Source organism: Haliotis asinina, chromosome 12 (assembly GCF_037392515.1).
Source record: "Haliotis asinina isolate JCU_RB_2024 chromosome 12, JCU_Hal_asi_v2, whole genome shotgun sequence".
NCBI lineage: Eukaryota > Metazoa > Mollusca > Gastropoda > Lepetellida > Haliotidae > Haliotis > Haliotis asinina.
This window is the reverse complement of record NC_090291.1, coordinates 3,140,838-3,212,926: the sequence shown is the minus strand read 5'-3', so window position 1 is coordinate 3,212,926 and position 72,089 is coordinate 3,140,838. Positions and strand designations below refer to the sequence as shown.

The 72,089-nt window shown below is 41.4% G+C and overlaps 2 protein-coding genes across 2 annotated transcripts; both read left to right on the top strand.

Moving 5' to 3' along the window:
• The first annotated feature begins 29,447 nt into the window (after positions 1-29,447).
• LOC137258657 (uncharacterized) lies at positions 29,448-57,330 on the top strand. Its single transcript, XM_067796354.1, has 7 exons — positions 29,448-29,797; positions 29,900-29,989; positions 30,470-30,622; positions 50,470-50,505; positions 53,874-55,087; positions 55,646-57,292; positions 57,325-57,330. Exons 1-7 carry the CDS (start codon positions 29,536-29,538, stop codon positions 57,328-57,330), a joined length of 3,408 nt encoding a protein of 1,135 aa, XP_067652455.1. The 5' UTR covers positions 29,448-29,535.
• Positions 57,331-57,371: 41 nt separating this feature from the next.
• Positions 57,372-58,909, top strand: LOC137258656 (putative ankyrin repeat protein RF_0381). Its single transcript, XM_067796353.1, has one exon. It carries the CDS (start codon positions 57,416-57,418, stop codon positions 58,907-58,909), a length of 1,494 nt encoding a protein of 497 aa, XP_067652454.1. The 5' UTR covers positions 57,372-57,415.
• Positions 58,910-72,089: the final 13,180 nt, after the last annotated feature.

Below are 72,089 nucleotides of genomic sequence, written 5' to 3'. Positions count from 1 at the left end.
AAGTATAGTGTTGTATACGCCCTCTCAGTCAATCTCCATGATACTAGTTGTAAAGTATAGTGTTGTATACGCCCTCTCACTCACTCTCCATGATACTAGTTGTAAAGTATAGAGTTGTATACGCCCTCTCACCCACTCTCCATGATACTAGTTGTAAAGTATAGTGTTGTATACGCCCTCTCACTCACTCTCGATCATACTAGTTGTAAAGTATAGAGTTGTATACGCCCTCTCACCCACTCTCCATGATACTAGTTGTAAAGTATAGTGTTGTATACGCCCTCTCACTCACTCTCCATGATACTAGTTGTAAAGTAAAGAGTTGTATACGCCCTCTCACCCACTCTCGATCATACTAGTTGTAAAGTATAGTGTTGCATACGCCCTCTCACTCACTCTCCATGATACTAGTTGTAAAGTATTGTGTTGTATACGCCCTCTCACCCACTCTCCATCATACTAGTTGTAAAGTATAGAGTTGTATACGCCCTCTCACTCACTCTCCTTGATACTAGTTGTAAAGTATAGAGTTGTATACGCCCTATCACCCACTCTCCATCATACTAGTTGTAAAGTATAGAGTTGTATACGCCCTCTCACTCACTCTCCATGATACTAGTTGTAAAGTATAGAGTTGTATACGCCCTCTCACTCACTCTCCATGATACTAGTTGTAAAGTATAGAGTTGTATACGCCCTCTCACTTACTCTCCATCATACTAGTTGTAAAGTATAGAGTTGTATACGCCTTCTCACCCACTCTCCATCATACTAGTTGTAAAGTATAGTGATGTATACTCCCTCTCACTCACTGTCCATCATACTAGTTCTAAAGTATAGAGTTGTATACGCCCTATCACCCTCTCTCCATCATACTAGTTGTAAAGTATAGAGTTGTATACGCCCTCTCACTTACTCTCCATCATACTAGTTGTAAAGTATAGTGTTGTATACGCCCTCTCACTCACTCTCCATCATACTAGTTGTAAAGTATAGAGTTGTATACGCCCTATCACCCACTCTCCATCATACTAGTTGTAAAGTATAGTGTTGTATACGCCCTCTCACTCACTCTCCATCATACTAGTTGTAAAGTATAGAGTTGTATACGCCCTATCACCCACTCTCCATCATACTAGTTGTAAAGTATAGTGTTGTATACGCCCTCTCAGTTAATCTCCATGATACTAGTTGTAAAGTATAGTGTTGTATACGCCCTCTCACTCACTCTCCATGATACTAGTTGTAAAGTAAAGAGTTGTATACGCCCTATCACATACTCTCCATCATACTAGTTGTAAAGTATAGTGTTGTATACGCCCTCTCACTCACTCTCCATGATACTAGTTGTAAAGTATAGAGTTGTATACGCCCTCTCACTTACTCTCCATCATACTAGTTGTAAAGTATAGTGTTGTATACGCCCTCTCACTCACTCTCCATCATAGTAGTTGTAAAGTATAGAGTTGTATACGCCCTATCACCCACTCTCCATCATACTAGTTGTAAAGTATAGTGTTGTATACGCCCTCTCACTCACTCTCCATCATACTAGTTGTAAAGTATAGAGTTGTATACGCCCTATCACCCACTCTCCATCATACTAGTTGTAAAGTATAGTGTTGTATACGCCCTCTCAGTCAATCTCCATGATGCTAGTTGTAAAGTATAGTGTTGTATACGCCCTCTCACTCACTCTCCATGATACTAGTTGTAAAGTAAAGAGTTGTATACGCCCTCTCACCCACTCTCCATCATACTAGTTGTAAAGTATAGTGTTGTATACGCCCTCTCACTCACTCTCCATCATACTAGTTGTAAAGTATAGAGTTGTATACGCCCTATCACCCACTCTCCATCATACTAGTTGTAAAGTATAGTGTTGTATACGCCCTCTCAGTCAATCTCCATGATACTAGTTGTAAAGTATAGTGTTGTATACGCCCTCTCACTCACTCTCCATGATACTAGTTGTAAAGTATAGAGTTGTATACGCCCTCTCACCCACTCTCCATGATACTAGTTGTAAAGTATAGTGTTGTATACGTCCTCTCACTCACTCTCGATCATACTAGTTGTAAAGTATAGAGTTGTATACGCCCTCTCACCCACTCTCCATGATACTAGTTGTAAAGTATAGTGTTGTATACGCCCTCTCACTCACTCTCCATGATACTAGTTGTAAAGTAAAGAGTTGTATACGCCCTCTCACCCACTCTCGATCATACTAGTTGTAAAGTATAGTGTTGCATACGCCCTCTCACTCACTCTCCATCATACTAGTTGTAAAGTATAGAGTTTTATACGCCCTCTCACCCACTCTCCATCATACTAGTTGTAAAGTATAGAGTTGTATACGCCCTCTCACTCACTCTCCATGATACTAGTTGTAAAGTATAGAGTTGTATACGCCCTATCACCCACTCTCCATCATACTAGTTGTAAAGTATAGAGTTGTATACGCCCTCTCACTCACTCTCCATGATACTAGTTGTAAAGTATAGAGTTGTATACGCCCTCTCACTCACTCTCCATGATACTAGTTGTAAAGTATAGAGTTGTGTACGCCCTCTCACTTACTCTCCATCATACTAGTTGTAAAGTATAGAGTTGTATACGCCTTCTCACCCACTCTCAATCATACTAGTTGTAAAGTATAGTGATGTATACTCCCTCTCACTCACTGTCCATCATACTAGTTGTAAAGTATAGAGTTGTATACGCCCTATCACCCACTCTCCATCATACTAGTTGTAAAGTATAGAGTTGTATACGCCCTCTCACTTACTCTCCATCATACTAGTTGTAAAGTATAGTGTTGTATACGCCCTCTCACTCACTCTCCATGATACTAGTTGTAAAGTATAGAGTTGTATACGCCCTATCACCCACTCTCCATCATACTAGTTGTAAAGTATAGTGTTGTATACGCCCTCTCACTCACTCTCCATCATACTAGTTGTAAAGTATAGAGTTGTATACGCCCTATCACCCACTCTCCATCATACTAGTTGTTAAGTATAGTGTTGTATACGCCCTCTCAGTCAATCTCCATGATACTAGTTGTAAAGTATAGTGTTGTATACGCCCTCTCACTCACTCTCCATGATACTAGTTGTAAAGTATAGAGTTGTATACGCCCTCTCACCCACTCTCCATCATACTAGTTGTAAAGTATAGTGTTGTATACGCCCTCTCACTCACTCTCCATGATACTCGTTGTAAAGTATAGAGTTGTATACGCCCTCTCACCCACTCTCCATGATACTAGTTGTAAAGTATAGGGATGTATACGCCCTCTCACCCACTCTCCATGATACTAGTTGCAAAGTATAGTGATGTATACGCCCTCTCACTCACTCTCCATCATACTAGTTGTAAAGTATAGAGTTCTATACGCCCTATCACCCACTCTCCATCATACTAGTTGTAAAGTATAGTGTTGTATACGCCCTCTCACTCACTCTCCATGATACTAGTTGTAAAGTATAGAGTTGTATACGCCCTCTCACCCACTCTCCATCATACTAGTTGTAAAGTATAGAGTTGTATACGCCCTCTCACTCACTCTCCATGATACTAGTTGTAAAGTATAGAGTTGTATACGCCCTCTCACTCACTCTCCATCATACTAGTTGTAAAGTATAGAGTTGTATACGCCCTCTCACTCACTCTCCATCATGCTAGTTGTAAAGTATAGTGTTGTATACGCCCTCTCACTCACTCTCCATGATACTAGTTGTAAAGTATAGAGTTGTATACGCCCTATCACCCACTCTCCATCATACTAGTTGTAAAGTATAGTGTTGTATACGCCCTCTCACTCACTCTCGATCATACTAGTTGTAAAGTATAGAGTTGTATACGCCCTCTCACCCACTCTCCATGATACTAGTTGTAAAGTATAGTGTTGTATACGCCCTCTCACCTATTTTCCATAATACTAGTTGTAAAGTATAGAGTTGTATACGCCCTCTCACTCACTCTCCATGATACTAGTTGTAAAGTATAGAGTTGTATACGCCCTCTCACTCACTCTCCATGATACTAGTTGTAAAGTATAGAGTTGTATACGCCCTCTCACTTACTCTCCATCATACTAGTTGTAAAGTATAGAGTTGTACACGCCTTCTCACCCACTCTCCATCATACTAGTTGTAAAGTATAGTGATGTATACTCCCTCTCACTCACTGTCCATCATACTAGTTCTAAAGTATAGAGTTGTATACGCCCTATCACCCTCTCTCCATCATACTAGTTGTAAAGTATAGAGTTGTATACGCCCTCTCACTTACTCTCCATCATACTAGTTGTAAAGTATAGTGTTGTATACGCCCTCTCACTCACTCTCCATGATACTAGTTGTAAAGTATAGAGTTGTATACGCCCTATCACCCACTCTCCATCATACTAGTTGTAAAGTATAGTGTTGTATACGCCCTCTCACTCACTCTCCATCATACTAGTTGTAAAGTATAGAGCTGTATACGCCTTCTCACCCACTCTCCACCATACTAGTTGTAAAGTATAGTGTTGTATACGCCCTATCACCCACTCTCCATCATACTAGTTGTAAAGTATAGTGTTGTATACGCCCTCTCACTCACTCTCCATGATACTAGTTGTAAAGTAAAGAGTTGTATACGCCCTCTCACCCACTCTCCATCATACTAGTTGTAAAGTATAGTGTTGTATACGCCCTCTCACTCACTCTCCATCATACTCGTTGTAAAGTATAGAGTTGTATACGCCCTATCACCCACTCTCCATGATACTAGTTGTAAAGTATAGGGATGTATACGCCCTCTCACCCACTCTCCATGATACTAGTTGCAAAGTATAGTGATGTATACGCCCTCTCACTCACTCTCCATCATACTAGTTGTAAAGTATAGAGTTCTATACGCCCTATCACCCACTCTCCATCATACTAGTTGTAAAGTATAGTGTTGTATACGCCCTCTCACTCACTCTCCATGATACTAGTTGTAAAGTATAGAGTTGTATACGCCCTCTCACCCACTCTCCATCATACTAGTTGTAAAGTATAGAGTTGTATACGCCCTCTCACTCACTCTCCATGATACTAGTTGTAAAGTATAGAGTTGTATACGCCCTCTCACCCACTCTCCATGATACTAGTTGTAAAGTATAGTGTTGTATACGCCCTCTCACTCACTCTCGATCATACTAGTTGTAAAGTATAGAGTTGTATACGCCCTCTCACCCACTCTCCATGATACTAGTTGTAAAGTATAGTGTTGTATACGCCCTCTCACTCACTCTCCATGATACTAGTTGTAAAGTAAAGAGTTGTATACGCCCTCTCACCCACTCTCGATCATACTAGTTGTAAAGTATAGTGTTGCATACGCCATCTCACTCACTCTCCATGATACTAGTTGTAAAGTATTGTGTTGTATACGCCCTCTCACCCACTCTCCATCATACTAGTTGTAAAGTATAGAGTTGTATACGCCCTCTCACTCACTCTCCATGATACTAGTTGTAAAGTATAGAGTTGTATACGCCCTATCACCCACTCTCCATCATACTAGTTGTAAAGTATAGAGTTGTATACGCCCCCTCACTCACTCTCCATGATACTAGTTGTAAAGTATAGAGTTGTATACGCCCTCTCACTCACTCTCCATGATACTAGTTGTAAAGTATAGAGTTGTATACGCCCTCTCACTTACTCTCCATCATACTAGTTGTAAAGTATAGAGTTGTATACGCCTTCTCACCCACTCTCCATCATACTAGTTGTAAAGTATAGTGATGTATACTCCCTCTCACTCACTGTCCATCATACTAGTTCTAAAGTATAGAGTTGTATACGCCCTATCACCCTCTCTCCATCATACTAGTTGTAAAGTATAGAGTTGTATACGCCCTCTCACTTACTCTCCATCATACTAGTTGTAAAGTATAGTGTTGTATACGCCCTCTCACTCACTCTCCATCATACTAGTTGTAAAGTATAGAGTTGTATACGCCCTATCACCCACTCTCCATCATACTAGTTGTAAAGTATAGTGTTGTATACGCCCTCTCACTCACTCTCCATCATACTAGTTGTAAAGTATAGAGTTGTATACGCCCTATCACCCACTCTCCATCATACTAGTTGTAAAGTATAGTGTTGTATACGCCCTCTCAGTTAATCTCCATGATACTAGTTGTAAAGTATAGTGTTGTATACGCCCTCTCACTCACTCTCCATGATACTAGTTGTAAAGTAAAGAGGTGTATACGCCCTATCACCCACTCTCCATCATACTAGTTGTAAAGTATAGTGTTGTATACGCCCTCTCACTCACTCTCCATGATACTCGTTGTAAAGTATAGAGTTGTATACGCCCTCTCACTTACTCTCCATCATACTAGTTGTAAAGTATAGTGTTGTATACGCCCTCTCACTCACTCTCCATCATAGTAGTTGTAAAGTATAGAGTTGTATACGCCCTATCACCCACTCTCCATCATACTAGTTGTAAAGTATAGTGTTGTATACGCCCTCTCACTCACTCTCCATCATACTAGTTGTAAAGTATAGAGTTGTATACGCCCTATCACCCACTCTCCATCATACTAGTTGTAAAGTATAGTGTTGTATACGCCCTCTCAGTCAATCTCCATGATACTAGTTGTAAAGTATAGTGTTGTATACGCCCTCTCACTCACTCTCCATGATACTAGTTGTAAAGTAAAGAGTTGTATACGCCCTCTCACCCACTCTCCATAATACTAGTTGTAAAGTATAGTGTTGTATACGCCCTCTCACTCACTCTCCATCATACTAGTTGTAAAGTATAGAGTTGTATACGCCCTATCACCCACTCTCCATCATACTAGTTGTAAAGTATAGTGTTGTATACGCCCTCTCAGTCAATCTCCATGATACTAGTTGTAAAGTATAGTGTTGTATACGCCCTCTCACTCACTCTCCATGATACTAGTTGTAAAGTATAGAGTTGTATACGCCCTCTCACCCACTCTCCATGATACTAGTTGTAAAGTATAGTGTTGTATACGCCCTCTCACTCACTCTCGATCATACTAGTTGTAAAGTATAGAGTTGTATACGCCCTCTCACCCACTCTCCATGATACTAGTTGTAAAGTATAGTGTTGTATACGCCCTCTCACTCACTCTCCATGATACTAGTTGTAAAGTAAAGAGTTGTATACGCCCTCTCACCCACTCTCGATCATACTAGTTGTAAAGTATAGTGTTGCATACGCCCTCTCACTCACTCTCCATCATACTAGTTGTAAAGTATAGAGTTGTATACGCCCTCTCACCCACTCTCCATCATACTAGTTGTAAAGTATAGAGTTGTATACGCCCTCTCACTCACTCTCCATGATACTAGTTGTAAAGTATAGAGTTGTATACGCCCTATCACCCACTCTCCATCATACTAGTTGTAAAGTATAGAGTTGTATACGCCCTCTCACTCACTCTCCATGATACTAGTTGTAAAGTATAGAGTTGTATACGCCCTCTCACTCACTCTCCATCATACTATTTGTAAAGTATAGAGTTGTGTACGCCCTCTCACTTACTCTCCATCATACTAGTTGTAAAGTATAGAGTTGTATACGCCTTCTCACCCACCCTCAATCATACTAGTTGTAAAGTATAGTGATGTATACTCCCTCTCACTTACTCTCCATCATACTAGTTGTAAAGTATAGTGTTGTATACGCCCTCTCACTCACTCTCCATCATACTAGTTGTAAAGTATAGAGTTGTATACGCCCTATCACCCACTCTCCATCATACTAGTTGTAAAGTATAGTGTTGTATACGCCCTCTCACTCACTCTCCATCATACTAGTTGTAAAGTATAGAGTTGTATACGCCCTATCACCCACTCTCCATCATACTAGTTGTAAAGTATAGTGTTGTATACGCCCTCTCAGTTAATCTCCATGATACTAGTTGTAAAGTATAGTGTTGTATACGCCCTCTCACTCACTCTCCATGATACTAGTTGTAAAGTAAAGAGTTGTATACGCCCTATCACCCACTCTCCATCATACTAGTTGTAAAGTATAGTGTTGTATACGCCCTCTCACTCACTCTCCATGATACTCGTTGTAAAGTATAGAGTTGTATACGCCCTCTCACTTACTCTCCATCATACTAGTTGTAAAGTATAGTGTTGTATACGCCCTCTCACTCACTCTCCATCATAGTAGTTGTAAAGTATAGAGTTGTATACGCCCTATCACCCACTCTCCATCATACTAGTTGTAAAGTATAGTGTTGTATACGCCCTCTCACTCACTCTCCATCATACTAGTTGTAAAGTATAGAGTTGTATACGCCCTATCACCCACTCTCCATCATACTAGTTGTAAAGTATAGTGTTGTATACGCCCTCTCAGTCAATCTCCATGATACTAGTTGTAAAGTATAGTGTTGTATACGCCCTCTCACTCACTCTCCATGATACTAGTTGTAAAGTAAAGAGTTGTATACGCCCTCTCACCCACTCTCCATCATACTAGTTGTAAAGTATAGTGTTGTATACGCCCTCTCACTCACTCTCCATCATACTAGTTGTAAAGTATAGAGTTGTATACGCCCTATCACCCACTCTCCATCATACTAGTTGTAAAGTATAGTGTTGTATACGCCCTCTCAGTCAATCTCCATGATACTAGTTGTAAAGTATAGTGTTGTATACGCCCTCTCACTCACTCTCCATGATACTAGTTGTAAAGTATAGAGTTGTATACGCCCTCTCACCCACTCTCCATGATACTAGTTGTAAAGTATAGTGTTGTATACGCCCTCTCACTCACTCTCGATCATACTAGTTGTAAAGTATAGAGTTGTATACGCCCTCTCACCCACTCTCCATGATACTAGTTGTAAAGTATAGTGTTGTATACGCCCTCTCACTCACTCTCCATGATACTAGTTGTAAAGTAAAGAGTTGTATACGCCCTCTCACCCACTCTCGATCATACTAGTTGTAAAGTATAGTGTTGCATACGCCCTCTCACTCACTCTCCATCATACTAGTTGTAAAGTATAGAGTTGTATACGCCCTCTCACCCACTCTCCATCATACTAGTTGTAAACTATAGAGTTGTATACGCCCTCTCACTCACTCTCCATGATACTAGTTGTAAAGTATAGAGTTGTATACGCCCTATCACCCACTCTCCATCATACTAGTTGTAAAGTATAGAGTTGTATACGCCCTCTCACTCACTCTCCATGATACTAGTTGTAAAGTATAGAGTTGTATACGCCCTCTCACTCACTCTCCATCATACTAGTTGTAAAGTATAGAGTTGTGTACGCCCTCTCACTTACTCTCCATCATACTAGTTGTAAAGTATAGAGTTGTATACGCCTTCTCACCCACCCTCAATCATACTAGTTGTAAAGTATAGTGATGTATACTCCCTCTCACTCACTGTCCATCATACTAGTTCTAAAGCATAGAGTTGTATACGCCCTATCACCCTCTCTCCATCATACTAGTTGTAAAGTATAGAGTTGTATACGCCCTCTCACTTACTCTCCATCATACTAGTTGTAAAGTATAGTGTTGTATACGCCCTCTCACTCACTCTCCATCATACTAGTTGTAAAGTATAGAGTTGTATACGCCCTATCACCCACTCTCCATCATACTAGTTGTAAAGTATAGTGTTGTATACGCCCTCTCACTCACTCTCCATCATACTAGTTGTAAAGTATAGAGTTGTATACGCCCTATCACCCACTCTCCATCATACTAGTTGTAAAGTATAGTGTTGTATACGCCCTCTCAGTCAATCTCCATGATACTAGTTGTAAAGTATAGTGTTGTATACGCCCTCTCACTCACTCTCCATGATACTAGTTGTAAAGTAAAGAGTTGTATACGCCCTCTCACCCACTCTCCATCATACTAGTTGTAAAGTATAGTGTTGTATACGCCCTCTCACTCACTCTCCATGATACTCGTTGTAAAGTACAGAGTTGTATACGCCCTCTCACCCACTCTCCATGATACTAGTTGTAAAGTATAGGGATGTATACGCCCTCTCACCCACTCTCCATGATACTAGTTGCAAAGTATAGTGATGTATACGCCCTTTCACTCACTCTCCATCATACTAGTTGTAAAGTATAGAGTTCTATACGCCCTATCACCCACTCTCCATCATACTAGTTGTAAAGTATAGTGTTGTATACGCCCTCTCACTCACTCTCCATGATACTAGTTGTAAAGTATAGAGTTGTATACGCCCTCTCACCCACTCTCCATCATACTAGTTGTAAAGTATAGAGTTGTATACGCCCTCTCACTCACTCTCCATGATACTAGTTGTAAAGTATAGAGTTGTATACGCCCTCTCACTCACTCTCCATCATACTAGTTGTAAAGTATAGAGTTGTATACGCCCTCTCACTTACTCTCCATCATGCTAGTTGTAAAGTATAGTGTTGTATACGCCCTCTCACTCACTCTCCATGATACTAGTTGTAAAGTATAGAGTTGTATACGCCCTATCACCCACTCTCCATCATACTAGTTGTAAAGTATAGTGTTGTATACGCCCTCTCACTCACTCTCGATCATACTAGTTGTAAAGTATAGAGTTGTATACGCCCTCTCACCCACTCTCCATGATACTAGTTGTAAAGTATAGTGTTGTATACGCCCTCTCACCTATTTTCCATAATACTAGTTGTAAAGTATAGTGATGTATACGCCCTCTCACCCACTCTCCATCATACTAGTTGTAAAGTATAGAGTTGTATACGCCCTCTCACTCACTCTCCATGATACTAGTTGTAAAGTATAGAGTTGTATACGCCCTCTCACTCACTCTCCATGATACTAGTTGTAAAGTATAGAGTTGTATACGCCCTCTCACTTACTCTCCATCATACTAGTTGTAAAGTATAGAGTTGTACACGCCTTCTCACCCACTCTCCATCATACTAGTTGTAAAGTATAGTGATGTATACTCCCTCTCACTCACTGTCCATCATACTAGTTCTAAAGTATAGAGTTGTATACGCCCTATCACCCTCTCTCCATCATACTAGTTGTAAAGTATAGAGTTGTATACGCCCTCTCACTTACTCTCCATCATACTAGTTGTAAAGTATAGTGTTGTATACGCCCTCTCACTCACTCTCCATGATACTAGTTGTAAAGTATAGAGTTGTATACGCCCTATCACCCACTCTCCATCATACTAGTTGTAAAGTATAGTGTTGTATACGCCCTCTCACTCACTCTCCATCATACTAGTTGTAAAGTATAGAGTTGTATACGCCTTCTCACCCACTCTCCACCATACTAGTTGTAAAGTATAGTGTTGTATACGCCCTCTCAGTCAATCTCCATGATACTAGTTGTAAAGTATAGTGTTGTATACGCCCTCTCACTCACTCTCCATGATACTAGTTGTAAAGTAAAGAGTTGTATACGCCCTCTCACCCACTCTCCATCATACTAGTTGTAAAGTATAGTGTTGTATACGCCCTCTCACTCACTCTCCATGATACTCGTTGTAAAGTATAGAGTTGTATACGCCCTATCACCCACTCTCCATGATACTAGTTGTAAAGTATAGGGATGTATACGCCCTCTCACCCACTCTCCATGATACTAGTTGCAAAGTATAGTGATGTATACGCCCTCTCACTCACTCTCCATCATACTAGTTGTAAAGTATAGAGTTCTATACGCCCTATCACCCACTCTCCATCATACTAGTTGTAAAGTATAGTGTTGTATACGCCCTCTCACTCACTCTCCATGATACTAGTTGTAAAGTATAGAGTTGTATACGCCCTCTCACCCACTCTCCATCATACTAGTTGTAAAGTATAGAGTTGTATACGCCCTCTCACTCACTCTCCATGATACTAGTTGTAAAGTATAGAGTTGTATACGCCCTCTCACTCACTCTCCATCATACTAGTTGTAAAGTATAGAGTTGTATACGCCCTCTCACTTACTCTCCATCATACTAGTTGTAAAGTATAGTGTTGTATACGCCCTCTCACTCACTCTCCATGATACTAGTTGTAAAGTATAGAGTTGTATACGCCCTATCACCCACTCTCCATCATACTAGTTGTAAAGTATAGTGTTGTATACGCGCTCTCACTCACTCTCGATCATACTAGTTGTAAAGTATAGAGTTGTATACGCCCTCTCACCCACTCTCCATGATACTAGTTGTAAAGTATAGTGTTGTATACGCCCTCTCACCTATTTTCCATAATACTAGTTGTAAAGTATAGTGATGTATACGCCCTCTCACCCATTTTCCAAAATACTAGTTGTAAAGTATAGTGTTGTATACGCCCTCTCACTCACTCTCCATCACACTAGTTGTAAAGTATAGAGTTGTATACGCCCTATCACCCACTCTCCATCATACTAGTTGTAAAGTACAGAGTTGTATACGCCCTCTCACCCACTCTCCATGATACTAGTTGTAAAGTATAGTGTTGTATACGCCCTCTCACTTACTCTCCATCATACTAGTTGTAAAGTATAGTGTTGTGTACGCCCTCTCACTCACTCTCCATGATACTAGTTATAAAGTATAGAGTTGTATACGCCCTATCACCCACTCTCGATCATACTAGTTGTAAAGTATAGTGTTGTATACGCCCTCTCACTCACTCTCCATCATACTAGTTGTAAAGTATAGAGTTGTATACGCCCTCTCACCCACTCTCCATCATACTAGTTGTAAAGTATAGAGTTGTATACGCCCTCTCACTCACTCTCCATGATACTAGTTGTAAAGGATTGAGTTGTATGCGCCCTATCACCCACTTTCCATGATACTAGTTGTAAAGTATAGTGTTGTATACGCCCTCTAACTTACTCTCCATCATACTAGTTGTAAAGTATAGTGTTGTATACGCCCTCTCACTCACTCTCCATGATGCTAGTTGTAAAGTAAAGAGTTGTATACGCCCTATCACCCACTCTCCATGACACTAGTTGTAAAGTATGGGGATGTATACGCCCTCTCACTTACTCTCCATCATACTAGTTGTAAAGTATAGTGTTGTATACGCCCTCTCACTCACTCTCCATGATGCTAGTTGTAATGTATAGTGTTGTATACGCCCTCTCACTCACTCTCCATGATACTAGTTGTAAAGTATAGAGTTGTATACGCCCTATCACCCACTCTCCATCATACTAGTTGTAAAGTATAGTGTTGTATACGCCCTCTCACTCATTCTCCATCATACTAGTTGTAAAGTATAGAGTTGTATACGCCCTATCACCCACTCTCCATCATACTAGTTGTAAAGTATAGAGTTGTATACGCCCTCTCACTCACTCTCCATGATACTAGTTGTAAAGTATAGAGTTGTATACGCCCTATCACCCACTCTCCATGATACTAGTTGTAAAGTATAGAGTTGTTTACGCCCCATCACCCTCTCTCCATCATACTAGTTGTAAAGTACAGAGTTGTATACGCCCTCTCACTCACTCTCCATGATACTAGTTGTAAAGTATAGAGTTGTATACGCCCTATCACCCACTCTCCATGATACTAGTTGTAAAGTATAGTGTTGTATACGCCCTCTCACTTACTCTCCATCATAATAGTTGTAAAGTATAGTGTTGTATACGCCCTCTCACTCACTCTCCATGATACTAGTTGTAAAGTATAGAGTTGTATACGCCCTATCACCCACTCTCCATCATACTAGTTGTAAAGTATAGTGTTGTATACGCCCTCTCACTCACTCTCCATGATACTAGTTGTAAAGTATAGAGTTGTATACGCCCTCTCACCCACTCTCCATCATACTAGTTGTAAAGTATAGAGTTGTATACGCCCTCTCACTCACTCTCCATCATACTAGTTGTAAAGTATAGAGTTGTATACGCCCTCTCACTCACTCTCCATCATACTAGTTGTAAAGTATAGAGTTGTATACGAACTCTCACTTACTCTCCATCATGCTAGTTGTAAAGTATAGTGTTGTATACGCCCTCTCACTCACTCTCCATGATACTAGTTGTAAAGTATAGAGTTGTATACGCCCTATCACCCACTCTCCATCATACTAGTTGTAAAGTATAGTGTTGTATACGCCCTCTCACTCACTCTCCATCATACTAGTTGTAAAGTATAGAGTTGTATACGCCCTCTCACCCACTCTCCATCATACTAGTTGTAAAGTATAGAGTTGTATACGCCCTCTCACTCACTCTCCATGATACTAGTTGTAAAGGATAGAGTTGTATACGCCCTATCACCCACTTTCCATGATACTAGTTGTAAAGTAAAGAGTTGTATACGCCCTATCACCCACTCTCCATGACACTAGTTGTAAAGTATGGGGATGTATACGCCCTCTCACTTACTCTCCATCATACTAGTTGTAAAGTATAGTGTTGTATACGCCCTCTCACTCACTCTCCATGATGCTAGTTGTAAAGTATAGAGTTGTATACGCCCTATCACCCACTGTCCATGATACTAGTTGTAAAGTATAGGGATATATACGCCCTCTCACTTACTCTCCATGAAACTAGTTGTAAAGTATAGTGTTGTATACGCCCTCTCACCCACTCTCCATAATACTAGTTGTAAAGTATAGTGTTGTATACGCCGTCTTACTCACTTTCCATCATACCAGTTGTAAAGTATAGTGTTGTATACGCCCTCTCACTTACACTCCATCATACTAGTTGTAAAATATAGTGTTTTATACGCCGTCTCACTCACTCTCCATCATACTAGTTGTAAAGTATAGTGTTGTATACGCCCTCTCACTCACTCTCCATGATACTAGTTGTAAAGTATAGTGTTGTATACGCCCTCTCACCCACTCTCCATCATACTAGTTGTAAAGTATAGTGTTGTATACGCCCTCTCACCCACTCTGAATCATACTAGTTGGAAAGCATAGTGTTGTATACGCCCTCTCACCCACTCTCCATTTTACTAGTTGTAAAGTATAGAGATGTATACGCCCTATCACCCACTCTCCATCATACTAGTTGTAAAGTATAGTGTTGTATCCGCCCTCTCACTCACACTCCATCATTCTAGTTGTAAAGTATAGTGTTTTATACGCCCTCTCACCCACTCTCCATGATACTAGTTGTAAAGTATAGAGTTGTATACGCCCTCTCACTCACTCTCCATCATACTAGTTGTAAAGTATAGTGTTGTATACGCCCTCTCACCCACTCTCCATCATGCTAGTTGTAAAGTATAGTGTTGTATACGCCCTCTCACCCACTCTCCATCATACTAGTTGTAAAGTATAGTGTTGTATACGCTCTCTCACCCACTCTCCATGACACTAGTTGTAAAGTATAGTGTTGCATACGCCCTCTCACCAACTCTCCATGATACTAGTTGTAAAGTATAGTTTTGTATACGCCCTCTCACTCACTCTCCATGATACTAGTTGTAAATTATAGTGTTGCATACGCCCTCTCACCCACTCTCCATGATACTAGTTGTAAAGTATAGTGATGTATACGCCCTCTCACCCACTCTCCATGATACTAGTTGTAAAGTATAGTGTTGTATACGCCCTCTCACTCACTCTCCATGATACTAGTTGTAAAGTATAGTGTTGTATACGCCCTTTCACTCACTCTCCATGATACTAGTTGTAAAGTATAATGTTGTATACGCCCTCTCACTCACTCTCCATCATACTAGTTGTAAAGTATAGTCTTGTATACGCCCTCTCACCCACTCTCCATCATGCTAGTTGTAAAGTATAGTGTTGTATACGCCCTCTCACCCACTCTCCATCATACTAGTTGTAAAGTATAGTGTTGTATACGCTCTCTCACCCACTCTCCATCATACTAGTTGTAAAGTATAGTGTTGTATACGCCCTCTTACTCACTCTCCATGATACTAGTTGTAAAGTATAGTGTTGTATACGCCCTCTCACCCTCTTTCCATCATACCAGTTGTAAAGTATAGAGTTGTATACGCCCTCTCACCCACTCTCCATGATACTAGTTGTAACGTATAGTGTTGCATACGCCCTATCACTCACTCTCCATCATGCTAGTTGCAAAGTATAGTGTTGTATACGCCCTCTTACTCACTCTCCATGATACTAGTTGTAAAATATAGTGTTGTATACGCCGTCTCACCCACTCTCCATGATACTAGTTGTAATGTATAGTGTTGTATACGCCCTCTCACTCACTCACCATGATACTAGTTTTAAAGTATAGTGTTGTATACGCCCAATCACTCACTGTCCATGATACTAGTTGTAACGTATTGTGTTGTCTTCGCCCTTTCACTCACTCTCCATCGTACTAGTTGTAAAGTATAGTGTTGTATACGCCCTCTCACTCACTCTCCATGCTACTTGTTGCAAAGTATTGTTTTGTATACGCCCTCTCACTCACTCTCCATCATACTAGTTGTAAAGTATAGTGTTGTATACGTCCTTTCACTCACTCACCATTATGCTAGTTGTAAAGTATAGTGTTGTATACGCCCTCTCACCCATTCTCCATCATAGTAGTTGTAAAGTATAGTGTTGTATACGCCCTCTCACTCACTCTCCATGATACTAGTGGTAAAGTATAGTGATGTATACGCCCTCTCACCCTCTTTCCATCATACCAGTTGTAAAGTATAGAGTTGTATACGCCCTCTCACCCACTCTCCATGATACTAGTTGTAAAGTATAGTGATGTATACGCCCTCTCACCCACTCTCCATGATACTAGCTGTAAAGTATAGTGTTGTATACGCCCTCTCACTCACTCTCCATGATACTGGTTGTGAAGTATAGTGTTGTATACGCCCAATCACTCACTGTCCATGATGCTAGTTGTAACGTATTGTGTTGTCTTCGCCTTTTCACTCACTCACCATTATGCTAGTTGTAAAGTATAGTGTTGTATACGCCCTCTCACTCACTCTCCATGATACTAGTGGTAAAGTATAGTGATGTATACGCCCTCTCACCCTCTTTCCATCATACCAGTTGTAAAGTATAGAGTTGTATACGCCCTCTCACCCACTCTCCATGATACTAGTTGTAACGTTTTGTGTTGTATACGCCCTCTTACTCACTCTCCATGATACTAGTTGTAAAATATAGTGTTGTATACGCCGTCTCACTCACTCTCCATGATACTAGTTGTAAAGTATAGTGTTGTATACGCCCTCTCACTCACTCTCCATCATACCAGTTGTAAAGCATAGTGTTGTATACGCCCTCTCACTCACTTTCCATCATACCAGTTGTAAAGTATAGTGTTGTATACGGCCTTTCACTCACTCTCCATCATGCTAGTTGTAAAGTATAGTGTTGTATACGCCCTGTCACTCACTCTAGAGGATACTAGTTGTAAAGTATAGTGTTGTATACGCCCAATCACTCACTGTCCATGATACTAGTTGTAACGTATTGTGTTGTCTTCGCCCTTTCACTCATTCTCCATCATACTAGTTGTAAAGTATAGTGTTGTATACGCCCTCTCACTCACTCTCCATGCTACTTGTTGTAAAGTATTGTTTTGTATACGCCCTCTCACTCACTCTCCATCATACTAGTTGTAAAGTATAGTGTTGTATACGCCCTTTCACTCACTCACCATTATGCTAGTTGTAAAGTATAGTATTGTATACGCCCTCTCACCCATTCTCCATCATAGTAGTTGTAAAGTATAGTGTTGTATACGCCCTCTCACTCACTCTCCATTATACTAGTTGTAAAGTATAGTGATGTATACGCCCTCTCACCCTCTTTCCGTCATACTAGTTGTAAAGTATAGAGTTGTATACGCCCTCTCACCCACTCTCCATGATACTAGTTGTAACGTATAGTGTTGTATACGCCCTCTTACTCACTCTCCATGATACTAGTTGTAAAATATAGTGTTGTATACGCCGTCTCACTCACTCTCCATGATACTAGTTGTAAAGTATAGTGTTGTATACGCCCTCTCACTCACTCTCCATCATACCAGTTGTAAAGTATAGTGTTGTATACGCCCTCTCACTCACTTTCCATCATACCAGATGTAAAGTATAGTGTTGTATACGGCCTTTCACTCACTCTCCATCATGCTAGTTGTAAAGTATAGTGTTGTATACGCCCTCTCACTCACTCTCCATGTTACTTGCTGTAAAGTAAAGTTTTGTATACGCCCTCTCACTCACTCTCCATCATACTAGTTGTAAAGTATAGTGTTGTATACGCCCTTTCACTCACTCACCATCATGCTAGTTGTAAAGTATAGTGTTGTATACGCCCTTTCACCTATTCTCCATCATACTAGTTGTAAAGTATAGTGTTGTATACGCCCTTTCACTCACTCATCATCATGCTAGTTGTAAAGTATAGTGTTGTATACGCCCTTTCACCCATTCTCCATCATACCAGTTGTAAAGTATAGAGTTGTATGCGCCCTCTCACCCACTCTCCATGATACTAGTTGTAACGTATAGTGTTGTATACGCGCTCTTAGTCACTCTCCATGATACTAGTTGTAAAGTATAGTGTTGTATACGCCGTTTCACTCTATCTCCATCATGCTAGTTGTAAAGTATAGTGTTGTATACGCCCTCTCACTCACTCTCCATCATACTAGTTGTAAAGTATAGTTTTGTATACGCCCTCTCACCCACTCTCCATCATGTTAGTTGTAAAGTATAGTGTTGTATACGCTCTCTCACCCACTCTTCATCATACTAGTTGTAAAGAACAGTGTTGTATGCGCCCTCTCACCCACTCCCCATCATACTAGTTGTAAAGTACAGTGTTGTATACGCCCTCTTACTCACTGTCCATTATACCAGTTGTAAAGTACAGTGTTGTATACGCCCTCTCACCCACTCTCCATGATACAAGTTGTAACGTGTAGTGTTGTATACGCCCTTTCACTCACTCTCCATCATACTAGTTGTAAAGTATAGTGTTGTATACGCCCTCTCACTCACTCTCCATGATACTAGTTGTAAAGTATAGTGATGTATACGCCCTCTCACCCACTCTCCATCATACCAGTTGTAAAGTACAGTGTTGTATACGCCCTCTCACCCTCTTTCTTTCATTTCAGTTGTAAAGTATAGTGTTGTATACGCCCTCTCACCCACTCTCCATCATACTAGTTGTAAAGTATAGTGTTGTATACGCCCTCTCACTCACTCTCCATCATACTAGTTGTAAAGTATAGTGTTGTATACGCCCTCTCACCCACTCTCCATCATGCTAGTTGTAAAGTATAGTGTTGTATACGCCCTCTCACCCACTCTCCATCATACTAGTTGTAAAGTATTTTGTTGTATACGCTCTCTCACCCACTCTCCATGACACTAGTTGTAAAGTATAGTGTTGCATACGCCCTCTCACCCACTCTCCATGATACTAGTTGTAAAGTATAGTGTTGTATACGCCCTCTCACTCACTCTCCATGATACTAGTTGTAAAATATAGTGTTGTATACGCCCTCTCACCCACTCTCCATGATACTAGTTGTAAAGTATAGTGATGTATACGCCCTCTCACCCACTCTCCATGATACTAGTTGTAAAGTATAGTGTTGTATACGCCCTCTCACTCACTCTCCATGATACTAGTTGTAAAGTATAGTGTTGTATACGCCCTTTCACTCACTCTCCATGATACTAGTTGTAAAGTATAGTGTTGTATACGCCCTCTCACTTACTCTCCATCATACTAGTTGTAAAGTATAGTCTTGTATACGCCCTCTCACCCACTCTCCATCATGCTAGTTGTAAAGTATAGTGTTGTATACGCCCTCTCACTCACTCTATCATACTAGTTGTAAAGTATTGTGTTGTATACGCTCTCTCACCCACTCTCCATCATACTAGTTGTAAAGTATAGTGTTGTATACGCCCTCTTACTCACTCTCCATGATACTAGTTGTAAAGTATAGTGTTGTATACGCCCTCTCACCCTCTTTCCATCATACCAGTTCTAAAGTATAGAGTTGTATACGCCCTCTCACTCACTCTCCATGATACTAGTTGTAACGTATAGTGTTGCATACGCCCTTTCACTCACTCTCCATCATGCTAGTTGCAAAGTATGGTGTTGTATACGCCCTCTTACTCACTCTCCATGATACTAGTTGTAAAATATAGTGTTGTATACGCCGTCTCACCCACTCTCCATGATACTAGTTGTAATGTATAGTGTTGTATACGCCCTCTCACCCACTCTCCATCATACTAGTTGTAAAGTATAATGTTGTATACGCCCTCTCACCCACTCTCCATGATGCTAGTTGTAACGTATAGTGTTGTATACGCCCTTTCACTCACTCTCCATCATGCTAGTTGTAAAGTATAGTATTGTATACGCCCTCTCACTCACTCTCCATGATACTAGTTGTAAAGTATAGTGTTGTATACGCCCTCTCACCCACTCTCCATAATGCTAGTTGTAAAGTATAGTGTTGTATACGCCCTCTCACCCACTCTCCATGACACTAGTTGTAAAGTATAGTGTTGCATGCGCCCTCTCACCCACTCTCCATGATACGAGTTGTAAAGTATAGTGTTGTATACGCCCTCTTACTCACTCTCCATGATACTAGTTGTAAAATATAGTGTTGTATACGCCCTCTCACCCACTCTCCATCATACTAGTTGTAAAGTGTAGTGATGTATACGCCCTCTCACCCACTCTCCATGATACTAGTTGTAAAGTATAGTGATGTATACGCCCTCTCACCCACTCTCCATCATACCAGTTGTAAAGTACAGTGTTGTATACGCCCTCTCACCCACTCTCCATCATAGTAGTTGTAAAGTATAGTGTTGTATACGCCCTCTCACCCACTCTCCATCATACTAGTTGTAAAGTGTAGTGATGTATACGCCCTCTCACTCACTCTCCATGATACTAGTTGTAAAGTATAGTGATGTATACGCCCTCTCACCCACTCTCCATCATACCAGTTGTAAAGTACAGTGTTGTATACGCCCTCTCACCCACTCTCCATCATAGTAGTTGTAAAGTATAGTGTTGTATACGCCCTCTCACCCACTCTCCATGATACTAGTTGTAAAGTATAGTGATGTATACGCCCTCTCACCCTCTTTCTTTCATTTCAGTTGTAAAGTATAGAGTTGTATACGCCCTCTCACCCACTCTCCATCATACTAGTTTTAAAGTATAGTGTTGTATACGCCCTCTCACTCACTCTCCATCATACTAGTTGTAAAGTATAGTGTTGTATACGCCCTCTCACCCACTCTCCATCATACTAGTTGTAAAGTGTAGTGATGTATACGCCCTCTCACCCACTCTCCATGATACTAGTTGTAAAGTATAGTGTTGTATACGCCCTCTCACTCACTCTCCATGAAACTAGTTGTAAAGTATAGTGTTGTGTACGCCCATTCACTCACTCTCCATGATACTAGTTGTAACGTATTGTGTTGTCTTCGCCCTTTCACTCACTCTCCATCATACTAGTTGTAAAGTATAGTGTTGTATACGCCCTCTCACTCACTCTCCATGCTACTTGTTGTAAAGTATTGTTTTGTATACGCCCTCTCACTCACTCTCCATCATACTAGTTGTAAAGTATAGTGTTGTATACGCCCTTTCACTCACTCACCATTATGCTAGTTGTAAAGTATAGTGTTGTATACGCCCTCTCAGCCATTCTCCATCATAGTAGTTGTAAAGTATAGTGTTGTATACGCCCTCTCACCCACTCTCCATAATGCTAGTTGTAAAGTATAGTGTTGTATACGCCCTCTCACCCACTCTCCATGACACTAGTTGTAAAGTATAGTGTTGCATGCGCCCTCTCACCCACTCTCCATGATACGAGTTGTAAAGTATAGTGTTGTATACGCCCTCTCACTCACTCTCCATGATACTAGTTGTAAAATATAGTGTTGTATACGCCCTTTCACCCACTCTCCATCATACTAGTTGTAAAGTGTAGTGATGTATACGCCCTCTCACCCACTCTCCATGATACTAGTTGTAAAGTATAGTGTTGTATACGCCCTCTCACTCACTCTCCATGATACTAGTTGTAAAGTATAGTGTTGTATACGCCCATTCACTCACTCTCCATGATACTAGTTGTAACGTATTGTGTTGTATACGCCCTCTCACTCACTCTCCATGATACAAGTTGTAAAATATAGTGTTGTATACGCCCTCTCACCCACTCTCCATAATGCTAGTTGTAAAGTATAGTGATGTATACGCCCTCTCACCCACTCTCCATGATACTAGTTGTAAAGTATAGTGTTGTATACGCCCTCTCACTCCCTCTCCATGATATTAGTTGTAAAATATAGTGTTGTATCCGTCCTCTCACCCACTCTCCATCATACTAGTTGTAACGTATAGTGTTGCATGCGAACTCTCACCCACTCTCCATCATACTAGTTAAGCATAGTGTTGTATACGCCCTCTCACTCACTCTCCATGATACTAGTTGTAAAGTATAGTGTTGTATACGCCCTCTCACCCACTCTCCATCATACTAGTTGTAAAGTATAGAGTTGTATACGCCCTCTCGCTCACTCAATTTAACCATCAGGTACACCTTGGTGCTTTGCAGAGTATTTCCTGACATGAAGTGTGTGATGACTTTATGTGCTTGAAAAATAAAGGTTAGGACTTTGTTTTAGCGCCAGAATGTATATCTCAAACTGAGCTATGCCGTGACCCTAATCAGCAACCATATATGTTCGAAGGGTCCTCTTGAGGTGGTAAGTCATTTGTTGGCAATCTATAATTTATCCGTATATTGTCATGTATAGCTAAAATGTTTTACGAGATTTTAATTACTAGTTTTATATTGACATCTGTGATTTTCTAGTTGTGTTACCTATAGAGGTATTTACAATTTTACTTCAGTTATCATTAAACTAAAACTTCAGTTAGTCACGATATGGATGAAATAGTGCCAAAGTTACTTTATTAACTCACTCTCTCAGGGATCACAATTGATGACGCGAACGTAAAAAATGAAGTTATATCAAGTTTTCATGTAACCGCTCATGATAATTCTGAAACCCTGACGATGAACCCTGAATTTTCGAAAATACTCTTATAGTCCAGTTATCCTAGCTCATATACAGCTCAACCTAGAACAAATTGTAATAAAACTAGCTCTTCTGTTTTGTAATCCTCATAATACGTATTTTAAGATATAAAAAGTATAGGACTGTACAATGAACGAAAATTGTATTTTTCCCGCCAAAACGCACGTACATGTTTGTTCGTTGAACACGACAGTATGAACTAAACATTTGTGTAAGTATCTATTGTATTGACCCTATTACGCGAGCTTAAATTAGTATAATTGTCAGAAAATATAGTAGGTGCAGTCACGTCACATAAACTTTGATAAGACAGGATGTAATTAGTGAACGGAATTAAATGTTTTTAAACAAACCTCATATGATGATATGAAGCCAATAGGGATTATATTAGATGTCATCCTCAACACGCATTGAGTTGCTGCAGCTAACTCCCCTACATTCACCACATCCTGGAGAGCATTCCAGATCATGTTTCTTACAGCTGCACCGTGCTGAGTCGTTGTCCGTCTTCCAGTTACATCTCATAATTCTAAGCAGGTGCTCGGGGGCTGGTGGCAGATCTGTGAGAATGGGATATAGACGACCTTTTCGAAGTTTCCATTCCCAGTTCTCTGGCAACATGTCCGACGGTCTCTGTCCCATCCACTCCTGAACTTGATAGTAGACACGCATTGAATGATATTTTGCTGCAGCTGCAGTTGGAGGCAATTGTTTCGGCTCGACGAATGTTGAATATGCTGCCACTTATTCACAAAAGCGGACATGGCTCAATTTGTCCAGAACTATGTCTGTGTTATTATTGAACAATTTCACGAAAACTCTTTCACCAGCATTTATGATGTCTTCTCTCTCTGTAGCCACACTGAATACAGACACTTGTTGACGAAAGGACAGGTCAGAGACCAGTTCTTTTACAGCCGACAATTTTTCAATTCCAAACACTCTATTTGTAGTGTTGCATCTGGTAAAAGCGTGGATGAACAAGATGCCACTGATGTCTTCTCCTACCTTCCGCTTTGTTTCCTTTATTTGCCAGACCTTCCTATTTTTTACTATGGCTCTTTGCCTCTGCAATATAGATTTCTGATGACTCTTTTGATAAACTAGCGTGCTAGCATAGAAGTACCAGCAGGTCTGTGTCCTCACCAATTACAACAGTCATGTGTTCTTTTGCAAGTTCCATTGCTGTCATGACTATTTCTAGGTCTGCAACACTGCGTGCGTGTTGCACTCTTCATCCCTGCTCCTCTATGGCTGTACCAAGAAGATTAATGAGATTGGTTGGCCAGAACGTCTTCCTTTTTAGAATTGAGTAACGGGTTCTTTTCACACTTAACTTCTACTCCAGCATACCCCCGTCTAAAGTGAGCTATATCCTTTATTGTTGGTCCAGCTTCATATCCATCAAACACAATGGTCGCCGTTCCATACCTGTTACGGACATAGAGTTGAAGGATGGTGTCGTAAGTGCATCCTCGAGGCCAAACTACACGCTGAAGTAGGGCTCCACCATCAAGAACATATTCTCGCTGGACCGTGTGTATTGGAGGTTGCTTATCAGGATTCTGTAATAAAGTCTACAAATAGTCAGCAAGTGCAGCTTTGTTGGCTGGTAGAGGAAGACCTGATGGTTCAATGACTGCAGGAGGAATGGTGCACAGTTCAAACTCCAGCACTGATGCCAGATTAACGCCCATGTTCCTTGCACTGGTTACAATTCTTTGGAAAGGAAGTTTAGGATCAACGTGTACTGTATCACGCTCAAACTGTACAGATGTCTTAGAGTTAAGTGTATAAAATTGGTCTCTCTTTTTGAAGACATAATCTTGAACGGACTCTCCAGTCATTTTGTCAAGTATCTTCAGTCCAACATATTTGGCATTCTAAACATTTACAGGTTTGTCAGCTATTTCTCCAGTAGCAATATTGCGGAGACCAGTGTCATCACTGAAAGTATTCCTCTCTTCTAAGAACGATAACACTGTGAAAATGTAATTGTTGTCCTTGTGCATTCGAGCATCCTTTTGTTGTTCATTAGTGCTGTCTGAAGGTGGTGCTGAATGTCTGCATGGCAACGTTCATGCTAGCTCATGCTGGCTTGGACAAGACCCATGTGGGACGTTGATTTTCTCCAATTTGCCTTTACCCCGAGTCAAGCCTCCATTAGTGAGTGAGTTTAGTTTTACGCCGCGCGCAGCAATATTCCAGCTATATGGTGGCGGTCTGTAAGTAATCGAGTCTGGACCAGACAATCCAGTGACCAACAACATGAGCATCGATCTTCGCAATTGGGAACCGATGACAAGTGTCAACCAAGTCAGCGAGCCTGACCACCTGATCCCGTTAGTCGCCTCTTACGACAAGCTGAGTCGCCTTTTATGGCAAGCATGGGTTGCTGAAGGCCTATTCTACCCCGGGACCTTCACGGGTCAGCCTTCTTCATGAGTATTTTCCAAAACCAACATCTTTTGGAGATACTGAATGGAAATGACTCGACTTGGCATAAAGGGAATGTCCAGAAGCTGCAAAGTAATAAATCATTTCCCTGAGAGATTCAAAATGGAGATGCCTATTACCAGTTCTTTCAGCCTTTGACCTTCGACAAATGTCTATCATCTCTGTGAACTGCAGCCATAACTTAGATGAGCGTCTTGTACTCATCCAGTCTAGCCTTTACTCTCTTTAGGACAATGTCTTGACAAATGTCCTCAGTTGATAACTACCCTCCTATAAGCTGTTCGGATAGATATACTGCATGAAAGAGATCGTTGTTGGTCACGTCCTTTGTGCTACGCCATCTATTATGATAAGTATGTTCTGAATCAATATCTTCATCATACTTGCAAATGCAAGGATATTCAAACGCCTGGCCTACGAGGAATGCATTGAGAGCTGTGTCTACAAGAAAACGGCCTCTGATGACTCGGGAAACAGCTTTACCTGTGATCATGTGTGGAACTGCATTCTGAGCATACACTGTCTCCAAGACCTCACAAAGTCCAGAACCCAACATAATGTGACCAGTACAACCCAGAAAGGACATTTCAGTATGAAAGGATCCAAGTCTTAGAACAAATGCTTGGATATCTTTATGTGCTGTTGCACTTGATACATTGGTAGTTGCCTCCACCAAAGTGGTTGATCAAAGGTGATAACAGGTGTTACATTTTGTTGTCTTGCTTGAGCCTCAACTTCAACGTGGAATATAATTATGTATGACATGTCACTAGGATTCACATCAAGCATAGGCAATAAGGTGACAGTAGGCATCCCAGCGTGATCTCCTCTGTGGACTGACTACATGTAACCTGACCAGGAGGGTCTCGGAGACTTAAATGGCCACATTCCAGAGAATGTCCAAAGTTGATGTTGGGTCAGAAAGCTCTTCACGATTACAAGATGAAAAGTCTTCATAAATTATACATGCCAGTCCATTCCAGTCGGATTTGTAGAAATGCATCCCAATTCGGCCAACTGCTACAATGGGTTTTATGCTTGGATTGCATCTTATGATTAGCTGGATAGTGGTTGTACCTGGTATGGCTGTTGACATTATGCCCATCGCATGGAATGTGTTATTACCATCTAAAGTGCGCACGTTGTGGTCGATGTTATTGGCGACGAATTGCAGGGATGACCCAAGTTCGGGGTGTGAGACTTCAGGACTTCCTGTTGCTGCTGCATTGGCTTCAAACTGCTTAACCTCTGTATATGATGAGCAGAACCCATGTTGATGAAGCGAGTTTATCAAGAATCGTGATGCAAAGCGGTGATGCACTTGGGCACCAAGTCCAATTTGAAGTGGTGGTACCAGTGATCTCGGTCGAGTTGCTTGTATTACAGCTTGCCCAATGGAAGCAACTTTAACTTCAGCGCCTTTTCTATGAAATAGGAGAGTCAACAGAAGTCGAAGGGATTGTGGCAGGTATTGAAGCCGATTTTCAGTTGACTTGATATCATCGATGCGCGGATAAATTGGATTGTTTTCGCTTATGGCTTTTATGTCACAGGAGGTCAGCAGTTGCTCTAATCAGGCGCGTCTTCTCTCAATCTGGATCTGACTTTTGGGGGGGTCTTGTAGAAATCATACAGAGTAGATGAAGCATTGTTACAACATCTGGGTTTCCATCTGCTTCAGCAATGATTATTTTATAACCAAAACGTTCACACAGTTTTCGTTTCATGTATTTTACACTGTATGGTTCTTCATTAGAATTCAAATTAGGAGCCATTTTTGAAACTAGATCTGTTATTGTCACCTGTTCATCATCATTTACTTCAGTGTAGTCAGCAAATTGTAAGAACGCAGCAAGTTTCACAGTATCCTCCGGTCTTCCCAGGCGTGGCTTCTTTTGAGGTGTTGGAGAATAACTATCTACAGCTTGAGGCAGCTTTCTGTTCTGTTCACACTACATGAGTTGTGGTAAACCGCATCCACTGCAAAACAGTCACCAGCATACTCAATTCTTGTAAGAACTTTTGTAGACCATTCATCACCGCTTTTCAAGCAAATATTTTTTATAGTTTCCTGGAAATGCTTTTCGGTCCTAAACGGAATCACGTTAGAACTGTGAGTCGTCCAATCTGTTTTTACAGTCTCTCCACAAAACAAGCAATCTGTTTGGAAGCTGAACTCTTTTTCTTGCGACATTAAAGTTCGTTTTTGATTTTCTTGGTCTAGATCCTCATTTTCTCTAAATTGTCTTTTATTAGATGCAGCAATACTGAATTTATTGATGTGTTTGCGTCTGCACTCCTGGTGTATATATTGTCCTTCTCTTGTTTGTGTGCATTCTCCGCGCAGAGAACTTGCACTGTTGATGCTTGTGCTACCACTGAGTTTTGATGTAGGTTTTCCATCCACGCAAGTCTCCACAGAGGACACACATATTTAGGTCATCGTAACATCTGTAAAAACGTTATATATCGGTTAAATGTTTTGCATTACTGGCCAGGACTCACAAGTGAAGCTTGTATGTTGTTGTCGAAATAATTAAAAGAATCCTCAGTACTCTATAGCATTTCTGCTCATGCACTAACCCCAACCCTTCCAAAAAATATTGTATAAAATTGGTCCAAAAACAGGTGATTTTGAAAAAGGTAATGCTCCTAATTGGCTTCCATAGTTTGAAAATCCAAACAGATTAGGTTTATGATAATTTTTAACATTATTTCGGTTGATAAATAGTAAAGTTTTGGGGTTTTTTGTTGTTGTTTTTACTTTTCTATCGATTAGAAAGGTAATGCCATGCCAGTTATGTCTCACTGCTTGCTTTTGCGTGTTTCGACATTTCGACTGACAGCGTTGAATAGCGTCAACAGCTCGAAGTGAACTATCGTCCAGTATCAACTACGTCAATAGTTCTCGGCCTTGATGGTTAATATATGCACCCTGTGTATATATCAGACATCAGTCATGTCAGTTAACGTGTACATGTTTGGAAATAATTACCCAGATTGCGCTGGACCGCCAGCGACGGTACGCTCATCCGCCATCTTGTTTACATGGCACAGTCTACGGCAACACAGCGAATAACACCGGCCATCTGATTTTTCGTATCAAATGTGCGCGTTTTGGCATTGCAAAAGAACCCCACCTTTTTCGAACAAAATTGTTCATGATACTTTCCTATACTTTTGATGTGTTGAAAGTACACAACTTGTGGCCACACAAGTGACATGTTCCCGCTTTCCACCATACTGGATACATTACTTAGTGTTCACAAAATCATGTTTCGCAGAGGCCGGTGGTGAGACGCAAATGTGTGCATCACGTATTCTTCACGTACTCCACAAATTCATCACTGAATTCCTCATACATTTCAAAATTATTTCAAATGGTCCGTGCCACCAATGCCAGCTGTACAGGTAAAGCGAAACAAAACGAAACGAAACGAAAGCTATTGAAAAAAACGAAAATGTGAAAATGAACGCTGTGCTCGAAAGACTGCGCTTGTTTGAAATGTAAACAAAGAAAATTTCCGATTTTACACTGCGTAGGAAAATCATTGCTTAATATGGCTCAATACGTTTAAAATATGCAGGCGAAAAGTATCGTAGCAACAAACAGCAAACTAAAAAAAATTACCATGCAGTGATTTGATGATTCATACGAAGTTTCCATGCACCGTGACGCCATGACTGATGCAAAATCATGCTGAACAACAACGGTAGTTAGCATTTCTGGCTTCTTTTCTTATTTACAGTGAAAACTATAAAACAAATAATTTTACAATACACACATAATCAGAATCATTCCGATAACTTATATTGTATATTTATGTCCAAACGATCCTTGAAACACAATCGCCCTATCCTTCAAATTACAAATTCACTCTTATGATGTATATTCTACCTATCGGTCAGATATTTTTTTTCAGGAAACTTAAGTCAGCATCTACATTTAGCCTGTCTTAGAAGATCACACTTAGCCGAATTCCAGAAAAGGGTAGTAGTATATTTTGCAAAATGAGCTTTCTCCAAGACTCTGATGGTACCGACAGCGAGGGCGATGACACAGGGAGTACACCAGGCTTGTACTACTTGAGCGATTCAGGAAGTAATGTTGCTGAGGAGGAGGAACCGGTTCGTATCAGCAATGAGTTTGATCCTGCTTTGGAGGTTATACATCACAGAAACAGACACCACAAACCGGACTCAACTGAGGACCCAGATGACATTCATCAAAACGGCGATGGACAAACGCAGGGAGCTGTGACACTGACACGAGGTGAGTTTGCGCGAAGGATTTGAAGTAAATCGTTCATTCTCCAAAACCAATTGATTGTATGTCTGGTATTTTATCTTTTCACATGTGTTGTTTCCATGACAGGTGAGACGCAAGACTTGTCGACTGCTATAGCAGAAGCATTCAGGAACGCCATACCACAAGCCAATGCAGAACAGCAAGTAATGAATATAGGTATAATCCTTGATTATGTATCTGTATATATCACACTTATACAGAATGTTTGGATTCAAGTATGCTTGAAGTTATGTATGTGTAATTGCGTTCACACTATAGACGCAAGTGACTGTCTAGAACCTGGGCTCTTCTGTCTTTCCTACTTTATGTCAAGTTTGATCTTATCGGAAATGCTAATACCATCACTTTGTTACATCATACACATTACATGTTAAGGAAATATGTTTCAGTTTGATGCGATAACTTAACAAAGATGTACATACACTCACGATCTGGCAAAGCTAACACTGACGAAAAAAACAGATATATTTGTCAGCACATCCGTAGCAAGATGCGATGCGAATCGACGTAAGGAGGTGTTTCTGAGTAATATATGAGAAACAAACAACAACAAATGGATGATCTCTGTGTACGCATCTACATCGTAGGTATCACGTAGGAGTAACCGTTTGCACACTACGCTCTCTCTCCTTTCAGTAATCAACAACCCACAGCTCAACTTGACAAAGAAGACTGAGGTGGCCAAACTTACCGCACACAATGTGTCTTTGGGAGGTCAACAGGTGATTCAGCCATCAAGATCCAGTGACGCTGATGAAAGCCGACAGAACACACAGAGCAGACCAACAGGTAAAATATACGTTTTGTGATATATTGCAGTGTTCTACTTCATGTTAAATGAGAGTCAGCCCCCAGCTGTATTCAATTGCAAAAGCTGAAGGATCGTGCATGTACATGTGACTATGTGGTTGCTTCCAGTCAACTGAAACAAGGGATATCACCAGAAGCAGTAGAAGTGTATGTTTTGGACCACGTTACCCCAAATCCTTTTTTGAAAAAAAGTTTTCCTGCATGATGGACCTTCTGGTTCATCCTTGTTGGTTTGGTCCAAACACGATTGGAACATGTTACCTGTACAACGCAGGTGACAGTTCATCTATATATAGTCTTCCAGCATAGGCACTATGTTCTACACACTTTGTGTTCAGGTACTCGGTGGCTCAATCGGTACAGTGAGTGAGTATGGTTTTACGCTGCATCATGTGTACAAATATTGCAAATTGATATGTGTTATTCAAAAATATTAGATTTTTTTTTAAAGTGTAGCTGTAGTATTGAGCATTTCAAGACTATAATCGACTGAAGTATCCATGAGATATTGTAACTACTTGGTACCACATAGAGCTAACCTATTGTACAGGGTCGTCAATTTCCCTCAACGTTGGCTGGACAACCATCTCCACATAATGATAATAATAAAGGGTTCGAATTTTTCATAAAGGGGTAATACCGTGTCATGAGGGACTATTTGTAATTCCTCTCTAAGGACCCCTCTCGATGGCTTTGCCATCTTTGATGTGGACTCGACTGACGTGTTGTGATTTCATGAACTATATCAGATAGGTGGCACATTGTTTTGCTGTCCATCATATTCACCTGTTGGTACAAGTGCCTCACCCTGACCCGGACCGCTAATGTTTTTTCTGATCACTGGGCTGTAGCTTGTGTTGACAATTTGGTGGTGACGGTTTTCATTCAGATGGCTTCGACGGCTGTCAGACAAGAGTCTGGTGACTTCGTTATCGATGGCAGCCTCCACTCGCTGCAAGTGCACGACCCATTCGTATTTTTGTTTGGGGGATGGGTTAAATCCTGCACATACTGATGTGAGAACAGGCGTTCAGCTAAGGTACGACTGAATCTCTCACAGATCTGGGCTGGACTTGGCGTTTGGCCAACAGCTGCGTTTGTAGACACATTTGAAGGCTTTGGTGACCTTGATCAAACCTTTGGTTTCAACGACTCGGCTTCCTTGTAGAGACTGGTAATGGCGACTATGGTCAGAGCGTATTTGTAGCTTTCACGTCTTGCGGTTGAAAAGGGTCGGCTCAACTGATTGACGCAATTCAGGGATGCAAACTGGAATTTTCTTCTGGAGATGGTCCAAGGCGCCGTCAGGTAAACCAGCTTTTGAAGCCAAGCTTTGGTTTTCTCTTCGTAGACTTGAGTGACTTTGTCAAGTTTCAGGATGGTGGTCATGCCTTTCCAGTATTTGCGTGGGCCCTAATACATTTCCCCCATGTTTTTTTTATGTACTAAGGTTGTTTACTTTAATAATATTGAGCCCGTACGAGTAAGTCGATGGGGATCATTCGTTTCACCTTCATGGGTGACAGTGACGTTTTCTTGAGGGTGATCCCACAAGTTTTTGGTGTAAGAAGGTTTCATTTTTGACCAGTGCTAACTTGAATCGTGTTTTTGCACACCTTTTTCGTTGGCTGCGGCTTTCTTGACGGAATACCTTTTGGATCTTAACACGATGTATTCCGCATTCATCCTTCATCTTGCTGACTGCTTTGTTGTGGACTGTACTGTGTAAAGGTCTGTCGGGTAGTTGCTGGTGTGGTGCAAATGGCTATGGTCAGCCATATCCGTTTACGTATCCTCAGCAACAATGGTGTCAGTGTTCATACCTGTTACCCGCACTTCTGTTTCGGTCCCTTATAGTAGAAACAGTAGACGTAGACCGGTCAGTTGAGCTTTATATGACTTTTTTAGCGGTGCAGCATTGTGAAGTCGTGGTCGAAAAACTGACTCTGGTTGAATGCCAGACTCTCTATGAGGTTTCTCATTTTGTTTTCCTTGTGAGATCACACTAATTTGACGTTCACTCTTTTTCTGAAATTCTTCATTGCCTTCTGGAACATCGAGTTGTTCATCAGCTTACACAATTTGGTGGCTTGTTTCTGTAACTTCGTGTTCAACCTGCTGTAAGGCTGTATCCAGGGACTTTGATCAAATGCGAGTGCCCTGTGAATTTTCATGAGCTTAATGAACAGCGATAAGTACAGTTGCAGGTTCCCATAGTGGACTATGTAATATTTTTCTTGTTCATCGAGTTTTTCGACGTGAGCCAGCTTGTTTTTTTCCGCTGGTAGTCGGACTGTTACGAGAGAGTATTTGGTGTAAATTGTGTTATGAATTAAGTGATAATTATTATTCGGTCACAACGTTTAGTGTTTTGAGTGATAATTATTATGGATCACAAATGTTCATTGGTTTTGGTATTTTAGCTGCAGACCTTTAAGGAATATTTTTGTTTACTTCCGGGAGACCACTAGAGAATTCTACGTTGATGGCGATCGTTGTATGTGCTCGAATATTCACGAACGAGTGTTTTTGTATACAAAGGTTGGTTGCCGTATTGACGACGTAGACACATGCAGATTATCTGGAGTATATTTATCTGCCTGCCTCTTGTGAATCTCTGTAGTCTTGCCTTTGTTTGGTCAATATAAAATAATTAAAAACTTCAGACTTCTCAGTGTTATATTTTGTTGGTTCTGGGGGATTTATTGTACCTTTTGTCATGCCAAATTATTCAGCGTAACAGGACATCCACTCCAACTTCACAGTCAACCATTCGGGAGTGAGCTAACTGTTGTGCGGTTCGTGTAATACCTCGAGATAGTCCAGGTTCTTTTCAAGGATGTAGTGTTTGTTTGAATCCGGCGTGATGCTCGTGATGTTGGGATGAGAAACTCACTAGGTAGAGATCGAGCTATGTCCCAGCCGTAGAGGTTGATGGGTCGAGGTAAAGAATGTGACTGGTGTGTGTACTCAGATCATAGCCTTTGACACACTTGTTGTTGGCCTTTGCATACCGTTTCAAGGTCATGGAAACTCTATCTTGATGAACCGGTGCATGTCGTAGTTAGTGAACAGTGTCAGCGTCACGTCATTGTTTTGCAACACATTGTGTTTCAAGAACAGGTTCTAGTAGTCGCCCAAAGTCTTGCTGCCCAGTTTGTCCCACACGTTGAAGACGTGTAGGTAAACGTCCTGGGAGATGTTTGAATCGGTTAACTGGCTGTAAAATCTGTCGATAGGAGGTAGTCGTATCTCGCCGATGCTGCACCAGCCAGCCATATATTGTAAGGTGTAGATGGCCTTCCTCAGCACCAGGGATCGCTTCTCGCCGTCGGTGTATCACTGGGTCATCAGGTGAGCATTGTATGCGCAAAGGCTGTCCGACACCACAGGGATTCTGATGGTTTGGGGATTGATTTTAAGCTTCAGGTTGCACGCGGCGTGAGTGGTGCCTAGGTACTGACTGATCTCGCCTTATTCACAAACGCAGAGATAGGTCAGGCTGTTACTTCATCTGTGCCATGGACCCTGTGTCAACCAAGATCGTTCTTAAGCACTTGGGCGTACTTCTTCCATGTCTCACAAGCATTATTTTAACTGCTCTAGTCAAGCCTGTCCTAAAAAGGACAACCTGGATCCATCAAACTTGAAAAACTTCAGACCCGTCTCAAACATGTCTTTCCTGTCTAAACTCATTGAAAAAGCTTTTCATATTCGTCTCAAATGTCACCTTGCAAATAATTCTCTTCTAGAAAAGTTTGCTAGCTGTTAGCAATTTAGTCACGTTTAGCAAAAAATAAAAATACACATATACTACGATTAAGAACAGTGGAAAGTTTAAATTTACTGTGAATGCTTTTGGACTTACGTACCCTCTCAGGAGGACAATACTTTTACGGTACTTCAACCCCCTTTGAGGGTACAGCCACCAACAATTCAAGTTACTAATCCAAACTTCCAATAATTAAAATACATCGATTTACACAACAAGTTTTCAAACTTCAACCAAAAAATCAATGTCTTTTAAAAAACCAATAATTAAATGAGACCTAATGCTGGTAAAAAGATCCGTGATTGTTTTAACTGTATAATACTTATCCCTTGTGATGGAGAATTCAACACAGTCAAGCAGGATACGCTTGACCGTGACTCTCTCATCACAATGGATACAAAACGGAGGATCATCACCTTTCAATAAGTATGCATGTGTATATCGTGTATGACCAATACGACATCGTCTTAAAATAACCTCTTCAAATCTGGATTGACAGCCCAAGTAGGTGTAACTTGTATTTATAGGTGTAGGTGTAATTTATTTATACCTACTTGGGTGTCCCACGTTTTCTGCATCAGATCACGGATGTAGGTTCTAATGCTAGCTTTGTAATCACAGGAGGGGATACGAAATGGTGTCACAGATTTGTTGAGTGCTGCCTTGACAGCAAGATCGGCCATTGTGTTACCAGAAATGCCTACGTGGCTTGGTAACCAACAGAAGACGATGTCGTAGCAAGATTATTATACAATTCAATAATATCAATTAAAAGTGGATGTTTACATGATAAATTTTTAATCGCCTGAAGACAAGAAAGAGAGTCTGAATAGATTATATATTGTTTATGTTTAGGGTGTCTTTCAATATATTTAAGAGCTGTTAATATGGCGTTAGCTTCAGCTGTGAAAATAGAACTATTATCTGATAATCTAGAAGATATTGTTCTGGATCCAATGACAGTAGCACAAGCTACAGCGCCACCATCCTTGGACCCATCTGTAAATAAGGATTTATAATTGCTATATTTATGTTGTAATTGATTATATTCTTGCTTATATTGTAATTCATTAGTTTCTGATTTTTTAAATGTGGTCAATGTCAGGTCTACTTGTGGCCTAACCAATTGCCAAGGAGGAGACGAAATAAGACGGGAGGGAGCTATCTTTTTTCAGCTGAATGCCGGCAGCAGAAAGAAAGGGTTTAATTCTGCGTCCTATAGGCGGGACAAGAGAAGACTTTTTGTTGTATAAATCCTCATGAAGGGGATTGAAAACACAGTAATATGCAGGGTTAGAATGATTAGAGTATAAGTTAGTAATGTACTGTAAAGGTAACTTTATACGGCGCTGCTCAAGAGATGGTTCATCAGCCTCAACATAGAGACTGTCAATAGGTGAAGTTCTAAAAGATCCAAGACAAAGACTTAGACCTTGATGATGGACAGAATCAAGAAGTTTAAGATTCCTTTTGCAGGCTCCACCAAAGACGATTGAGCCATAATCGAGTTTGGAACGAACGATTGATCGATAGATATGGAGACGGGTAGCTTGATCCCCTCCCCATTTTGAATTTGAAACCACTTTCAACAAGTCAAGTGCTATCAGGCATTTAGTTTTAAGTGATTTAATATGTGGTAAAAACTTCAAATTGAATCAAAGACAAGACCCAAGAACTTGGCTTCCTTCATAACTTTAATGGCCGTCCCATCTACAGACAGTTCAGGGTCTTTGTGGTTTGTATTTACGACAAAAATGTATGCAGTTAGTTTTTGATTTCGAAAATTTAAAGCCGTTTTCAAGACACCATTTATTTATCTTGTTTAAACACAACTGCAATTGCCGTTCAATGGTATGCATATTTTTACCACGACAAGAAATATTAAAATCATCCACAAATAACGATCCATCAATTGAATCATTTAAAACTTAAACTGTTGATCTTGATGCTAACCACTTTCAACAAGTCAAGTGCTATCAGGCATTTAGTTTTAAGTGATTTAATATGTGGTAAAAACTTCAAATTGAATCAAAGACAAGACCCAAGAACTTGGCTTCCTTCATAACTTTAATGGCCGTCCCATCTACAGACAGTTCAGGGTCTTTGTGGTTTGTATTTACGACAAAAATGTATGCAGTTAGTTTTTGATTTCGAAAATTTAAAGCCGTTTTCAAGACACCATTTATTTATCTTGTTTAAACACAACTGCAATTGCCGTTCAATGGTATGCATATTTTTACCACGACAAGAAATATTAAAATCATCCACAAATAACGATCCATCAATTGAATCATTTAAAACTTAAACTGTTGATCTTGATGCTAAAAAGAGTGACAGACACAATACTGCCTCGTGGAACACCCTGATCCTGATTGTAATGATCAGACAGGGTAGAACCATCACGGACCTGGTATTGTCTGTTATTTAAAAAATTGGCTATAAAGTCAGGCAAACGACCTCGCAACCCGAAGTCATGTAAATTTCTCAAAATGTCATATTTCCAGGTTGTGTCATATGCCTTGTCAAGATCAAGAAAGATAGACACAGCATGTTGTTTATTAATCAGTGCGTTTTTCACAAATGATTCTAAACGCACTAAGTGATCGACAGTTCTTCTGTTTTTATGGAAACCACACTGTATATCAGTTATAAGGTTATTTGTTTCCAAGTACCAAACTAGTCGATTATTTATCATGCGATACACGGTCATCCAAACACAGCTAGTTAATGAAATCGGACGATAATTGGGTGGATCCGTATGATCACGTCCAGGTTTAGGTATTGGTACTACTATGGCGTCACGCCATGAGGGAGGAGAGTTACCCGATGTCCAAATACCATCAAAAATATTTATGAGTTTCCAGACAGGATTCTGGTAAATGTTTCAGGAGCTGATAATGTATGTTATCAGCTCCTGTAGCAGTATCATGAGCATGATCAAGAGCAGTATTGAGTTCATGAATAGAAAACGTTTCATTATAATCTTCACCATTATCAGAATTGAAATTAATAGTTTTCTTTTCTTCTTGTTTTTCATATTGCTGGAATTTTGGTACATAATTTGAAGACGAAGAGTGTTTAGCAAGGGTTTCACCCAGTTTATTAGCAATATCTGATCTATCAGAAAGCAATTGATCTCCATGTTTAAGATGATGGACAGTAGATTTAGTACCTTTACCTTTCATTTTCTGGACCATGTTCCATACTTTGGACATAGGTGTCCGAGAATTTATTTGGGATACATAATTTTGCCAAGATTGGCGTTTGTTCTGTTTAAAAGTACGCCGTGCTTTAGCATTTAAAATTTTAAATTTATTTAAATTATGCACCATGAGATCGCGACGGAAATAATGTTCTGCTTTTTTCCTTGCCTTCCTAGCTTTTTTGCACTCATCGTTGAACCATGGTTTTCTTATGTGTGGAACTACAGAGGAATTTGGTATACACTCATCAGCTATGGAGTTCAGTTGATCGGAAAAGCATTTAATAGCATCTGGAACGTCAATAAAACGTTTTTCAGCACACAGTGTTTCATATAAAGCCCAGTTAGCCTTTATAATTTCGTCTTGATGATGGAGGAACATCGGATGGAGGTACAGCTTTTAATACAGTAGGAAAATGGTCACTTCCACAGAGGTCATCGTGGACTGACCATTCGAATTCATTTAGTAGTTCTGAATTTGTCAATGACAAGTCGAGAGCAGAATAAGTCCCTGTCCAGGGGTGTAAATATGTGTTGGAACCATCATTATAAATACATAAATCATTGTCAGAAAGTCCTCCAACAATTTACCTTTAGCGTTTGTAGTTACACTACCCCAGAGTGGGTTGTGCCCATTCAGATCTCCCATTATAACACAGGGCTTCGGGAGTTGGTCATACAGAGTTTGAAGATCGGTTTTGGCAAACGTCAAAGACGAAGAGATATAGAGTGAGCATAATGTAAAGGCAATGTGCAAAGTTAGTCGTACTGCAACGGCCTGAAGATTAGTATTAAGTGAAACGGGGCTATGGATAATGTTTTCTTTGAATAGAATGGAGAGCAATGATATGCTTTGTAATGACGAAGATCCAAAGTATCTGTCTGTTTTAAATAAGTCTCCTGCAGACAGATTGCTGAAAGTGTAAACTCTTGGACTAATAGCTGTAATTCATGTAAGTTAGTCCTCAGTCCTCTGCAGTTCCATTGTACAATATTGTTGGAACACACTATCTTTTGGGGGGATTTATTGATGACTTTGATGTACTAGGAAGTGATTCCTCAGTCTGTGGTGATATAGCAGGGTATAGCATCTGTGGAGAATAGCAACTGACCCAAGTCAAGGTAGTTTGGCAGCCTGTGGATGATTTTGTTCTTGTAGAGCAAGACTCAGATGGTGTTTTTGCTTCTGTAGCATAACTTTCTTGAAGATCAGATCTCTTTACCAGTTTTTTTTGCCTCAGAAAAGGAGATATTTTTAGTAAACTTTATTCTGTTTATCTCCTTTTGCTCTTTCCGAATAGGACACTGTTTAGAAAATGACGAATGATCGCCTGAGAAGTTGGTGCATGTTTTAAAATCACTGTCACAATCTTCTATTGTGTGTGTTTTCTCACCACAGTGAGCACACACAGCAGACAATGTGCAAGTGTTCACACCATGTCCATATTTCTGGCATTTAAAACACCGCAAAGGATTGGGGATGTACAAATCAACGTTAACATTGCAGTAACCTGCCCTGATTGATTTGGGCGCATTTGGTGCAGAGAACGAAAAGAGGTATGTGTTAGTTGAAACAACCTCATTATTCTTCCGGCTTGAAAATCGTTTTACATCTATCACTCCTTGATTCTTCATTTCCGATACGATGTCAAACTCAGTCATATCTGCAAATAGACGGTCTCGATCTCTTACAATACCTTTTCTGGTGTTCAGATTTCTATGTGCAGACACCTGAACCGGAACTCCAACAAACATTTCAGTGGACAGCAGATTGGTTGCTTGTTGTTTTCTATTACATTCAAGCAACAGAGTCCCTGAACGCAAGCGTTTCACATCTTTAATTTCTCCTGCTATTCCGTGGATACCTTTTGACATAGCAAACGGATTCAGCTTTAATGGAGTTTGATCAAGAGTCTCAAGAAGTAGGAAACGAGGCCAATAGTCAACAGATTTCGAAGGTCGCTGTTCATCATAATCAATGTCAAGTGGACGTTTCGTGTTTTGTTTGGGATTTGGTATTCCATGCTAAGTGGTAATGATTCGTCATCCGAGCTCCCCACCCACCAAGGAGTATCACAAGGACAATGCTAAAAACAAGCGGATCTCCAGCTTGCAGCACCAAGGATACTCGGATGATATACTCCAGCAGAAAAATTAAAAGATTAATAGTTCCACCAGACTGGCCCATAAGCCACTGCCTTCTGGGCATACGACTCTAGGCAAAAACGTACATAAAATGATTGGTTTGAAATAACAATTTCAAAATAGCCAAGCATGAAAAATCAAATCAACAGTTTTATAAATTTTGAGCATTACATAGTTGTAGCTCAGGGCTTGGCGTGACCAGCCGATTGATAGAACTGTGCCAGTTCTACCACCCGTCTAGGTGAAGTAAGGGCCGAAGTGGTGTGTTGAGCAATAAGAGCAAAGTGGTTCAGTCTCCTACTGCCCTCAACCACCAGGATCCCGTCCTCCACCGACACGGGACGCAACCCACGGCAAACAGGTTGCCCAATTTAGTCGCCTCTTACGACAAGCAATGGGGTGCTGTGGACACATTCTGTCCCGGGTCCACACGGGAGAAGAGCACTTAGCGTTACCCAGCACCCACCACGAGGAGGTGGCTCTTCATGGGTGCCCCCTGCTAAGAGCCGTCAATGACATTCGCGGAGCAGTTGATCACGGCAGCATTGCAGCCCTTGTGCTTCTGGACTCAAGCATCAGTATGGTATTGACGGTACAGCGCTGCAGTGGATATCTTCATACATTAGTGGAAGATTACAGTTTGTACTGACTGGAAATGACAAGTCATCCACAGTTAATTTGCGTTATGGTGTCCCTCAAGGATCTGTTCTAGGTCCAGTGCTATTCATCCTTTACTGTGGCAGTACTTCTAGTATTATCTCACAACACCATCTCCTTCATCACTCCTATGCTGATGACAGTCAACCAATTTCATCCTCAAAACTCACCTGAAGCTCTCCGTGATATAGCCGATAACCGCAAGTCCTTAAAATCCTGGATGACCACAAATAATCTCAAACTGAACAGTGATAAAACTGAGGCAGTCCTTTTCGGAACCAAGTCGCAGCTCCAAAAGGTGGACATACACACCATTTATGTTTCTGACGCAGAAGTGCAGTTATCACAGACTGTCAAAGATCTTGGTGTCCTGCTTGACCCAACGCTTTCCATGGAATCTCAGATTAATAACCTTTGTCAGGCTTGCTACTGGAATCTCCGCGTGATTGGGGATATTTGGCCCTTGATCACCATGGAAGCTGCTAATTGTCTAGCTAGATGTCTGATACTGAATAGACTTGACTACTGTAACCGCCTCTATGTTAGACTCCCCGATGTCCTTCTTGATAAACTTCAAAAGATGCCGAATACGGCAGCACGAATCGTGACCCTCACCCCAAAGAAATCACACATCACTCCAGTTCTTAGGAAATTTTATTGGCTTTCAATAGGAGCAAGGATCTAGTTCAAAATTATCTGTCTGACATATAAATCTCTTCACAACCAAACTCCTTCATACATATCGGAGTTGTTATCACCCTATGTTCCAGCACGTCAACTGAGATCTCAACACCTGAACCTACTGACAGTGCCACAATACAAGCTCAAGTCCTTTGGTCAGAGATCTTTTGAACATTATGCTTCCTACATGTGGAACTTTCTCCTTCAAGATCTGAAACTTTCTCAAACGTTTGATCTATTTAGGGTCTCAAAACCTATCTTTTCGGCCAGTTCTACGAATCCTGCTAACATTGTCATCTCCCATTCGATTGTACTTCCGTGATTGTTGTGCCTTGAGCATGCTGCAAGCGTGGATATGAGCGCATTACAAATGTGCACTATTATTATTACTGTTACCTGAACCCACAAACTTACGTTCCTGCATTTTGTACGTGAAACTTTTTTAAACGGCGTCGACGTGTTTGTTGAGGCTTCAAAGTTGACATAGATGACATAAGGCACCGGTATTTAATATCTGTGGTTGACGAATTTTAAGATTTTGAATTTTAAGAGAATTTTGGTATCATCGTCGGACATGTCGATTCGAACGTCTGTCTGTCCCACTTATTGCGTTCGATCGTCTGGTGCATGATCCTTTTGTTTCCTTCATGTCCAAATATGTTGATGGCTATACGGGCGTTCTGTTTTTTCGGTTTTGGTGATCTGAGAGAGGCACAGGCACACACAGATTTTACCTGAGGAGTTGTACTCTTATTTGATCGGGTGAAGTAGTAGTAGAAGTGTTCTCTCTCAAGCTTCTTTTTTAACTTCATGCGTGGGCGTATGCAATCCCACCATATATCCATCATGAATGGGTGAGTGAGTGAGTTAAGTTTTACGCCGCACTCACCAATATTCCAGTTATATGGCGTCAGTCTGTGAATAATTGGGTCCGGACCAGACAATCCAGTGACCAACAACATGAGCATCGATCTGCGCAATGGGAACCGAACCAAGTCAGCCAGCCTGACCACCCGATCCCGTTAGTTGCCTCTTACGAGAAGCACAGTCGCCTTTTATGGCAAGCATGGCTTGCTGAGGGCCTATTTTACCCCGGGACCTTCACGGGTACCATCATGACTGAAGTGAAAAAATATGCTTTAGAGGGAACACTTCTACTACTACTTCACCCGATCAATTACGAGTACAGATCCTCAGGTGAACTCTGTGTATGTGCCTGTGCGTGCGTGGGCGCGTCTATAGTTAACTATTGACAGGTTTTTTTTACACAAATGACATATATTCAATAAAACCATATTGCGGTTTTTTTAGTCACGATATGCCTGAGAATTGCCGACGTTACCCTTAAATCACTGACTGACTGTATCACGTAGGGGTACATGCCCCTACTACATGTGTTCTGTCCACGACATGTGTTCTGTCCACTATATGTGTTCAGTCCACTACATGTGTGGTCGTCATGAAGGGGGTTCATGTACCCTATGTGTGTTCTAAATCACACAAGAGGGTTCATCCCCGCTATACGTGTTATATGTAATGCAGGGGGTTAATGTTCTCCACATATTTTCTGTATCATGCAGTCTGTGTCATGTCCCTTACATGTGTTCTATATCATTCAAGGTGTGCCATGCCCCTTACATGTGTACTGTATCATACAGGCTCTGTCATGTCTTTCTCTTTCATGTGTTCTATATCATGCAAGGTTTTCCATGTCCCTTTACGTGTATTTTATTCATTCAGGGTGCGTCACATCGCTTACATGTGTTCTATATCATTCAGTGTGGGTCACATTCATTGCATGTGTTCTGTATCATTCAGGGTGGGTCACATTCCTTGCATGTGTTCAGTTAGTGAGTTAGTGAGTTAGTGAGTTAAAATTTAAAGTCACTTTGGCAATATTTCAGCCACATCGTGACTAAAACAATATATAGAGTAACAATAATGAAAGATTGATTATATAATCCTGTCAACAAAGGACAGTAAAATCACTAGAATATCACAGATATACAAGTAAAACTAGAAATGAATTCTAAAATATTTAGCGATAGGGGATAACACAATATAAAAATAGGCTATAGATCGCCAACAACGGAAGGTAGATCACCACACTAGAGACCAAGGGGACTTACAGTACCTTTGCTACCTGCGTGGACCCTAGTTGGATTTACATCATCCCTTCAGCTGATGGCGATTGTAGGAAATTTTAGCCAAAATTAAAAGAACAAGAATACTACATTTAAAACTCCTGGTACGTTTACACTGGCTTTGAACGATGTGGGACTTACGTACCCTCTCAGGAGGACAATAATTTTACAATACTTCAACCCCCTTCGAGGGTACAGCCACAAACAGCTCAACTTCCTAGTCTAGCTACCAAACATTAAAATACATCTATCTACAGAGCATATTGTTCAGAATTCAACTAATAAATCAATTTCCTTTAAAAATGCAATAATTAAATGAGAACTAACTGTGTTAAAAAGATCTGTAACTGTTTTAACAGTAAAATATTTCTCCCTTGTGATGGAGAATTCAACACAGTCAAGCAGTATATGCTTGACCGTAACTCTCTCATCACAAGGGATACAGAACGGAGGATCTTCACCTTTTAATAAGTATTTGTGAGTATATCTAGTATGGCCAATGCGACATCGTCGCATGATGACCTCTTCAGATCTGGACTGACAACCCAAGTAGGAGTAACCAATGTAGGGTTTTATTTCATGTAATTTATTGATACCTACTTGGGTGTCCCACCTCTTCTGCATCAGATCACGGATGTAAGTTCCAATGCTAGCTTTGTAATCCGAGTAAGGAACAAGAAGTGGTGTCACAGATTTGGTGAGTGCTGCCTTGGCAGCAAAATCGGCCATTGTGTTACCAGAAATGCCTACGTGGCTAGGTAACCAGCAGAGGACAATGTCGTATTGGCCAGTAGCAAGAACACTATATATTTCAATAATTTCTATTAAAAGTGGATGTTGACACGATAAGTTTTTAATAGCCTGAAGGCAAGAAAGAGAGTCTGAATAAATTATATACTGTTTATGTTTAGGGTGTCTTTCAATATGTTTAAGAGCCGTTAATATGGCATTTGCTTCCGCTGTGAAAATAGAGGCATTGTCCGGTATTCTAGACGATATTGTTGTAGAACCAATAACAGTGGCACAGGCCACAGCGCCACCGTCCTTTGACCCGTCTGTGAACAAGGATTTGTAATTGCCATATTTAGTTTTTAACTGATTATATCCTTGTTTATACTGTAATTCGGATTTCTTAAACATTGTCAGGGTGAGGTCAACCTCTGGCCTAACCAATTGCCAAGGAGGAGACGAAAGAAGACGGGAAGGAGCTATATTTTGTAGCTGAATGCCAGCAGCAGAAAGGAAAGGTTTAATTCGTATTCCAAGAGGCGGAATAAGAGAAGTTTTTTTCCCCTACAAATCCTCGTAGAGAGGATTAAAAACGCAGTTGTATGCAGGGTTGGAGTCATTAGAAAACAGTTTTGTAACATACTGCAAAGAAAGCTTAATACGCCGATGGTTCAAAGAAGGCTCATCGGCTTCAACATAAAGACTGTCAAGGGGAGAAGTTCGAAAGGATCCAAGACAAAGTCTTAGACCGTGGTGATGAATAGAATCTAAAAGTTTCAGGTTGCTTTTGCAGGCTCCGCCATACACAACGGAGCCGTAATCAAGTTTGGATCGTATGAGAGCTCGGTATAGTTGGAGGTGGGTTTTCTGGTCTGCACCCCACTTTGTATTAGATACAACCTTTAGCAAATCGAGGGCCTTCAGGCATTTATTTTTTAAATATTTAATGTGTGGTCGAAATGTTAAATGTTCATCAAAAATTATGCCCAAGAATTTTGCTTCTTTAACAACTGTAATAGGTGTGTTATCTAGATATAGTTCGGGGTCTTTATGAGGTTTATACTTTCGGCAAAAGTGGATGCAATTAGTTTTGGATTTTGAAAATTTAAATCCATTTTCCATACACCATTTATCAATCTTATTTAAACAAAGCTGGAGTTGTCTTTCAATTGTGTGCATGTTTTTCCCACGACAAGAAATATTAAAATCATCCACGAAAAGTGATCCATCAATTGAATCATTTAAAACCTTTGCTAAACTGTTGATTTTAATGCTAAATAAAGTTACAGACAAAATACTGCCTTGTGGGACACCCTGATCTTGAGCATAATAATCAGACAAGGTAGAACCCACGCGGACTTTAAATTGCCTGTCAGCTAAAAATTCGGATATAAATTGAGGCAGACGACCTCGCAATCCAAAGTCATGAATATCTTTTAAAATACCGTGCTTCCATGTAGTGTCATAAGCCTTTTCTAAAATCGAAAAAGATTGACACTGCATGCTGTTTGGATACAATGGCATTCTTAACGAATGATTCCAATCGAACCAAATGGTCAATGGTACTTCGATGTTTGCGAAAACCACATTGAATATCTGTGATTAAGTTGTTTGATTCTAAGTACCATATCAATCTGTTATTGACCATGCGTTCCATGGTTTTGCAAACGCAACTAGTCAGTGAAATAGGTCTATAATTAGATGGATCAGTATGATCACGTCCAGGTTTAGGTATGGGAACAACTATGGCATCACGCCAGGATGAAGGAAATTTACCTGACGTCCAAATTTCATCAAAGATATTCAACAGAGTCTCTAAACATGATCCTGGTAAGTGTTTCAGGAGTTGATAATGTATACCATCAGCTCCTGTAGCGGCATTATTAGCTTGTTCAAGAGCATTATAAAGCTCATGGATAGAAAAGAGTTCGTTATAATCTTCCCCGTTGTCCGAATGAAAATTGATGGGTTTCTTCTCCTGTTGTTCTTGGTATTTTTGAAATTTTGGAACATAATTAGACGAAGAAGAATGTTTGGCAAGCGTTTCACCCAGTTTATTTGCGATATCGGATCGATCAGTTAACAACTGATCTCCAGATTGTAGATGGTGGATGCTTGATTTGGTCCCCTTACCTTTTATTTTCTGGATCATGTTCCAAACCTTTGACATTGGCGTTCGTGAAGTTATCCTTGACACATAATTTTGCCAAGACTTGCGTTTATTTTGTTTAAAAATACGCCGGGCTTTAGCATTTAGTATTTTATATTTATTTAAGTTATGGACCATGGGATGGCGACGGAAATAATGTTCAGCCTTCTTCCGTGCTTTCCTAGCTTGTTTGCAATCAGTTGTAAACCATGGTTTACGTATGTGAGAATTTGAAGAGGACTTTGGAATACAATCTTCAGCTATTTTGAGAAGTTCAGCAGAGAAAGATTCTATAGGATCGGCAACATCTGTAAAAGCATCAGGTGTTAGTTTCTTAGTACAAAGAGTTGCATACAAATTCCAGTCAGCCTTAGTGAAATTCCATCTGGATGATGGAGGAACATCAGATGGACACACACCTGTGAGAACAGTAGGAAAATGGTCACTTCCGCACAGGTCATCGTGAACCGACCATTCGAATTCACCCATTAAATTGGAATCCACTATTGACAAGTCCAGACAAGAGTAACTGCCAGTTCCAGGATGAAGATAAGTGTAAGAACCATCATTAAAAATACATAAATCATTGTTTGAGAAAAACTCCTCTAAGAGTTTACCGTTTGTATTGATGTTAGTACTACCCCAAAGAGGGTTATGACCATTTAAATCTCCCAGGATGACACAGGGCTTCGGTAGCTGGTCATATAATGCTTGAAGGTCAACCTGTTGGAGACAAAACGAAGGTGGAATATATAAAGAACAAAGAGTAAACACAATATTCAGGGTTACGCGTACAGCGACAGCCTGGAGAGGGGTCTTAAGAGGAACAGGACTGTGAATAACACCCTGCCTCACCATAACAGAAGATCCTCCAGTAGCTTTATAACCTGGAGGGGAAAAGTGATGGTAAGAAGTATATGATCTCAAGTCAAAATTATCAGTAGCTTTAAGGAAAGTTTCCTGTAAGCAAAAGGCTGATGGTTTTAGATCTTGTATTAATAGCTGAAGATCATTAAAATTATTACGAAGTCCTCTACAATTCCATTGAAATAAAGTAGTGGAAGAAGTCATGGTGGTTCAATTGGAGATCGAGCACGTGGAGAAGGTCTTCGCTGATCTGATAGCGATGGCGTGACCTCCATGTCCAGAGGTTCAAAAGTGTTGTGAACCTCTACAGGAACAGTTAAAGGAAGAGACCCTTCTATGTGCTTAAGTGCCCTAGTTTCTTTCTTTTTGAGTTGTTTCTGTTGTTTGTTCGTAAGACGTTTAGGTTTGTTTACCGATGCTGACTGTACTTCGGGGTCTGAAAGAACTTCAGGTACTGGCGATGTAGTGGTGGTTAATGGTGTGGGAGACATGGCTGGAAGCATATGGTCAGCTTCAGTCTCTGTCTGAGTGGCAGCACCATTTCTGGCACCAGAAACACTGTACAAAACAGTTTGGTCATCTGAGACCCAGGTGATCGCAGTTTGACAGCCCTGATCAACCTTTGTACAAGGAGTAGAAACAGCTACTGCGTACGTTTTTGCAGACGACATGTGACTTGTAACTGGTAAAAGTTTCTTTGCTTCATTGAAGGATATATTGTTGGTGTGCTTCAATTTCAAAATTTGTGCTTGTCTTTCATATGCTGGACATGATTTGGAAAATGACATATGGTTACCATTGCAGTTCGCACATTTTATTTCATTTGCGCAGTTGACATTTTCATGTTTCCCACTACAACAGGAGCAAACTGGGGAGCTGTGACATGACTTAGCTCCATGTCCAAACTGTTGACATTTGAAACATCGAAGCGGATTGGGAATATACACTTCCACTTCAATGTTCAAATAACCAGCTTTTATTGATTTTGGTAAGGACGTGAGACAGAAAGTAAACAGGTATGTATTCGTCCCAATGATATCATCACCTAGTTTCCTAGAGAATCTCTTGACAGAGGTGACACCTTGGGACTTCAGTTCAGAAGCAATTTCGCCTTCTGACATGTCAGCAAGACATTTTGCCCGATCACGTATGATGCCTCTGCACGAATTAAGAGTTTTATGAACGGAAACAGTAATCCCAGTATTCGCAAACTGGCGAGCTGCGAGCAAATTAACAGATTGCTGTCTCTTTGCACATTCAACTAACAGAGAACCTGTCCTGAGACGTGTTACATTTCTCACTTCACCACATATTCCAGCAATGGCTTTTGATATGACAAAGGGGTTAAGCTTCATGGGTTGTCCATCAATTCCGTCCACAACTAAAAAGCGCGGCCAGGATTCACTACTGACTGCAGTAGAGTCATCATACGAAGATGATAAACCACCTGTTTCAACATGTCGCCTTTTTTATTTTGATCGAGAACCAGTTAGATTGGGGGTAGCCATAATGAAGAAAGGATATTCGACAACCCTGCTCCCCACCCACCATGGAGTGTCATCAAGGACGGTGTCGAAGTGGAAACCGACTCCAAACCACCAGGGTTACAGGGTTGTTATACTCTAGCAGTACAGACACAGGTAGCTAAAATTGTCAAACAGAAGAAAAGTCAGGCTGGTTCCGCCCATGGCTATTATCTGAAGACACATAGAACCCGGAGGTCAGTATTGAGAGATTGGCCCATGAGCCACCGCCTTCTGGCATAGGACTCTAGGCATAGCAACAATTTTCAAACATGAGAGTATCACAAAAATATTTCGTGGAAAAGATACACAGATATACATAATCCACATTTGATGTTGACCATGCACAGGGCATGACATGACCAGCCGATTGGTAGAACCGGGCCAGTTCTACCTCCCGTCTAGGTGAAGTCAGGGCCAAAGTGGTGTGTTGAGCAATAGGTACACGGTTGCAGGCACCTATTGCCCTCAACCACCAGGATCCCTTCCTCCACCGACACAGGGTTGCAACCCACGGCAAACGGGTTGGTGGACCAAATATCCCCCCGGGTCCACAACGGGGGTGTCGGCGAGCTCTTGGCGTTACCCAGCACCCACCACGAGGAGGTGGCTCGCCACGGGTGCCTGCATGTGTTCAGTATCGTTCAGGGTGTGTCATGTCCCATACATGTGTTCAGTATCGTTCAGGGTGTGTCATGTCCCTCACAACTGTTCTGTATCATGCATGGTGGGTCATGTCCATGTTCCTTATCATGCTCCTAGAATGCTATGTCTCCCAATAGGCCTGCTCTAGGATGTTACTTGATTACTATCTCCCCTACAGATGTACAAAGTGTCATGTCCTCAGGTATTCTTTCTCATGCTACCGGTGCATCATTTCTCCTACACGTGTTCCATGCAATGCTGCAGGGAATCATGACAACTAACAGGCGTTATGCATGATGTTACTGGAATGCCATCTCCCCCAGTATGTTTTCTATGCCATGTTACTATAGTGTCATGTCCTCCAACAGGTCTCCTCTAATATGCTACTATAGTGTCATCTCCCCCTACATGTCTTCTGTACCATGCTAGTGTAGAGTCATGTCCCCCTACATGTGTTCTGTACTATGCTAGTGTAGAGTCATGTCCCCTTACATGTCTTCTGTACATGCTAGTGTAGAATCATGTCCCCTTACATGTCTTCTGTACCATGCTAGTGTAGAATCATGTCCCCTTACATGTCTTCTGTACCATGCTAGTGTAGAATCATGTCCCCTTACATGTCTTCTGTACCATGCTAGTGTAGAGTCATGTTCCCTTACATGTCTTCTGTTCCATGCTAGTGTAGAGTCATGTCCCCCTACATGTCTTCTGTACCATGCTAGTGTAGAGTCATGTCCCCCTACATGTCTTCTGTACCATGCTAGTGTAGAGTCATGTCCCCCTACATGTCTTCTGTTCCATGCTAGTGTAGAATCATGTCCCCCTACATGTCTTCTCTACCATGCTAGTGTAGAGTCATGTCCCCACTACATGTCTTCTGTACCATGCTACTGTAGTGTCATGTCCCCACTACATGTCTTCTGTACCATGCTACTGTAGTGTCATTACCCTTGTATAACTGTTATATCATGCTACTTCGTGTCATCTCTATCTGCATGTATTCTATATAATGCTACATGAAGTTGTCTTCTCCCGTATGTCTTTTATGCCATGCTACTGTAGTGCCGTTACCTCGTACATGTTTTCTGTATCATGCTACGTGGGTGTTATATCCCTTATATATGTTCTATATCATGCCGCTTGGTTTGCGCGTTCCCCAAAATCCGTTATAGATTTGTTAGAACAAATTTTTAACCTTGGGCTTTGTCAGCGCTCTGTATGTCTTGTGTTTAGTAGTGGATCAATAAATGGTAGTTGTCTCTGACATCTGGCAATTTAATGCATACAAAGACTTTTGCTGTATAATTTTCAGAAGTCCCAAAAGACCCCGAAATACAGAGGATAAAAGGTGGGTGTGACACCTTCATAAAGGTTTGAAAAGCATTTACAAATAAGGCCGGGCGGGACAACTTAGGAATGGCCAGCGAGTCCTAACTTGACATACAGAAGGGAGCAAGCTACAAAGACATATTTTATATCATTGGAAAGATCTCGAGGAGATGAACACGAAACGTTTATTTGCCAGTGTGTTCACGTGTTAATAAGCTCACAAATTGGCTCTGAAAATGCATTTCTGCAGAAATTTCTGGCAGAATTTTTTTTCCGCAGAAATTTCTGGCAGAAATGTTTTCCCGCAGAAATTTCTGGCAGAAATTTTTTATTTCACTACCAGAATTATCTTAATTTAACAAACTTAGAGAGTATAAGTAATGATACTGCTGCATGAGTGGTAGTTTCATGTTTATTCCAAGTAATAAGCACTTAGCGTGATCAACGGATCTGATATTTTTGTTTGATACCAGAATTATCTTAGTTGAGTAAGATTAAACACAATCGTTAAATAATTTAATATAGACTTTCTTTAAATGGTGTCGTTTTCCCTGTTTAAAGCCTATTAGTACCAGTACCAGTATTGGTTTGCATTTTCTAATCCCAATAAGCCTACATTGTTTTTGTATGCGACATGGGTTGAAGGAGAATAGAGACGAAACCGGACATATACTACATACATACAATATAATAACAATGTAAGACGTGTGAGCCATAATTTGAATTCATCAACATGCCCGAAAAGACCAGCGTACCAGATGAGATGATAAACAATACCTATGTGACAATGCATCAGTGTTCAAAGTGTCAATACCCGCGAAAATGTAATTGCCTGTTTGAAACAATGATTTTTGCCGAAGTGGCCACCGAGTTTTCACACTTGTTAATCCCATTCAAGAATGACTAATGTGGTACAATATCCCCTTTATATTTGTTATTCCTACCTTTTTTTAACCAAGACCCTAGTGAGTGAATTATCGTCCCGTCATGACAGAAGCTAGTGAGATAACTTGATTGGCGTGTTTTCGCAAAAAAGGCCAGTGGATGAAATGTTAAATTGTCTAAATGTGTCTGTGATGATGGCAGTTTATATCACTGTTCTAGTGTACCGTCGGCATATTATCAGTTACATGTTTTTAAACAGGAATAGTAAGAACTATGTTGGTCACTCGTGGATTCGTGCAAAATACAGCGTTAAACAGTTTGAAAATATTCCAATCATTATGATTCATCCATCCACTTCTAAGCACACACAATAGAAGAAGTTGTTATCCATAAATATTATATGTTGAAATGTTTGGTTTTGTACATACAGACCTTGAAACTGACAATCTGAGTTTGCACTCAGTTCCGTCCGACCCAGTCATCCGGGAAAATGGAGGTAGTTTGTTTGCAACCCACAGACGTAATAACATGTCATGTGTACAGGAATCGCACCTGCCTGTCTGTCTAATTACATAATGTGACAGAGACAGACCCCAGGTGCACGAGCCATAAAGCAGTGTAGTTTGTTTACGGTGTATAGCCTGATAGGTGTTAAGTTGGTAAATGATTGAAGCTAAGTACTGCATATTGTCATTAGCAGACAAGCAGAGTGACAGGTGACAATATACAGACGTTGCGCTTTGTCTATGACATAGACTGCGTGTCACAATCAATGTATTCTTTGTTTCCATATACATGATTTAAAACATTTCAGTTTTCAAACTGAACTATGAAATTAGCATTTCTAATACTATACATTTTTTTTCAAAAGCATGGGTTGCAAATATGCAGGTACTGTACCAGTGTATTGTTATTACTGCCGAACCAGGATGCTTGTAACCACAAGAAACATCTCTTGTTCTCCCACTTCGACCGCAACGATAATCTTGCACACATCACTTGTGTTTATACGAGTTCAAGTTGGCTTTCCGGTTCAAAATAATCACTGCACATGTGCTATGGGTGGTGAAACCACCTTTCCCCCTGCGCTGGGGAAGCGTTTTTTCAATCGCGTTATTTTCAACTTCATAACTTTATTTTGCATTTTTGATAATTTGTTACCGAACCGATTCAGAATCTGCAAAGAACTGTTTTGTGTTGCATGTGACCTTGAACCGACAAGACGTACTGGATATACTCTATAAAACGTCTATTGTCCATGCAGCACCAACTGGCATTGTTTCGCTTTATTTCCCCAGTGGCCGCTCTCTGGCTTGCGCAATTATTAACCGCGGTGTCCACTCAAGGCCAACCGAACCGGAACGATGACCGCTTATAGAGACAACCTGATAAACCACGATAACAGGTGTGAATACTCGGTGGCCACTTCGGCATAAATTATTGTTTCAACGAGGCAATTACATTTTCGCGGGCATTGTCACTTAGAACACTGATGCATTGTTTATCATCTCTTCTGGTACGCTGGTCTTTACGGGCATGTTGATGAATTCAAATTATGGCTCACACGTCTTACATTGTTATTATATTGTATGTATGTAGTATATGTCCGGTTTCGTCTCTATTCTCCTTCAACCCATGTCGCATACAAAAACAATGTAGGCTTATTGGGATTAGAAAATGCACCCCGATACTGTTGAATTAATCTTGCACGACGTGAATCCACTACGAAGTTACAACTGTGTTATGATGAAACGGATGGGAATAATGCATAAGCCTTTTAAATTGTAAAAGCTATAATGAAATACGGTTAAATTCACACTGTAAAATTCTCGGTTGTCTGGTACTAATAGGCTTTAAACAGGGAAAACGACACCATTTAAAGAAAGTCTATATTAAATTATTTAACGATTGTGTTTAATCTTATTCAACTAAGATAATTCTAGTATCGAAACAAAAATATCAGATCCGTTGATCACGCTAAGTGCTTATTACTTGGAATAAACATGAAACTACCACTCATGCAGCAGTATCATTACTTATACTCTCTAAGTTTGTTAAATTAAGATAATTCTGGTAGTGAAATAAAAAATTTCTACCAGAAATTTCTGCGGGAAAAAAATTTCTGCCAGAAATTTCTGCGGAAAAAAAATTCTGCCAGAAATTTCTGCAGAAATGCATTTTCAGAGCCAATTTGTGAGCTTATTAACACGTGAACACACTGGCAAATAAACGTTTCGTGTTCATCTCCTCGAGATCTTTCCAATGATATAAAATATGTCTTTGTAGCTTGCTCCCTTCTGTATGTCAAGTTAGGACTCGCTGGCCATTCCTAAGTTGTCCCGCCCGGCCTTAAATATGTTTAATCATTAATACTTGAAAGCGAGAAATAATTATTAAACTCTATATTCTGCTTACAACTTAATCGTAATAAACGTCAGGATGATAGGTTAACACTGGAACGTATGTTACAATATGTACTATACCCTGCTTTGCGTTTCACAGATGCCACGGTTTTAGAAATCTATACTCGGACATCTGGCATGATCAAAACACAGATCGTTGATGACATCGTGAAAAGGATTGGCGCAGGGCAAAACTGGATCACAGTCACCGGAAATGCAGGTGCTGGGAAGACAACTGTGGCCTACATGGTGCTTAATGAGATGATGAAGCAAGGACAAAATGTGTTTAGAGTGAAGACAGTGGCGGACTATTACATAATCACAAAGTATACTGACCAGTGTGTGATCATGATGAACGATGTGGTAGGCGCCTTTGCTCTTGATAATTTGGCGTTCAGCACATGGAGACCTGTCATATTCGATGTGATGGAAAAGATATCAACGGCAAAAGAATCCGGGAAGGTATGTGAAGTCACCTGTGTGTTTGTGCAACGGTCAAATATCTTGAAAGAAGTTGAACGCTGTCTTGAAAAACATACATCATCCATTCTTGGGAGAAATGCTGTCACTATACTATCTCGTTTACCGGAAAAGGAGCAGTCAGCAATACTAGACTATCATCTGAATCAGAAGAATGTCAAAGATGTACCAGAAAGAGAAAAAAGAAAAGTTATTGGAAAAAGCATACCATATGGATTTCCACATTGTTGCAAACTGTTTGCAGAGTTAAAGTCGAAGGGAAAACAAGATGACATTGTTCAGTTTTTCGACTCTCCTCTTGAGATCTTAGATGCCACGACTGATGCGTATCTAGAAAATGAAAAACTGAAATATTTATTCAAGACTCTCTTGCAAAAAGATGGGCGACTTGATACCAGTGTGATAGAAGACGATGGTCAGCGTAGTGATATCCTTGAAGTATCGTCTCCTCTAACCGGAAGCTACCTGTCAAACACCGAAGGGATTATAACATTCGCACATCCTTCAATTTATGAAAGTGTAGCAAACTGCATAGGGGAAGGCGACGTGGTGTTCGCACTCAAATATTTCAGTTTGTCTCTTATAAGGGAGAAAATGAGGTTTGCGGCGTCACATAGCCATGACATTAATGTGTCAAGAAGTATCATCACCGTACCACCAACCCCAGAAAACATCCAACGTTTGTGTTTGAGGTTCACCAGTTCAGTGCTCGAGAGACAGTTTGATGTGCTTGGTCATCCATTTTTCCAAAACAAGGCCTTTTGTCGGGCTTTCTTTCCATCCATCATTCAGGCGGATAGCTTCTGGAACAATTCCAAATGGTTTTGCTGGAAGGTAACTAACCTGTCATCAACAATAATCATTCCCTTCAGTATTGGGTCTACTGAATCATTCATAGACCGCTTTTACGTATGAGATATTCTCAATATCTTCCAAAAGAGGTGGAAATCACCTGGAGCGATAGTGTATGGGACTAAAGCAATTTGTTGAGGGGATCTGGGTTCGTTTGGTGTGCTAAAAACCTGTGACGCCTTTCTCGACAAGATTATGTTTGTTGACTTGTCAGTACTGTGCTCATCAGTCTGTTGAAGAGCACTTTGCTTTCAAGATATGCATCATTTCTGGATTCCAATCCACATCATTTGGCACATCAAGGTATAATTTGGTCGTGTTCAAATTCACTTGATAACATCCTGATTTTCGATACAAATACACTCTGTATCATTGCTAATATGCATTGTGGTCAGACAAACAGAAAAAAAACATGTCCTATGAGGGTGGTGTTTAGATACAATGTAAACATGCTCATGTTTGTCTGTATTTTGTTCTGCATTATGTCAAGTAAAACTTACAGCATCGTCATTAATTAATACCTAGGTTGATGTTTTACAGCAAACGGGGAGAATCCCGATCGATGAGCAGAATGAAGAGGGAAGAACTATGTTGTCCACAGTTCTACTATGTGGAAACGTTACAGCAGCTCGTGTCCTTTTGAAGCACGGAGCTGATGTTAACAAGACTGATTTGCGTGGACAGACAACGCTTCACTACCTATGTGAGAGAGGCAATGCTGATGCAACTGTTCTTCAACTGATGTTGCAACATGGAGCCGATGTAAACAAGACTGATGGGTATGGAATTACAGCTTTTCACTATCTGAGTGTGAGCGATGGTCTTGATGCATGTGTTGTAGAACTGATGATACAACATGGTGCTGATGTTAACAAGACTGATGAGGATGGAAATACAGCTTTTCACTATCTGTGTGAAAAAGGCGATGTTGATGCAAGTATTTTTGAACTGATGATACAGCATGGAGCTGATGTTAACAAGACCGATGATGCTGGAAAGACAGCATTTCACTATCTGTTTGAGAGAGGCAAAGTTGATGTGAGTGTTGTAGAACTGATGATACAACATGGTGCTGATGTTAACAAGACTGATGAGGATGGAAATACAGCTTTTCACTATCTGTGTGAAAAAGGCGATGTTGATGCAAGTATTTTTGAACTGATGATACAGCATGGAGCTGATGTTAACAAGACCGATGATGCTGGAAAGACAGCATTTCACTATCTGTGTGAGAGAAGTTATCTTGATGTAAATGTTGTTGAACTGATGATACGACATGGTGCTGATGTTATGAAGCATGATTCGCATGGAAAGACAGCCTTTCTCTATTTGTGTCAGAAATTCGATGTGAGTGTTGTAGAAATGATGATACAACATGAAGCTGTTGTTAACAAGACTGATAGGTTTGGAAAGACAGTATTTCACTATCTGTGTGAGAGATTCGATCTTGATGCATGTGTTGTAGAACTGATGATACAACATGGTGCTGATGTTAGCAAGACTGATGAGTATGGAAATACAGCTTTTCACTATCTGTGTGAGAGACGCGATGTTGATGCAAGTATTTTTGAACTGATGATACAACATGGTGCTGACGTTAACAAGACTAATGATGCTGGAAAGACAGCATTTCACTGTCTATGTGAGAGACGCGATGTTGATGCAAGTATTTTTGAACTGATGATACAACATGGAGCTGATGTTAACAAGACTAATGATGCTGGAAAGACAGCATTTCACTGTCTATGTGAGAGACGCGATGTTGATGCAAGTATTTTTGAACTGATGATACAACATGGTGCTGACGTTAACAAGACTGATGATGCTGGAAAGACAGCATTTCACTGTCTATGTGAGACAGGCGATGTTGATGCAAGTATTTTTGAACTGATGATACAACATGGAGCTGATGTTAACAAGACAGATGATGCCGGAAAGACAGCATTTCACTGTCTATGTGAGACAGGCGATGTTGATGCAAGTGTTTTTGAACTGATGATACAACATGGAGCTGATGTTAACAAGACAGATGATGCCGGAAAGACAGCTTTTCACTGTCTATGTGAGACAGGCGATGTTGATGCAAGTGTTTTTGAACTGATGATACAACATGGTGCTGACGTTAACAAGACTGATTTTGCAGGAAAAACAGCATTTGACTCTATGATGGAGAGACTATGTATTGACGCGAGTGTTGTAAAACTGATGATAAAACATAGCGCTGATGGTAACAAGGCTTATTGGTTTGGAAAGACAGCGTTTCATTTTCTGTTGGTGATTGGCAGTGTTGATGCGAATGATTTAGAACTGATGATACAACATGGTGTTGATGTTGACAAGACTGATAAGCATGGAAAGACAGCGTTTCACTATCTGTGTGAGAGAGGTGATGTTGATGCATGTGTTGTTGAACTGATGATACAACATGGTGCTGATTTTAACAAGACCGATGATGCTGGAAAGACAGCATTTCACTATCTGTTTGAGAGAGGCAAAGTTGATGTGAGTGTTGTAGAACTGATGATACAGCATGGTGCTGATGTTAACAAGACTGATGGGTATGGAAAAACAGCCTTTCACCATCTATGTGAAAGAGGCAATGTTGATGCGAGGATTGTAGATCTGATGCTACAACATGGAGCTGGTGTTAACAAGACTGATGGGTATGGAAAAACAGCCTTTCACCATCTATGTGAAAGAGGCAATGTTGATGCGAGGATTGTAGATCTGATGCTACAACATGGAGCTGATGTTAGCAAGACTGATGGGTATGGAAAAACAGCCTTTCACCATCTATGTGGAAGACGCAATGTTGATGCGAGGATTGTAGATCTAATGATACAACATGGAGCTGATGTTAAGAAGCCTGATACGTATGGCTCAACAGCCTTTCACCATCTATGTGAAAGAGGCAATGTTGATGCGAGGGTTGTAGATCTGATGATACAACATGGAGCTGATGTTAACACGACAGATAGGCGTGGAAAAACAGCTTTTCATAATCTCTGTGAAAAAGGCTATCTTGATGCAAGTTTTGTTAAACTGGCAATACAACATGGAGCTGATGTTAACAAGACTGATGGGTTTGGACAGACAGCGTTTCACTGTTTGTGTGAGAGTGGCAATGTTGATACCTGTGTTGTAGAACTGATGATACAACATGGCGCTGATGTTAACAAGACTGATCATGATTTTAAAACAGCGTTTCACTATCTTTGTGAGAGATTCGATGTCGATGTAGGTGTTGTAAAACTGATGATACAACATGGTGCTGATGTTATGAAGACTGATGGGTACGGAAAGACAGCCTTTTACAATCTTTGTGAGAGAGGCAAAGTTGATGCCAGCGTTGTGTGTCTGATGATACAACATGGTGCTGATGTTAACAAGACTGATGAGTATGGAAAGACAGCATTTCACTATCTGTGTAAGAGAGGCGATCTTGATACAAATGTTGTTGAACTGATGATACAACATGGAGCTGATGTTAAGACGCGTGATAGGCTAGGAAACACAGCCTTTCACTATTTATGTGAGAGACGCGATGTTGATGTGAGTGCTGTAGAACTGATGATACAACATGGAGCTGATGTTAACACAACTAATTTAAGCGGAGAGACAGTTTTTCACAATCTGTGTCTAGGAGGCGATGTTGATGTGAGTGTTGTAAAACTGATGATACAGCATGGTGTTTATGTTAACAAGACTGATAGGTATGGGAGAACAGCATTTCAATATCTGTGTATGAGTCAGGATGTTGACCCAAGAGTTGTAGAACTCTTGAAAGACTACGGAGCTTATTGACATCGCCAGCCTGGAAATTTACTGCTAATACTACCAGTAACATCAACAAGTGCAACGAACCTACTCTGCGTTCTTGTGATAGGCGTGGTAGGATGAGACAGAGCTTTGGCCAGAATTCAACTGTATAAACTAACTATCAGTCATCAGAACAATCAGTCCTTCCTATTCTGGAACATAAAGGGGTTGTTATCAAAGATATCAGATAACGTGTTTAAGTATGTCCGATGTTGTGGGTCTGTATGAAACTTGGTCCAGCATCTACGACTATTCTATGGTACTTACTGACTATGTGTGCTATAGTGTGTATGCTGTCAAAATGGCTTCCAATGGGAGACTATCTGGCGGCATACTATTGTTGAGAAAGGAAACTCTTAAGCATTGTGTGAAATTTTCCAAAATATGGACTGTGTGTTTCTCCCACTTGAGATATGTTTCTTTGTTATCGACACGGTATTACTAGGTTTTGTATATATGCACCCAGAAACCCGATAGTCGTTGTAGCAAAGAGTCAAGTCCCCCTACATGTCTTCTGTTCCATCCTAGTGTAGAATCATGTCCCCTTACATGTCTTCTGTACCATGCTAGTGTAGAATCATGCACCCCTACATGTCTTCTGTACCATGCTAGTGCAGAGCCGTGTCCCCCTACATGTCTTCTGTACCATACTAGTGTAGAATCATGTCCCCTTACATGTCTTCTGTAGCATGCTAGTGTAGAGTCATGTCCCCTTACATGTCTTCTGTACCATGCTAGTGTAGAGTCATGTCCCCTTACATGTCTTCTGTACCATGCTAGTGTAGAGTCATGTCCCCTTACATGTCTTCTGTACCATGCTAGTGTAGAATCATGTCCCCTTACATGTCTTCTGTTCCATGCTAGTGTAGAGTCATGTCCCCTTACATGTCTTCTGTACCATGCTAGTGTAGAGTCATGTCCCCTTACATGTCTTCTGTACCATGCTAGTGTAGAGTCATGTCCCCTTACATGTCTTCTGTACCATGCTAGTGTAGAGTCATGTCCCCTTACATGTCTTCTGTACCATGCTAGTGTAGAATCATGTCCCCTTACATGTCTTCTGTTCCATGCTAGTGTAGAATCATGTCCCCTTACATCTCTTCTGTTCCATGATAGTGTAGAATCATGTCCAATTACATGTCTTCTGTACATGCTAGTGTAGAATCATGTCCCCTTAGATGTCTTCTGTACATGCTAGTGTAGAGTCATGTCCCCCTACATGTCTTCTGTACCATGCTAGTGTAGAGTCATGTCCCCCTACATGTCTTCTGTTCCATGCTAGTGTAGAATCATGTCCCCTTACATGTGTTCTGTACCATGCTAGTGTAGAATCATGTCCCCCTACATGTCTTCTGGTACCATGCTAGTGTAGAGTCATGTCCCCCTACATGTCTTCTGTACCATGCTAGTGTAGAGTCATGTCCCCCTACATGTCTTCTGTTCCATGCTAGTGTAGAGTCATGTCCCCCTACATGTCTTCTGTACCATGCTAGTGTAGAGTCATGTCCCCTTACATGTCTTCTGTACCATGCTAGTGTAGAGTCATGTCCCCCTACATGTCTTCTGGTACCATGTTAGTGTAGAGTCATGTCACCCTACATGTCTTCTGTTCCATGCTAGTGTAGAATCATGTCAATTTACATGTCTTCTGTACCATGCTAGTGTAGAGTCATGTCCCCCTACATGTCTTCTGCACCATCCTAGTGTAGAATCATGTCCCCTTACATGTCTTCTGTACCATGCTAGTGTAGAATCATGTCCCCTTACATATCTTCTGTTCCATGCTAGTGTAGAGTCATGTCCCCCTGCATGTCTTCTGGTACCATGCTAGTGTAGAGTCATGTCCACCTACATGTCTTCTGTACCATGCTAGTGTAGAATCATGTCCCCTTACATGTCTTCTGTACCATGCTAGTGTAGAGTCATGTCCCCCTACATGTCTTCTGGTACCGTGCTAGTGTAGAATAATGTCCCCTTACATGTCTTCTGTACCATGCTAGTGTAGAGTCATGTCCCCTTACATGTCTTCTGTTCCATGCTAGTGTAGAGTCATGTCCCCCTACATGTCTTCTGTACCATGCTAGTGTAGAATCATGTCCCCTTGCATGTCTTCCTGTACCATGCTAGTGTAGAGTCATGTCCCCCTACATGTCTTCTGGTACCATGCTAGTGTAGAATCATGTCCCCCTACATGTCTTCTGTTCCATGCTAGTGTAGAGTCATGTCCCCCTACATGTCTTCTGGTACCATGCTAGTGTAGAATCATGCCCCCCTACATGTTTTCTGTTCCATGCTAGTGTAGAATCATGTCCCCTTACATGTCTTCTGTACCATGCTAGTGTAGAATCATGTCCCCTTACATGTCTTCTGTACCATGCTAGTGTAGAATCATGTCCCCTTACATGTCTTCTGTTCCATGCTAGTGTAGAATCATGTCCCCTTACATGTCTTCTGTACCATGCTAGTGTAGAATCATGTCCCCCATATATGTCTTCTGTACCATGCTAGTGTAGAGTCATGTCCCCTTACATGTCTTCTGGTACCATGCTAGTGTAGAATCATGTCCCCTTACATGTCTTCTGGTACCATGCTAGTGTAGAGTCATGTCCCCTTACATGTCTTCTGTACCATGCTAGTGTAGAGTCATGTCCCCTTACATGTCTTCTGTTCCATGCTAGTGTAGAATCATGTCCCCCTACATGTCTTCTGTACCATGTTACTGTAGAGTCATGTCCCCTTGCATGTCTTCCTGTACCATGCTAGTGTAGAGTCATGTCCCCCTACATGTCTTCTGGTACCATGCTAGTGTAGAGTCATGTCCCCTTACATGTCTTCTGGTACCATGCTAGTGTAGAATCATGTCCCCTTACATGTCTTCTGGTACCATGCTAGTGTAGAGTCATGTCCCCCTACATGGCTTCCTGTACCATGCTAGTGTAGAGTCATGTCCCCCTACATGTCTTCTGTACCATGCTAGTGTAGAATCATGTCCCCTTACATGTCTTCTGTTCCATGCTAGTGTAGAATCATGTCCCCCTACATGTCTTCTGTACCATGTTACTGTAGAGTCATGTCCCCTTGCATGTCTTCCTGTACCATGCTAGTGTAGAGTCATGTCCCCCTACATGTCTTCTGGTACCATGCTAGTGTAGAATCATGTCCCCCTACATGTCTTCTGTTCCATGCTAGTGTAGAGTCATGTCCCCCTACATGTCTTCTGGTACCATGCTAGTGTAGAATCATGCCCCCCTACATGCTTTCTGTTCCATGCTAGTGTAGAATCATGTCCCCTTACATGTCTTCTGTACCATGCTAGTGTAGAGTCATGTCCCCTTACATGTCTTCTGTACCATGCTAGTGTAGAATCATGTCCCCTTACATGTCTTCTGTACCATGCTAGTGTAGAATCATGTCCCCTTACATGTCTTCTGTTCCATGCTAGTGTAGAATCATGTCCCCTTACATGTCTTCTGTACCATGCTAGTGTAGAATCATGTCCCCCATATATGTCTTCTGTACCATGCTAGTGTAGAGTCATGTCCCCTTACATGTCTTCTGGTACCATGCTAGTGTAGAATCATGTCCCCTTACATGTCTTCTGGTACCATGCTAGTGTAGAGTCATGTCCCCCTACATGGCTTCCTGTACCATGCTAGTGTAGAGTCATGTCCCCCTACATGTCTTCTGTACCATGCTAGTGTAGAATCATGTCCCCTTACATGTCTTCTGTACCATGCTAGTGTAGAATCATGTCCCCTTACATGTCTTCTGTACCATGCTAGTGTAGAATCATGTCCCCTTACATGTCTTCTGTACCATGCTAGTGTACAATCATGTCCCCTTACATGTCTTCTGTACCATGCTAGTGTAGAATCATGTCCCCTTACATGTCTTCTGTACCATGCTAGTGTAGAATCATGTCCCCTTACATGTCTTCTGTTCCATGGTAGTGTAGAATCATGTCCCCCTACATGTCTTCTGGTACCACGCTAGTGTAGAAACATGTCCCCTTACATGTCTTCTGTACCATGCTAGTGTAGAATCATGTCCCCTTACATGTCTTCTGTACATGATAGTGTAGAGTCATGTCCCCCTACATGTCTTCTGTACCATGCTAGTGTAGAGTCATGTCCCCCTACATCTCTTCTGTTCCATGATAGTGTAGAATCATGTCCCCTTACATGTCTTCTGTATATGCTAGTGTAGAATCATGTCCCCTTACATGTCTTCTGTTAAATGGTAGTGTAGAGTCATGTCCCCCTACATGTCTTCTGTTCCATGCTAGTGTAGAGTCATGTCCCCTTACATGTCTTCTGTACCATGCTAGTGTAGAGTCATGTTCCCCTACATCTCTTCTGTTCCATGATAGTGTAGAATCATGTCCCCTTACATGTCTTCTGTACATGCTAGTGTAGAATCATGTCCCCTTAGATGTCTTCTGTACATGCTAGTGTAGAATCATGTCCCCCTACATGTCTTCTGTACCATGCTAGTGTAGAGTCATGTCCCCCTACATGTCTTCTGTTCCATGCTAGTGTAGAATCATGTCCCCTTACATGTGTTCTGTACCATGCTAGTGTAGAATCATGTCCCCCTACATGTCTTCTGGTACCATCCTAGTGTAGAGTCATGTCCCCCTACATGTCTTCTGTACCATGCTAGTGTAGAGTCATGTCCCCCTACATGTCTTCTGTTCCATGCTAGTGTAGAGTCATGTCCCCCTACATGTCTTCTGTACCATGCTAGTGTAGAGTCATGTCCCCTTACATGTCTTCTGTACCATGCTAGTGTAGAGTCATGTCCCCCTACATGTCTTCTGGTACCATGTTAGTGTAGAGTCATGTCCCCCTACATGTCTTCTGTACCATGCTAGTGTAGAGTCATGTCCCCTTACATGTCTTCTGCACCATCCTAGTGTAGAATCATGTCCCCTTACATGTCTTCTGTACCATCCTAGTGTAGAATCATGTCCCCTTACATGTCTTCTGTTCCATGGTAGTGTAGAATCATGTCCCCCTACATGTCTTCTGGTACCACGCTAGTGTAGAATCATGTCCCCTTACATGTCTTCTGTAGCATGCTAGTGTAGAATCATGTCCCCTTACATGTCTTCTGTTCCATGCTAGTGTAGAGTCATGTCCCCCTGCATGTCTTCTGGTACCATGCTAGTGTAAAGTCATGTCCCCTTACATGTCTTCTGTACCATGCTAGTGTAGAATCATGTCCCCTTACATGTCTTCTGTACCATGCTAGTGTAGAGTCATGTCCCCTTACATGTCTTCTGGTACCGTGCTAGTGTAGAATAATGTCCCCTTACATGTCTTCTGTACCATGCTAGTGTAGAATCATGTCCCCTTACATGTCTTCTGTACCATGTTACTGTAGAATCATGTCCCCTTACATGTCTTCTGTACATGCTAGTGTAGAGTTATGTCACCCTACATGTCTTCTGATCCATGCTTGTGTAGAATCATGTCCCCATACATGTCTTCTGTACCCTGCTAGTGTAAGAATCATGTCCCCCTACATGTCTTCTGGTACCATGCTAGTGTAGAGTCATGTCCCCTTACATGTCTTCTGTTCCATGCTAGTGTAGAGTCATGTCCCCTTACATGTCTTCTGTTCCATGCTAGTGTAGAATCATGTCCCCCTACATGTCTTCTGTACCATGTTACTGTAGAGTCATGTCCCCTTGCATGTCTTCCTGTACCATGCTAGTGTGGAGTCATGTCCCCCTACATGTCTTCTGGTACCATGCTAGTGTAGAATCATGTCCCCCTACATGTCTTCTGTTCCATGCTAGTGTAGAATCATGTCCCCCTACATGTCTTCTGGTACCATGCTAGTGTAGAATCATGCCCCCCCCACATGTTTTCTGTTCCATGCTAGTGTAGAATCATGTCCCCCTACATGTCTTCTGTACCATGCTAGTGTAGAATCATGTCCCCTTACATGTCTTCTGTACCATGCTAGTGTAGAATCATGTCCCCTTACATGTCTTCTGTTCCATGGTAGTGTAGAATCATGTCCCCTTACATGTCTTCTGTACCATGCTAGTGTAGAATCATGTCCCCTTACATGTCTTCTGTAGCATGCTAGTGTAGAATCATGTCCCCTTACATGTCTTCTGTTCCATGCTAGTGTAGAGTCATGTCCCCCTGCATGTCTTCTGGTACCATGCTAGTGTAGAGTCATGTTCCCTTACATGTCTTCTGTACCATGCTAGTGTAGAATCATGTCCCCTTACATGTCTTCTGTACCATGCTAGTGTAGAGTCATGTCCCCTTACATGTCTTCTGGTACCGTGCTAGTGTAGAATAATGTCCCCTTACATGTCTTCTGTACCATGCTAGTGTAGAATCATGTCCCCTTACATGTCTTCTGTACCATGTTAGTGTAGAATCATGTCCCCTTACATGTCTTCTGTACATGCTAGTGTAGAGTTATGTCACCCTACATGTCTTCTGTTCCATGCTTGTGTAGAATCATGTCCCCATACATGTCTTCTGTACCCTGCTAGTGTAAGAATCATGTCCCCCTACATGTCTTCTGGTACCATGCTAGTGTAGAGTCATGTCCCCTTACATGTCTTCTGTTCCATGCTAGTGTAGAGTCATGTCCCCTTACATGTCTTCTGTTCCATGCTAGTGTAGAATCATGTCCCCCTACATGTCTTCTGTACCATGTTACTGTAGAGTCATGTCCCCTTGCATGTCTTCCTGTACCATGCTAGTGTAGAGTCATGTCCCCCTACATGTCTTCTGGTACCATGCTAGTGTAGAATCATGTCCCCCTACATGTCTTCTGTTCCATGCTAGTGTAGAATCATGTCCCCCTACATGTCTTCTGGTACCATGCTAGTGTAGAGTCATGCCCCCCCACATGTTTTCTGTTCCATGCTAGTGTAGAATCATGTCCCCCTACATGTCTTCTGTACCATGCTAGTGTAGAATCATGTCCCCTTACATGTCTTCTGTACCATGCTAGTGTAGAATCATGTCCCCTTACATGTCTTCTGTTCCATGCTAGTGTACAATCATGTCCCCTTACATGTCTTCTGTACCATGCTAGTGTAGAATCATGTCCCCCATATATGTCTTCTGTACCATGCTAGTGTAGAATCATGTCCCCTTACATGTCTTCTGTACATGCTAGTGTAGAGTCATGTCCCCCTACATGGCTTCCTGTACCATGCTAGTGTAGAGTCATGTCCCCCTACATGTCTTCTGTACGATCCTAGTGTAGAATCATGTCCCCTTACATGTCTTCTGTACCATGCTAGTGTAGAATCATGTCCCCTTACATGTCTTCTGTACCATGCTAGTGTTGAATCATGTCCCCTTACATGTCTTCTGTACCATGCTAGTGTACAATCATGTCCCCTTACATGTCTTCTGTACCATGCTAGTGTAGAATCATGTCCCCTTACATGTCTTCTGTACCATGCTAGTGTAGAATCATGTCCCCTTACATGTCTTCTGTTCCATGGTAGTGTAGAATCATGTCCCCCTACATGTCTTCTGGTACCACGCTAGTGTAGAAACATGTCCCCTTACATGTCTTCTGTACCATGCTAGTGTAGAATCATGTCTCCTTACATGTCTTCTGTTCCATGCTAGTGTAGAGTCATGTCCCCCTGCATGTCTTCTGGAACCATGCTAGTGTAGAGTCATGTCCCCTTACATGTCTTCTGTACCATGCTAGTGTAGAATCATGTCCCCCTACATGTCTTCTGGTACCGTGCTAGTGTAGAATAATGTCCCCTTACATGTCTTCTGTACCATGCTAGTGTAGAATCATGTCCCCTTACATGTCTTCTGTACCATGCTAGTTTAGAATCATGTCCCCTTACATGTCTTCTGTACATGCTAGTGTAGAATCATGCCCCCCCACATGTTTTCTGTTCCATGCTAGTGTAGAATCATGTCCCCCTACATGTCTTCTGTACCATGCTAGTGTAGAATCATGTCCCCTTACATGTCTTCTGTACCATGCTAGTGTAGAATCATGTCCCCTTACATGTCTTCTGTTCCATGGTAGTGTAGAATCATGTCCCCTTACATGTCTTCTGTACCATGCTAGTGTAGAATCATGTCCCCTTACATGTCTTCTGTAGCATGCTAGTGTAGAATCATGTCCCCTTACATGTCTTCTGTTCCATGCTAGTGTAGAGTCATGTCCCCCTGCATGTCTTCTGGTACCATGCTAGTGTAGAGTCATGTTCCCTTACATGTCTTCTGTACCATGCTAGTGTAGAATCATGTCCCCTTACATGTCTTCTGTACCATGCTAGTGTAGAGTCATGTCCCCTTACATGTCTTCTGGTACCGTGCTAGTGTAGAATAATGTCCCCTTACATGTCTTCTGTACCATGCTAGTGTAGAATCATGTCCCCTTACATGTCTTCTGTACCATGTTAGTGTAGAATCATGTCCCCTTACATGTCTTCTGTACATGCTAGTGTAGAGTTATGTCACCCTACATGTCTTCTGTTCCATGCTTGTGTAGAATCATGTCCCCATACATGTCTTCTGTACCCTGCTAGTGTAAGAATCATGTCCCCCTACATGTCTTCTGGTACCATGCTAGTGTAGAGTCATGTCCCCTTACATGTCTTCTGTTCCATGCTAGTGTAGAGTCATGTCCCCTTACATGTCTTCTGTTCCATGCTAGTGTAGAATCATGTCCCCCTACATGTCTTCTGTACCATGTTACTGTAGAGTCATGTCCCCTTGCATGTCTTCCTGTACCATGCTAGTGTAGAGTCATGTCCCCCTACATGTCTTCTGGTACCATGCTAGTGTAGAATCATGTCCCCCTACATGTCTTCTGTTCCATGCTAGTGTAGAATCATGTCCCCCTACATGTCTTCTGGTACCATGCTAGTGTAGAGTCATGCCCCCCCACATGTTTTCTGTTCCATGCTAGTGTAGAATCATGTCCCCCTACATGTCTTCTGTACCATGCTAGTGTAGAATCATGTCCCCTTACATGTCTTCTGTACCATGCTAGTGTAGAATCATGTCCCCTTACATGTCTTCTGTTCCATGCTAGTGTACAATCATGTCCCCTTACATGTCTTCTGTACCATGCTAGTGTAGAATCATGTCCCCCATATATGTCTTCTGTACCATGCTAGTGTAGAATCATGTCCCCTTACATGTCTTCTGTACATGCTAGTGTAGAGTCATGTCCCCCTACATGGCTTCCTGTACCATGCTAGTGTAGAGTCATGTCCCCCTACATGTCTTCTGTACGATGCTAGTGTAGAATCATGTCCCCTTACATGTCTTCTGTACCATGCTAGTGTAGAATCATGTCCCCTTACATGTCTTCTGTACCATGCTAGTGTTGAATCATGTCCCCTTACATGTCTTCTGTACCATGCTAGTGTACAATCATGTCCCCTTACATGTCTTCTGTACCATGCTAGTGTAGAATCATGTCCCCTTACATGTCTTCTGTACCATGCTAGTGTAGAATCATGTCCCCTTACATGTCTTCTGTTCCATGGTAGTGTAGAATCATGTCCCCCTACATGTCTTCTGGTACCACGCTAGTGTAGAAACATGTCCCCTTACATGTCTTCTGTACCATGCTAGTGTAGAATCATGTCTCCTTACATGTCTTCTGTACCATGCTAGTGTAGAGTCATGTCCCCCTGCATGTCTTCTGGAACCATGCTAGTGTAGAGTCATGTCCCCTTACATGTCTTCTGTACCATGCTAGTGTAGAATCATGTCCCCCTACATGTCTTCTGGTACCGTGCTAGTGTAGAATAATGTCCCCTTACATGTCTTCTGTACCATGCTAGTGTAGAATCATGTCCCCTTACATGTCTTCTGTACCATGCTAGTTTAGAATCATGTCCCCTTACATGTCTTCTGTACATGCTAGTGTAGAATCATGTCCCCTTACATGTCTTCTGTACATGCTAGTGTAGAGTCATGTCCCCATACATGTCTTCTGTTCCATGCTAGTGTAGAATCATGTCCCCTTACATGTCTTCTGGTACCATGCTAGTGTAGAATCATGTCCCCCTACATGTCTTCTGGTACCATGCTAGTGTAGAGTCATGTCACCCTACATGTCTTCTGTTCCATGCTAGTGTAGAATCATGTCCCCTTACATGTCTTCTGTTACCATGCTAGTGTAGAATCATGTCCCCCTACATGTCTTCTGGTACCCTGCTAGTGTAGAGTCATGTCCACTTACATGTCTTCTGGTACCATGCTAGTGTAGAGTCATGTCCCCTTACATGTCTTCTGTACCATGCTAGTGTAAAGTCATGTCCCCTTACATGTGTTCTGTACCATGCTAGTGTAGAATCATGTCCCCCTACATGTCTTCTGGTACCATGCTAGTGTAGAGTCATGTCCCCCTACATGTCTTCTGTACCATGCTAGTGTAGAGTCATGTCCCCCTACATGTCTTCTGTTCCATGCTAGTGTAGAGTCATGTCCCCCTACATGTCTTCTGGTACCATGTTAGTGTAGAGTCATGTCCCCCTACATGTCTTCTGTTCCATGCTAGTGTAGAATCATGTCAATTTACATGTTTTCTGTACCATGCTAGTGTAGAATCATGTCCCCTTACATGTCTTCTGCACCATGCTAGTGTAGAATCATGTCCCCTTACATGTCTTCTGTACCATGCTAGTGTAGAATCATGTCCCCTTACATGTCTTCTGTTCCATGGTAGTGTAGAATCATGTCCCCCTACATGTCTTCTGGTACCATGCTAGTGTAGAATCATGTCCCCTTACATGTCTTCTGTACCATGCTAGTGTAGAATCATGTCCCCTTACATATCTTCTGTTCCATGCTAGTGTAGAGTCATGTCCCCCTGCATGTCTTCTGGTACCATGCTAGTGTAGAGTCATGTCCCCTTACATGTCTTCTGTACCATGCTAGTGTAGAATCATGTCCCCTTACATGTCTTCTGTACCATGCTAGTGTAGAGTCATGTCCCCCTACATGTCTTCTGTACCATGCTAGTGTAGAATCATGTCCCCTTACATATCTTCTGTTCCATGCTAGTGTAGAGTCATGTCCCCCTGCATGTCTTCTGGTACCATGCTAGTGTAGAGTCATGTCCCCTTACATGTCTTCTGTACCATGCTAGTGTAGAGTCATGTCCCCTTACATGTCTTCTGTACCATGCTAGTGTAGAATCATGTCCCCCTACATGTCTTCTGTACCATGTTACTGTAGAGTCATGTCCCCTTGCATGTCTTCCTGTACCATGCTAGTGTAGAGTCATGTCCCCCTACATGTCTTCTGGTACCATGCTAGTGTAGAATCATGTCCCCCTACATGTCTTCTGTTCCATGCTAGTGTAGAGTCATGTCCCCCTACATGTCTTCTGGTACCATGCTAGTGTAGAATCATGCCCCCCTACATGTTTTCTGTTCCATGCTAGTGTAGAATCATGTCCCCTTACATGTCTTCTGTACCATGCTAGTGTAGAGTCATGTCCCCCTACATGTCTTCTGTACCATGCTAGTGTAGAATCATGTCCCCTTACATATCTTCTGTTCCATGCTAGTGTAGAGTCATGTCCCCCTGCATGTCTTCTGGTACCATGCTAGTGTAGAGTCATGTCCCCTTACATGTCTTCTGTACCATGCTAGTGTAGAGTCATGTCCCCTTACATGTCTTCTGTACCATGCTAGTGTAGAATCATGTCCCCCTACATGTCTTCTGTACCATGTTACTGTAGAGTCATGTCCCCTTGCATGTCTTCCTGTACCATGCTAGTGTAGAGTCATGTCCCCCTACATGTCTTCTGGTACCATGCTAGTGTAGAATCATGTCCCCCTACATGTCTTCTGTTCCATGCTAGTGTAGAGTCATGTCCCCCTACATGTCTTCTGGTACCAAGCTAGTGTAGAATCATGCCCCCCTACATGTTTTCTGTTCCATGCTAGTGTAGAATCATGTCCCCTTACATGTCTTCTGTACCATGCTAGTGTAGAATCATGTCCCCTTACATGTCTTCTGTACGATGCTAGTGTAGAATCATGTCCCCTTACATGTCTTCTGTACCATGCTAGTGTAGAATCATGTCCCCTTACATGTCTCCTGTACCATGCTAGTGTTGAATCATGTCCCCTTACATGTCTTCTGTACCATGCTAGTGTACAATCATGTCCCCTTACATGTCTTCTGTACCATGCTAGTGTAGAATCATGTCCCCTTACATGTCTTCTGTACCATGCTAGTGTAGAATCATGTCCCCTTACATGTCTTCTGTTCCATGGTAGTGTAGAATCATGTCCCCCTACATGTCTTCTGGTACCACGCTAGTGTAGAAACATGTCCCCTTACATGTCTTCTGTACCATGCTAGTGTAGAATCATGTCTCCTTACATGTCTTCTGTTCCATGCTAGTGTAAAGTCATGTCCCCCTGCATGTCTTCTGGTACCATGCTAGTGTAGAGTCATGTCCCCTTACATGTCTTCTGTACCATGCTAGTGTAGAATCATGTCCCCCTACATGTCTTCTGGTACCGTTCTAGTGTAGAATAATGTCCCCTTACATGTCTTCTGTACCATGCTAGTGTAGAATCATGTCCCCTTACATGTCTTCTGTACCATGCTAGTTTAGAATCATGTCCCCTTACATGTCTTCTGTACATGCTAGTTTAGAATCATGTCCCCTTACATGTCTTCTGTACATGCTAGTGTAGAGTCATGTCCCCATACATGTCTTCTGTTCCATGCTAGTGTAGAATCATGTCCCCTTACATGTCTTCTGGTACCATGCTAGTGTAGAATCATGTCCTCCTACATGTCTTCTGGTACCATGCTAGTGTAGAGTCATGTCACCCTACATGTCTTCTGTTCCATGCTAGTGTAGAATCATGTCCCCTTACATGTCTTCTGGTACCATGCTAGTGTAGAATCATGTCCCCCTACATGTCTTCTGGTACCATGCTAGTGTAGAGTCATGTCCACTTACATGTCTTCTGGTACCATGCTAGTGTAGAGTCATGTCCCCTTACATGTCTTCTGTACCATGCTAGTGTAGAGTCATGTCCCCTTACATGTGTTCTGTACCATGCTAGTGTAGAATCATGTCCCCCTACATGTCTTCTGGTACCATGCTAGTGTAGAGTCATGTCCCCCTACATGTCTTCTGTACCATGCTAGTGTAGAGTCAT

Excerpts from the sequence above, each read along its gene's own strand:
- LOC137258657 (XM_067796354.1), top strand. The coding sequence starts at position 29,536 with ATGAGCTTTCTCCAAGACTCTGATGGTACCGACAGCGAGGGCGATGAC. Across the intron at positions 30,623-50,469 it reads CACACAGAGCAGACCAACAG|AAGTCCCAAAAGACCCCGAA; the intron begins GTAAAATATACG and ends TATAATTTTCAG. Across the intron at positions 55,088-55,645 it reads CCAAATGGTTTTGCTGGAAG|CAAACGGGGAGAATCCCGAT; the intron begins GTAACTAACCTG and ends GATGTTTTACAG.
- LOC137258656 (XM_067796353.1), top strand. The coding sequence starts at position 57,416 with ATGATACAACATGGTGTTGATGTTGACAAGACTGATAAGCATGGAAAG.